This window comes from Silene latifolia, chromosome 11 (assembly GCF_048544455.1).
Source record: "Silene latifolia isolate original U9 population chromosome 11, ASM4854445v1, whole genome shotgun sequence".
Classification (NCBI taxonomy): domain Eukaryota; kingdom Viridiplantae; phylum Streptophyta; class Magnoliopsida; order Caryophyllales; family Caryophyllaceae; genus Silene; species Silene latifolia.
In genome coordinates, this window is record NC_133536.1 from 200,878,790 (window position 1) to 200,950,878 (window position 72,089).

The following is a 72,089-nucleotide window of genomic DNA, read 5'->3' on the forward strand; positions in this document are numbered from 1 at the left end:
CAAGGCTACTATTGGGGCTGATTTTTTTTTACCAAGGAAATGTAGTTTGCTGACCGACTCTATACTTTACAGTTGACAACTTGAATTTGTATTGTGATTCCTTGGTTCACATTTTGCATCGAATATTTACCTTTCTATTGTATCTAATAATAGCCACTGAGATTGTTTGTGAACTTCGTTATAACCTCACCGCTGCCTAGTGCTCTCATGGAGTAATTCTCTTAGTGCCTTAAAAATAGAGTACGTACTACGTATTTAGCTATTGTCAACCCATTTTAAAATTACCTTTATATGTTGAATTTCACTTTGCAACATGTATCAATTTTTTGATCGTGAAACTTCATTCTACATTAATTTAGTTTTTACTGGTCTTTTTCCCTACGTGCAGGAGTGAGCCCAGAAGAATTCGAGTTTGGGTACAGATTAGATGACTTCGGCGCCCTGATGAATTCGAGTTTGGGAATAAATTAGGTGACTTGGCTAGATTTACTGCTTTTATAATCCGGGATTAGTTTATATGAAATCCGAATATAACTTTAACATTGCTTGGTTTTTGGAGTTGATGGATGATGTAATTTGATAAATGTGATATTACAATAATTGTAATTTTTGATTAAAAAATTATGCAGGCTGTTCCTTTTTTCAATTGTAAGTTTTTTTTTTAAATAAAACATAAGAGACCGGTTTTTGTTCACAACTGGTTTCAAAGAAATGATCAAAGAAACCAGTTTTTACCAATAACTGGTCTCTATCAAAGAAACCGGTTTTTGGTAACATGCGGTTTCTTTGATATTACCAAAGAAACCGGTTTAAAAAACTGGTCTCTTAGGCTAAGACACCTATGAGCTAGAGACCGGTTATAAACCAGTTTCTTATGGCTTTTTTAACCGGTTTCCTAGGCCTTTTATGTAGTACTTCGTGTGTTTAATATATGTGAATAGTATTTTATTCAAATGGTATGAATTGAAAGAATGGGAGGGGGTATAAAATTGCAAACAAGTCTCCAAGTCAAATCGTTGGAGATGCTATAATCTTCCACTCTCAAAATCTAACCAAATTTCTTGAAACTTGAACGGTTATGGATCTTAATTCGTACATAATACAAGTAATTATTTTCGCCTTGTTAATTGTTTGAAGTAATATTTTTTTTAGCCCACTTGTTATCCATTTTTATTTGGGAATCTGGTCCATCTCTCACTATTGCATAATTTATTGTCAATCAGTTCTTTGTTTTGATGTTCATTTGTCTGGTGACCTATGTGTTATTCCCGATCGACCGTTACAGGCCTTGCATTCAGTTGAATAAGGTGTTCCCTCCTTCCCCTCACTTTCTCCGGTAAGTGTCATGATGAAAATTTGATTTTTCTTTAAAACAATAAAACTTTTATGAACGGTGGTTGAGGGTCTGACATGGTGTTCCCCCTACCTCTCGCCCCTTCCCCCACCTGTTGTGTCCTTGGCTGTCGTGCATAAATGGCTTTCAAAACCGTTTTCATTGTGTTCTTCCCTGCATGCATTTCCGAATTTCGATGATCGTGTATCAGTGTAGCTCAGTCGGTTTTCTCTAATCTTTTGCTTCTTCTGTTGTTGGTTTAATTCACTACAAAATAAACACGGAAAACTGACGGAAAAAATCGTCACGACAGCCCCTTTTCCGTCAGGAATAGCCATTCCTGACGGTTTTTCCGTCAGAAATCAAGCGTCACTACAAATGGTCACAGAAACAGGATCCTGACGGCATTTCCGTCACAAGCTGCACTCCTGACGGTTATTCCGTCAAAACAGAACATTTAGGGGTGACGTAGGAAGTCAACATTTTGTTGACCAAAGTGACGGAAAAACCGTCAGATATGGCCATTCCTGACGGAATTTCCGTCAGATAAGTCAACAATTTGTTTGACTTATCTGACGGAATTTCCGTCACAAGAGGCCCACGTCTGACAGAATTTCCGTCAGATAAGTCAACAAATTGTTGACTTCTGTGACGGTTTTTCCGTCAGATATGGCTCACAACTGACGGTTTTTCCGTCAGGACATATCTGGGCAGTAGCTGAAAACAGCAACTTGCTGCCCAGTCACAATGCGGATTTTGCATTGTTTTTACGCACCAAACCTGCAAAAACCAAATACAACCGTCGACCGCCAAGCGGGAATCCATTATCATGTTGACCGCATGAGCGGGAATCAATAGTAGACAACGAAAGCATCGAAAGAAAACCAAACACGATTGGAAGACCGAAGTTACGATACTGACCTAAGGTAGCCATAATCATAAGTGTCCTAAGGTAGCCTTAACTAAACTACCAACATAAGAACATAGATGACGGTACTAATAATTACCTAGAGGCTCAATAAAGTCACTACCAAAGCCATGCCCGCCATCCTCATTGTCTTCTCTACGGAAAGGGCGGGCGAAACCGGAGCACGAGGGAGGGGGTTGAGATGCGCGCATCTCAGCCATTGCTTGTTTCATTTCTACCATTTGCTGAGCTTGGAGACGGACTGTTTCTTGAGTGGCGCGCATTTCTTCCTCAAGACTTTGTTGTGCGGCTCGCTCATTGTTTATTTGGGTGGCAAATTGAGTATACTGGGTAGGAGTGTAAGAGAATGATCGACGAGTACCTTTGTTACACGGACGTTCATACCATTGTTCGGCCGCTACATCACCATGCCCGAAAAATCTTTCACGATTGTCAAAACCATCGACCGCTTTGTAGAACGAACGGTACTCGTCTGGAGCCTCTCCGGGGGGCGTTGGTTGACTCATCTCTTCTTGATAAATGGCCTAAAACAAAAACAAATAAGGAAAAAATGATGTTATATTTAAAAATGAGGAAAATATAATAAATATTAACATTATGAATTAGAGAAATATAATAAATATTAACTTACGTCGGTCTTAGTGGCTCGAGGATTAACCCACTCCCCCTTCTTGTTTTTCTTGGTCTTTGTAAACAACTTGTATGGTGTGGCCGACTCACCCTGAAAGTAGCATAAAAACGTAAATTGATTATATTCGGTAATCAATACTTGTAACCAATTTGTGAAAAATAATAAATTTGGAGGGAGTATAATACTTACCAATTCCTTGAAAGCATCGGAGCAACTCTTACGGCCTAGAGTATGAGTGCCTAGTGCTTTCCCGTCCTTAGCACCCGACATTCTATTTGCCTTATTTATCTTAGAATTTTTGGCAAATTCAGGGTCTTTTTCTTCTCTTTCCTTCAGATTCACCCACCAAGAGAGCGGTACCCAATCGGGTTTGTTCTTTAAATACTTGAGTCCATTAATAAGCTTGGTAATCCGCCTCGTGACCTCCTTTTGCCAATCGGGCTTAGGGTTATACTCTTTATCGACGGACTTCACATGTTTCTATTTCAAAAACAAGTATTTAATTAGTAATAGAAGATGACTTTAATTAATAAAAATAAAATAAAAATTATTAACGTAAAGTAAATAATAGGTAACTTTTAAATTACCCTAAACCAATTCCACATCTTCAAACGCTGCGCTTGGCTCGCCTCACTCCATTTGGTGAAGTACTCTTCATCTGAAATGTTATTTGTGAACGACCAACTGACATATTTTTTTATGCACTTGTCACTCCACCTGAAAATTAAAACAAACATATATTCAAAATTTAAATAAAATGATTTGAATGATATATATTTCATAAAGCTAAAAATAAATTTTAGAACACTTACCATTTACCATCTGGTTTATTTTGTGATAGAATTATCTGCATATTATCCGTTTCCGGATTAAATGTCTGAACACCCTCGTCATCATCATTATCAATCTCATCGTTCTCTTCGTTACGGCGACTTCCCCCACTACTGCTCCCTATAAACTTTCGAATGAAACCTGCCATATACTAATCATAAACAACAGAAATTGTCAGTTGAATAAAAATCGTTAGTATAAATTGGAGTGTCATGAACAATATAATAAATAAATAATTAACACCGCAAATTGGTAGTCCAACAAAAATGAAAACAAAAATGAAGTGTCATGATTAAAATGCTTCAATTTGATTCAATGATTAAAATTCATACATAAAAATGATTTCATTAAAATTCATACATTAATATAGTAGAATTACAACAACTCCCATCACTCATCACTATCACTATCACTATGAATCAAAAGAGGTTCATCATCATCTGAAAAAAGCATTCCAACTTCTTCATCTTCTTCCCCATTTTCCTCTATTCTATTTTCTTCAACTTCAACTTCATTATCCTCTTCTTCTCCGACATCCCCGTCATATTTCCTTTCACCCATTTCCACAACCACTTCATATTCATCTTCAATTTCTGACTCTTCCACCAAAATTGGTGAAGATGCGTGATCATTGACAACCACATCCTCTTGGAAGACAATTTCGTCAACAGGAGCATCAACATGTGATCTTGCCTTGATTTTAAAAACCGCGGACTATTGCTGATTACCTTTCTTAGTGGTTGGATAAGGAGCATAACAAACTTGATCGACTTGAAAAGCTGGCACGAATGGGTTATGTCCACGAAACTTCTTATTCTCATTTATATCTACAAATCCGTATGCCTTATGGATATTAAGTCCTAGTTGAGAATTATCAAACCAATCACATTTAAACAATATCACCCTATAAACCCTTTTCTCGGTATAATAACCAAGCTCAATTACTTCATTTAGGGTTCCATAGTAGTCCAAACCTTCTGTAGAATTCACACAAACCCCATTACTTGAGGTAGCTTTCGAAAGATCGACTCCCTCCTTATAAGCTCGAAATTTATAGCCATTGATAGAATATCGTCTCCACGTCTTCACCTTGCTACTAGGACCTAATGCTAGAGCTACAATTAAAGGGTCATTTAATCTATAAGACTATCAATAAAACAATATGTTAATTAATGTGTTATATATATATATATATATATATATATATATATATATATATATATATATATATATATATATATATATATATATATTAATAATCTCCATAACTAATGATATGGACAAACAAAATAAATGGATTGGTATATGATAGTATGAGTCAAACGTATTACTTACTTCATTTCGAAACCATTTCGGATAACTTTTGTCATGTTTGCTCCAAACATCATCAGAGGACATGACATCAGGAAATGTGAGTTTGATATGTGTCTCAAATTCCCTATATATAGCAAGAAAATGTTTTAATTATGTATTACCTATAATTTTGATCTTATTTGATAATTAAAAATGTATTGAGTAATAACGAAATAATAACTTACTTTTCATAAGGCTCTAACAATTTCCCACAATTCCTTAGCACATAAAATTGAGAATCTTCATACTTTTTCTAACTCAAGTGCCTCTGAATACATTTCCCAGTTGTAGTTCCCATGTCAGCATTGAATAACTCGGGTAATATCATTGAATCTATGTCGTCATCGGAATTCACACCAACATCTAAATCTTTCGCTTTTGTGTCAATATGACTTTCAAAATATAGGGAACAAAAATTTGCAATTTCCTCTAACAAAAAAGAATTGCATATGGAACCCTCCACCCGAGCTTTGTTGCCAATCTTTCTTTTTATATGATTAAGAAATCTCTCAAATGGATACATCCATCGATATTGAACAGGTCCTCCAACCTTCGCTTCATAAGGTAAGTGAATTGGCAAATGCTCCATGGAATTGAAGAAAGATGGGGGAAATATCTTCTCTAACTTGCATATTATCTCCGCAATGTTATTCTCTAGACGTTCCATAGAATCGACTCTAATCGTAGAAGTACACAGGTCTCTAAAAAATTGGCTGATCTCAGTTATTGCATTCCAAGAATTAGTTGGGTGCAACTTTCCCAAGGCAACAGGGAGTAGCCGTTCCATAAAGACATGACAGTCATGACTTTTCATGAAATGCAACACCTTATTTTTATGGTCAACACACCGACTCAAATCTGAAGCATAACCATCCGGGAATTTCAATTTAGCAACCCATTCACATAGAGCCTTTTTCTCCGCAGTTTCTAAAACAAACCTAGATGATATTTGCCGTTTATAACAAAGTTCATTAAAGTCTAGTTTTTCCTTAGGGCCAAATTTAGTTTTACCTGGTACATCCATCATCGTGTTGATAAGTTGTTCGAAAAAGTTTTTCTCAATGTGCATAACGTTTAGGTTGTGTCGAATTGACAACGTTTTCCAGTAAGGAAGTTCCCAAAGTATGCTTTGTTTCCACCAACCTTCATTCTTGTCTTTCAATCTTTTCAATTCTTGATCAGAAACATCAACTATTTTTGGCAAATCCTTAACGGAATCCCACACTTCATCACCTGTTAATTTCGACACGGCTATGCGATTCTCAGTTTTTCTGTTCTTTAGAAAATGCTTATAATTGTTGCGGAAAGGATGATCAGGTCTTAAGAACTCACGGTGACAATCGAACCAACAAACCAAGCCGAACATTACGAGGCTCACTTGCAAATTCTGGATGCTCTCTATCAAAATGTTTCCACGCTTCTCCATCACTTGAGTGTGCCATTGTCCCCCTTTCTCTTAATCGAGAGTTTCTATGATGCCAACTCATCTCACCTGCTATCTGCTTGGTTGCATATAATCGTTGTAACCTTGGCGCAATCGGGAAATAAGTTAACGGTGTACAAGGAATTCGTCTCCCACTTGAATTTTTTGTACTTTTATATCGAGATGCATGACACTTTGTACATTCCTCAAGATTAGCATTTTCCTCCCAGAAAAGCATGCATCCAGTAGGACATGCATCAATCTTCTGGTGGGGTAGTTGAAGTCCCTTAAGCACATTCTTAATTTCATTAAAATTGCGCGCCATGTCATTATTCTTTGGAATAATGTCACCTACGAACGACACAAACTCATTCGCGCATCTAAGAGATATGTTATTCTCACATTTGAGTGTTACCAACCTAGCTGCCGCTTGCAACAAACTCATATTACTTCCCTCATACACTGGTTGTTCGGCTTTTTCTAGCATTTTATAGAAGGAAGAAACTTGGGGGTTTGGGGTTTCATAACGCACTTCTTCATCGCTAAGGTCGTCAGGATTCAGTTGCTCCTCCAATATTTGTACAACATTATCACGTAATGCATTTTCCACGAGCTCACGGTAAATATTTTCACTAACTACGATACTACTTGAACTTCCTTCGGTAGACATTTCCTCACCGTGATACGTCCATACATAGTAATTATCGGCAAAACCATTCGACCAAAGATGATCTTCAACTACTTTTTTCCCTTTAAAAGCTCTGTTATTGCATTTATTACACGGACATCTGATTTCACCAAAATTCTTATACATACTACTTTGTTCCACGAAGTTAATTGACTCTTTCACCCCCTTTGCAAATTCACGCTTCGGTTTCTTTTTTTCGTCTAATCTTTCATACATCCATTGTCGTTCTAATCTTTTCATGTTTATATAAATCTACAATTCAATTTGTTTGTATATATGTCATAAAAACACATTAACAACCAAAAATAATACTCAATAAACATTATCACCAACAAATAACTATTGTCAACAAGTAGTCTTTTTGTTTTGAATTGGGTCCTTATCACTCCAACCTAAACCCATCAATGTACGTTTCAAATCACTAGCAAACACACACTTGTGATTTATTAATGAGGAAAAAATTCGGCAGCAATTCCCCTTAGTTCTCCAAATACACAATGTAGAATAAATAATTACTCCACATATGCATTCAGAGAACATTAAATGAATTGTCACCGAGCTCTTCCCTCGTTAACAAATCACAAATACATGTTTACTACCCAAGTGACTTGAAACGTACAAAGACAGTCCCAAAACGGGGACTATTAAAAAATTACTCCTAATGAGTAATTTTTGAACGGGTACTAAGTCAATGTGAACATTAGTTTCAATAATATTAAAAACAAAACATACAACAATGACTACTTTCTTAATAATGTCAATTAACAAAAACTAAGTAACATGACTAATTTTTCATTTTAAATATTTAATCTAATTAACATTAATTCAAATTATCATTTTAAAAACATTAACATTACACAAAATTTAACAATTCACAAAACTACTACTAACTATTACTAATTAAGCTAATTAAGCTACTACTAACTACTACACAAAATTTAACAATTCACAAAAAACTACAACAAAATGGCTTCTATCCTAATTCAACATGCATCAACACCAACTAATACTAATTTAGATAATTAAACTAATTAATCAAAAAAATTAATTAAAAAAGAGATTAAAAATACCTAATTAATTTTACTAATAAGTAAAAAGGAAGGATTCCGTCAGGACTTTCCAAAAAAGCGGATTCCTGACGGTATTTCCGTCAGGAGTATTTTAAATACCGCGACAGCCATTCTCATCGTCATTATTTTCCCCCAAATCGATTTTTAATTTCTTTCTCCCCAAATCCGCCGACCACCACCACCACACCACCACCACTCTCTCCTGCCGCCGTCCACCACCACCACCCCAGGTTTGTCATTTATCTCTTGTTTTTCCTTTTCCTTTTCCTTTTTCCTTTTCTTGTCTTTATTTATATTTTTTGTATAGGTTAACGCCACGCCGCCGCCACCGCCACCGCCGCCGTCCACCACTGCCGATCACCGCCGCCGCCGGTTCCATCCACCCCTCCACCTTCTTTCTCTTGTTTGACTTATCTGACGGAAATTCCGTCAGGACTCTCCAAAAAAGCGGATTCCTGACGGTATTTCCGTCAGGATTTTTCTCTCAATTATTGCTGGTTGGGCAATAATTGAGGGAAATTAATTGACGGAATTTCCGTCAGAGTTCCATCTTTTTGACGGATCATCCGTCAGAATAGGCATCACTTCTGACGGCTTTTCCGTCAAAATTAAATGACGCCTTTGGATTTTTAACGCGCTAGTATTATCTGACGTACTGTGACGGATATTCCGTCACTAGCATATAATTGACGGATTTTCCGTCACAATTCCGTCAGTATTTTTAAAAATCTGACGGACTTTAAATTCCGTCACATGTACCGTCAGTTTTCCGCGTTTTTTTTGTAGTGATTGGGTGTAATCAGTTTGGTGTGAATGATGGATAATCGGATCCTTTAGTGCTTGTTTTGTGGGTTTTAATGGTATTTGGTCTTTTTGGTGGTTGTGATTTGGACGAGATTGATTGCTTGGGAGTTGGTTGTGGCAATGGTTGGGTCGGCTGTGGTTGTAACACCCCCGATTTTCAACTAAAAAAAAAAATAACATTTACATTAAAAAGTAGCCAAAATACGGGGATATTAAAATCAATATACAAAGTCTCTTTACAAAATGATTAAAAAAAATTGCATAAAACATTTGCCAGGTCTTTAATCAAGAGCTCGACTTGAAAATCTTTTGAACCGTAGTGGAAGTCATCTGAAAATAAACCGTTTAACATGACGGGTAACACAAATGGGACCAACAAGTCAGCTCACAGCCTTTAACAATATAAATATTAAAACTAGAGGAAGAAAAACGATAATTCTTTAGTTAAGAATTTCCAATGATAAAACAAATGAACTGTTTCTACAATGGTTTGGTCAGAAGACAATTTAAGTGCTAACAAGTAAGAAACTTTACTTCCTCGAGACGAAAATATTAACAAGAAACAGCTGGCAACCGACTTTATGTGCACACCTCTATGACAGGTCAGCGCCTAACAAGAGTATCTAGAGTATCTAATGGCTGAGATAGGATTCACTCTACCTGACATGGCTACTAAAAGCATTTTTGTAAGCATGGCTCGCCACTTCGAGTTATGAGTCAAATTATAATTCTCTAAAAGCACGGCTCGCAACTGCGAGTTATGAGCCAAACTATAAACCTCTAAAAGCACGGCTCGCCAAACTATAAACTTCTAAAAGCACGGCTCGCCACTGCTGGTTATGAGCCAAACTATAATCTTCTAAAGGCATGGCTCGCCACTGCGGGTTATGAGCCAAACTATAAACTTCTAATCTTATGACTTTGAATTTTAGGAAATACGCTAAATCATTTGTAGAAATCCTGAGACAAAGCTAAGTTGTCATATTACAAAGAAAATAGTATAATTACTCCATGTCAAATAAGGTCTTAGCTAGCTATTAATCTCAGGATTGAAAAATAACAATTCCACCACTAACTATTATACTACTTCAATATACCATTAGTTGGTACAATCCAAGTCTCCTCTACCTTGCTTATAATACCCATGTTATGTACACTATACAATAAATGATAAGTATCATCTCATAAACTATCTTATTGCACCATTAGCCATATTATATGCCAAATATGCCAAATTCAATTCAACTACTATTAATCAAAACTCAACTACTATTAATCAAAACTCATATGGTTGCTCTCATCACTGTTAAAATCCCAACCTTTGTATTACAAGGCTAAACCCAATCTCACCCATTTGTGTAATAAGTGAAAGACATGGATAATATAAAATATATAACTCATTTCTCACCTCCCTAATTAACCAAGTCTCGGTTGTCTCGTAATATAATACTTGCACATAACCATGTCACTCTGAACCGTAAAAGATGACTCGACACAACAATAACCCAATACCAATATCCAATCTCATTTTCAATGTTCTATATTGTCAAAGGTTCAACTATGCTCAACACTAAGAGAATAAACTATAAACTACTCACACACAAATCAAGTCCAAAACCATGATAACGACACTAAGGCTATTAGCAGTTACTAAAGCACGTTTCAAGAATTCTACTCTCAATAATAAACATCACACTGATCAAGCTTAGTGTCCAAATCTTAGTGCCCTTAAACTCAGAAAGTATCATTAACATGAATATATATTTCTAAATGATAAAGCTACTTCTCTGTTTGTACTGATGTACCACTAGATAAGCTTGATACCAACTCCTTCAAGCATTCATCCGTATTAAGCTATTAGCAGCAATTTCTTATACACATCAAAACCTTACCTTTCATTAACAAAGGATCTATAACCCATTAGTTCTCACCCTACTCAAACGTGTCTCAACACTTGAGTTTCAATCACAGGAAATTCATAACCCACCTCACCAAATCAAAAATAATAATAATACAAAATATGAATCTAATAATATTAATAATTCCAAGAGTTTCAATATCTCAACTTAACAACGATTCAACCCGTAATTTATAACACATAGCCACCAATACACACATATTAATATAACCTCGAGCAATAGTAAAGATAATAGGGGCGGTAAAGTCTTATTACCTTAAAATGAATTAAGATTGATGGTAGGAAACCCTCAAAAGTTGATGTACTGATGTAAGGATAGATTTCGGGTCAAACGAACTGGTGAAAGAAACGAGGCCAAAATATAGAGCATAAGGGGGTGTTTGGTTCGCTCGTGGGTATGGGTTTGGAATCAGGAATCATACCCGGGTGGTATGGGTTTGGAATTTGATTCCTCATACCATGTGTTTGTTTCAATTTCGGGTGGAATGAGATCGAACTTCATCAAAGTTAAAAAAAATCTAAAATACAACATTGAAAATAATTATTTTTGATACTAAAAATCATGAAAATGAAGAGTTAATCAAATAAATGTAAAAAAAATTTCATTTAAAATGTTCCATTTAAGTTTTTTTCATATTTTTTAGTTTTATTACTTGATACCCATGGGTATCAATCTCATACCCACCTCCCCCTTGGGTATGAGAAACCCATACCTCATGGGTTTGAGGTATGGGTATGAAACCCCTATTTTTGCCAAACAAACACTTGGTATGAGTTTGGCTCATTCCAAACTCATACCTCATACCTTTGTGAGTTGAACCAAACACCCCCTAATACTTTTGGTGGTGGGAGTATTATGAAAAAGGAATTAATGGAGAAAAACGAGTAATTGAGAAGGCGGCTTACTAAGTTGAATTGGTGATGATTTTGGAGATTGAGTTCATAAAAATTAAGTTGATCTCATCCCTGTGAACAATCAGAAAATCTGATTGTAAGAGGCAGAATTAAGAAGTAGGTGAGAGACCAAAAGTATGGATAGATAAGACTAAACCTGCTTTGAAGATATATTATTATTATTATTATTATTATTATTATTATTATTATTATTATTATTGTTTTTTTTTTCTTCTTCTAAAAATGTAACATTGGAGTATAAAATAAATTAGTTAAATAAAAGATTAAAATAAATGGGGTATTACAGTGGTGGTGTTCACTTTTTAACTCAATGCCGTTTGTTTTCACTTTATTCTCATTGTTCTTGTTTTTAAACTTCTATAATAATGGGAGACTTTATTTTAGTTGTTTAGTCTGTTCTCTTTGTTTAAAATAAATTCCACTTGCGGTTTAAACCCATGTTGGTGGTTATGGGTGTCCTGTCCTTTAATCTTTTGTCTGTTGCTTCAATATAGGTACCGATTATGGTCTATGTGGATGGACTTTTGCGTAATGGTGAAGGTGATTTTAGTTTTGGGTTGTGTTGGGTTTTTCCTAGAACGGATCTCTAGGATGTTTTTGATTAAGGGATTGGTTGATGGGTGCTCCTCTTTCGTGTATATCAACTGGTTGGGCTTTTTGACCGGTCGGACCATTGACTACCTTGTTCCATTTCCAAGATGTAGGGGATCTTTCTCCATCGAAGGCGGTCGTTGTCGACTTGCATTCCACCAAAAATTTCTACGTTTTTTAAGCGTAAGTGCATCTTGTTCTCGTCGCGAGGGAGTTCAATTGTTTCAATGGTCTCTTGAAGTTACTATCCTTGTTGATGTTGCGGATGATGATTCTCGTGCCCAGTCTACTATTCTCCACCAGCACGTTGCTTTATACCCGAAGAAGTCATCTCTTTTATTGTAGTTTATTTTTATTTCTAAGAATTTGTATTTCGTTGTTTTATGTTGTAGCTTTTAGGTATAGTATTGTGAATCATACCACTAAAATGTAAAACTCAAAATCTTTCCATCTGTCAACCATACCACTAGAATGTATAAAACTCGAATCTTTCTATCTGTCAAAAAAAAATATATTCTTTTTTTTCTATTGGTTGAACGGATTTTTTTTTCTAATTAAACATTGGGCAACTTGTTTGATTCACAGATGAAAGGTAGGCAACTTGTATAAACTAAGGAGACCACATGCGTAAGTTCCTTATATTTGTATAACAGACACCCTCGGTGGCTGATTTTGAAATAAAAATTAAGTGGGTCAAGATGTAAACTATTAAACTAACATGTGAATACTAACTCAACCACAAGGGTTCAGGGCGCAAGCTCCTTCCCGACATAACTAAAGGTGATCCTCCACTGCTCACATCAATTGTACTTTATCAATTACTCCGTAGCTAATAACTTAGTTGTACGTGTATATAATCTCACGAAAGATAACATGCATAGTATCTTTTTTTTTTTTGAAGAAATGCAACATATGCATAGTTACATTATTACTTGCATATCATTCTTCTCTTTAGACTAACAAATGATAACCATTGTTTCTCCCTTGCTTCTCTCTCTATCTCTAACCCAATAATCTTACTACGTACCTAAATCATTAACACATTCCTATACCATTCACACATGCATTCTCTTTTCCTCTTGCTTAATTTATTCCTTCAATCTCTCAATAATCCCAGAAATTTAGAAAACCAAAACCAATAACAAAAAGAGGTAAGGAAAACACATCTCTCAAGAATCCCAGATATGTAGAAAAACCAAAATTATTAAAAAAGGTAAATAGAAAAATTATTTTTAATTTGAAAATGGGGATTCCAAGGATGAATAGTATAGGATTAAAGAATGAAACCGTGGTATGTCACAACCCAACGAAAATAACATCAGAAGGGATATGGAATGGAATGAATCCCTTGTCATCATCAGTTCCTCTTCTTCTGGCTCAACTTATCTTAATTACTCTTACTTCTAAAGCTGTCGAGTTTTTACTCAGACCTCTCGGTCAAGCAAGTATTGTTGCTCAAATTGTTGTAAGTACTCGTACCTGAAATTAATGTACACAGTTAAAGTTTTCTGAATATTAGCTTCAATAATAATAATAATAATAATAATAATAATAATAATAATAATAATAATAATAATAATAATAATAATAATAATAATAATAATAATAATAATAATACGCCATACGATATCTACAAGATATGTCAAAATTAAAAGAACGCGTAACATTTTGTTTATTTTCGTGTTTGGGCCCCTAGAAATGCGAGCAATGTTCGTTCACTCATGGGCATGTGAAAAATGCTCTCATTATGACATGATATTTGGTGAATTGCCATGTTTTTACCATACTAGGGATTCAACTATACCTGAAATTTATTTATTGTTATGCGTATGACCACAAGTTACTAACTTTTGCTACAATTTATTATTATTTTGTCACGAATATTGCTACGTTTGTGTTTCTGTTTTTGTTGGTGCGTAGTGAGGTCTGATGTTATTTTTTCTATATTTTACTTTGTTACTGTATTTTTTTTTTGGCACGTGATGTGTTTTTTCTTTAATTTTTTACATTTTGCATTGTTTTTCTATTTTTCTTTTTATGGGTCACATGATGTTTTTGATATTTTATTTTCTCTGCTTATTATTTTTTCTTCTTGCACTACAGTGCATTTTTTTTGTTTGATATTTTTTTTTCATTTATTTTTCTCTCTTCGCTTTTATTTGTCTTTATCTTATTCCAACAATAAACGTGGAACTATAAAATTTAGTATGTATTTTAATTTTTGATTATTGATTAATTTATTTTAAAGTTAAAGAGACTAAAGTTTAATGTTTATTATGTTATTTATTTGTATTTAATGTTTACAAATCATTTTTGTTTTCTTTTTTTCTTTTCAAAATAAGAAGTGATGATGTGGCTTGATAAATTGTTCTTAAATAGTTGAATGGTGAAATGTTATGCTTTTGATTGTCTTTTTATTATATTTATAAATTAGTTGAAACTTAGGATACGTTATGTTTCGATGCTATGCTGAATGATACTTTTTAGAGGTCGACTTGCGTGTAACACCAAGTTGATGATTGATTGTTTTAATACCTTTGTCATGCGATATCTTCACTGGTTGATAAATAATGGATGTACTGTTTTTGAAGTTGTGTATAACAAGAAGTTATCAAACTTTATATAGAAGATGATACAAAGGAAGTTGAACAAAGGCTTCAACAGTGGACTAATTACTCAAAGGCTTAGAGCTACGATTTATTAGCTAGAAAAATGCTGCTACCATTTTCACTTTACTCACTAGGAAATTTGTGTATAGCTCACAGCCTTACATGTGTTTTTTTTATACGAATATATGCTCTAAAATTTTGTGTACTAAACACTTTTTTTTATACAAAACCTTTGTTATAGTAGTTGTGCATTCGTCTTCCCTCCATCAGCTCGTATTTTTGATGCGGTTACTTGGTGTGGCCATTATACTTGCTAACCAAGCATTTCTTAGATTGATACAATGATTTATTTCTTAGGGTTTTTAAACGAGAATAATCTACACTATTGCGTGAAAATTTAAACACATACTAATAAAAGGAAGATAATGGTGTTTGATAAAACAAAGGGTAAAGGGGTTACCTATTTATTAGGTTGTCTTTCCAATAAGTGCAAAGACCAGACTAATATGGGTTAAAAGTAGAATTGTGATTAATTTCGTAATCTGATCATAGTTTGGATTATTCGATCGTTAAATAACCATAATTCATATTATCAAGGGTTATTTCATAACTATAATCCATTCTATTAGTGGTCTGCAATATTAACTCCATTTTATCAATAATCTCAATTAAATCCAACCTAAGCACCATACCTTCTAATAACGAACCAACTGATATTTTTTTTAGTTTATGTTGGAATATTTGATAGTTTTTGGACAACCTAGCTGGTATAGTGGTATATGTGAAGTTTATGTGTAATATTTTCAAGTGATGAATCAAGAACATGGTTTATTTGATACACATAAACATCACAAAATATCAGCAAGGTTCATTATTAGAAGGTATGGTGTTTAGGTTGGATTTAATTGGAATTATTGATAGGATGGATTGATTATTGCAGACCACCAATATGATAGATTATTGTTATAAAATAACCCTATTATCAAAGGGTTAGTTCTGATTTCTATCATGTTACTAAGAATTTGACTATCATTTTGTTATCTTGACGATTAGAAGGTGAACGATTTTAAGGAACAATAAACTAAAAAGATAAGTTATTTATATGCATGAGGTGATATAAAGTAAACTAAAACATTCTATAAACATAAATTTTCAATATGTTTTTATATATTCCCGTGCAACTTTGCACGGGTTTTAAACTAGTAATAATAATAATAATAATAATACGCCATACGATATCTACAAGATATGTCAAAATTAAAAGAACGCGTAACATTTTGTTTATTTTCGTGTTTGGGCCCCTAGAAATGCGAACAATATCCGTCCGCTCATGGGCCTGTGAAAAATGCTCTCATTATGACATGATATTTGGTGAATTGCCATGTTTTTACCATACTAGGGATTCAACTATACCTGAAATTCTTGGTTCAATGACTGTGCAGGGTGGACTGGTATTGGGGCCATCAGCACTAGGACATGTACCCAAAATAGCAAGGGAACTATTCCCTCAAAGAGGACAGATAACAATGGAAACCATAGCAACCTTTGGGCTAACCGTCTTCCTCTTTTCAATGGGGGTGAAGATGGATTCAAGCCTGATGTTCAGGCCAGAGAAAGCCGCCGTCACAATAGCTGTTTCCCTCCTGGTTTTTACTTTTATAATCCCTTTACTCATAGTCTTCCTCTTCTTTATGAACCTCAACCTCGAACCACAGCTCAAACAATCTTTGCCATTATTGGTCAGTTCCCAGACTTTGGTGGCCTTCCCGGCCATTGCTTGTATCCTGGCCGAACTCAAAATTTTCAACACGGAGGTGGGCCGTCTGGCTGTTGCCGTCTCCATGTTCTATGATGTTCTAGCCCTGGGCCTTTGTGCAATTGGGTTCTCGTTCGCTGAGACTATGCACCAAGGCGTCTCAAAATCAGTAGCAGCGGTACTGTCTGTCTTCGGTTTGATCTTCGGGATTGTGATCCTTGTTCGGTTCGTGTTACTGCGATTTTTGGCGTCGGAGAAAGAGACTAGTCCACTGGATAGTTCTTCACAATCGACCGGACCATGTCCTGCAAACGAGGTACATGTGACTGCTATCATTGTGATGTTGTTGTTATCAACCCTAGCTAGTGAGATGATAGGGCAACATTATTTTTTAGGGCCTATGATATTGGGGTTGGCCGTACCAAATGCATCGCCTCTTGGGGCGGCAGTTGTGTCAAAGTTCGACACATTTGTGTCGGGTTTGCTATACCCGACTTTTTTGGCTATAAGTGGACTCAAAACGGATATCTACCATGTTAGCATCAAGCAAACACAAACAGCAGCCATTGTTGTCCTTTCCGGAGTAGTAATTAAGATTGTGGCTGTAGTAATACCTGCCATTTATGAAGATGTACCTTTCCAAGAAGCCTTTGTTCTTAGCCTTGTCATGAATGCAAGGGGTCTGAATGAGCTCGTCATCTACAATTTGGTTTTAGAAGATCAGGTATGAAGTCAAAGATTTTGCTTGAGACAGAAAATTAATTTAAGTTTACATATGCACATTGAAAAGTTCACACAAATAAATAACATTACTGAATGCTTCAATTACACCCATCGTATGCGGCAGGATAGGGGGTCAGATGTATACAACACTACCTTTGCGTTAGGACACATCATTGAAAGAGGCGTGTTTGCCTCAAACAATGGTGAGATTCGATAATAAATATAAAAATTTAAGAAAACACACAATCGCGTGTATATTATAGCAGTCACGCCGTGACTGGCCATGGCATATCACCATTTGGAGATTTTGTTTACCTTCCACAACATCTTTTGTATCTATTATGTGTCTCAGGTTAAAGTTTTTCTTTTTTTATGAAATCACACGTTAAAGTTTTTCTAATCTTGTGCCAACCATCCAAATAAAGTGCTAACCTGACCCAAAATAATAATCTTATTTTTATTTTTTGCGCTTTATTTCAAAAATAAGATTCAAGAACACCTATGTTTCCAAATGACACATAATGAAAAACGCGGTAGCTCTTTTACCCTATTTGCTCCCCCTGGAGAAAGGCCATGGCAGGTGAGAACAATTAAAGCACAGTCGCCGTGAATATATATATACCTTCCTACAAAAGTTAATAAGTGCCAGTGTGTTACTCATGAAACTAAATAGAACGGAGCACGTGAGCAACTATATCACTTACCGAGTTACATGCTTGTGTATTTCCATTCTTATAGCTGCTTTTCATATGCGTAGCTAACTTGAATCTTGATCAACTACAGAAAATATCAGAAGAGCAGTTCACGCTAATGGTCATCTCTGTTGTATTAGTGACTGCAACAATAACTCCATTTATTAAATTCTTATATCATCCTTCAAGGAAGTTCAATCCAATGCGAAAGCTGACCATTCAACACCACAAGAAAGACACTGAGCTCCGAATTGTCGCCTGCATACACCAACAAGACGAGGTTCCTACGATCGTTAACCTCCTCGAGGCAACTAATGCTTCTGTAGAAACTCCGGTTTCAGTCATGGTAGTTGTTTTGGTGGAGGTTGTTGGAAGCTCGGCCGCGATGCTCTTATCTTACCGGCCCCACCGCACCCTTGAACCATGCATCTCAACAAACAATCACATTTCCAACGCTTTCATGCAATATGAGAGACAAAATCCAGGCTATGTCTCAGTCCAGGTGTTCACCAACATGTCTCATTTGGGTGCCATGCATGATGATATTTCCAGGCTGGCAGCTGACAAAAGAGCTAACTTCTTAATCCTGCCATTCCACAAGCAATGGGCCATAGATGGGTCCATTGCAAATATTAACCGGCCCATTAGGGCAATGAACCGGAAGCTAATGGAGTGGGCCCCATGCTCACTTGGGATTCTCATTGACCGAGGACCGGTCAGGGGATCACTCTCCATTCTCAATACCCGTTCCACGTACCGGGTTGCAGTGCTCTTTATAGGTGGAAGTGATGACATAGAATCCTTAGCCTATGGAGCTAGAATGGTAAGGCACGAGAGAGTTGAAGTCACGGTCATCCGGTTCCTTCTCTTGGGCCGGGATAACTCAAGAGACAGAAAACATGGGAGTGAAACCATTGCCGACTATAGGCGAGCAAGTGCCGGGAACGAGCGGTTCAAGTACCTTGAAGAACTAGTCAAGGATGGAGTAGGGTTAGCTGAAAGTATTAGAAATATGGATAATATCTATGATTTGATAATTGTGGGAAAAAATCATGAAAACTCACCGATTTTATTTGGGCTACACGAATGGAGTGAGTGTCCTGAGCTTGGGGTAATTGGTGACTTGCTAGCCTCCTCTGATGCTGAGACCACAGCATCTGTGCTGGTTATACAGCAGCAACATTTGGCAGGTAGCACAAGTGGGGCCGCTTATTTTCAGACTGATCGGGATATGTTCATACACGATGAACCGATCTACGATGAACCGAGAAGCGGTCGCTCTTCTAATGTGTCAATCTCAATATCCATAGATGGTAGCAACAGATGAGGGACAGAAACTGTATATAAATTAGTTAACCAAATAGAAGGTTAGTGTGTAAGTGTAACTAACCTAGAAAGTAGAGTAATAGAATTGAACTTGTATCTTGAAATCTTCAGCTGGATGTAGTAGCATCTCTTGAAACTTGTATCAAATGTCTGATTGAGAGCCTCTCCTCATCAACATGGGAGTCCTCAGGCGTAAATCTTCAAAGATGTCTGAATCTCCACGTCAACTTCAAAAGAAAATTCTCGAGTACACTAGATGTACCACGTCATTGTTCACTCTAATCATTGAGATTACTTTTTTCCCCCCACGATTCTGTTTCCCTATTTCTGAGAAATTCTACCCCACATCTACGATATTAATTTTCTCATTGGTAAGTTCAGAATTTAAGATAATGGGATATGCCAGATGTGCCAAAGAATTTTTCACTTACGAAACTCTGGTAACCGGAGACCTCTTACCACAGTTTACATTTCACAGTGAATGATTGGTTTCATTAATGGCAAGTTTTATAAGCATAGCATTAAAACAGTGAATGATTGGTTTCATGCAGGGTTGAGGGAAATAATTAAAGAGGAATAAAAGTGAATCAAAATTTTATTTAACAGCAATTTAAGTTGAAACTTAGTATGTAACAGAGTACCTGCATGGCTGCACTCATTTTTCTGTGGTCCATGGCACTTTCTTTGTGCCATGATATTACGTATGAATGTTACAATAAATATGACGACCTAAACTAGGTTGACAAAAACGTTGCTGGGCCAGAGATATCTTAAGCAATCATATGTTTAGCTCACGGATTTTGGATGTCATTGGTTTTGGTGTCTTCTGAGCTGCTGCAGTCAACAGCAGAACAGCTAGCGGATTCTGAGGCTTGGATGGATGCATCAATGGTCAAATCTGAAGCTTCAGGCAACGATTCAACCTTCCGTGTCTGCAGCCCCGTGTAGCGTGCCAAATCAATCCATTGCTGCAGCAAAAAATGAAACATTTTTAATGCCAGACAGTTGGCAGCCCTAGCAAGAGACTAATGAACTTAAGCAAGCAGAAACACAAAAAGTATTCAAAGCAAATGCTTAGTAGGCACATCTATAATCATGAACCATCAGCGTAGCTCAGAACATCTTCATAAGGACATACACAAAAATTAAAAGACTAAACTAGATCCACAAGTCTATAAGCACGGTATATACATAATATATAGGAAGTCCAAGTCATTCACTAGACTAGCAGATGGCAAAGAATACTGACCTGGGTTCCCCAGTAGGAATTGATAACCCTTGCAATAAATGAGATTGAGTTCACAAAAAGTGTTTGAGAAGGCAGAAGCTCAGATATACGATGCTCGATTACACCTGCAATGACCTGTAAGCAGGCCATAATCTCATTAACAAGTAAAATACAAAAGGACAGATGTTGAAGGAACAAACTTTGAAATGATGATAACTCGAAAGCAGCTAGATCAAAGTCACTATGAACATAATGAGGGAACTTTACCTGGTATCGCAGATTTGCTGACGTTCCAAGGAAGCAACTGTAGACCAATGCAGTTTTCAGGATGGGGGATCTTCTTAATTTCTGGTCGGTATCCAGAGCTGGATTCAGGTATTTACGTGCAGAAAAAAGGATATTTGAAGATGCCACGGCACCGATGCTAGAAACAAATCCAACACCGGCAAGTTTCAGACCACCAATAAGCACTGACGCCACTCGGTGACTTAAATCCCAGCTCTTGCCAGCAGGAGTCTTTTGAAAGGCATTATCGGGAATGGATCCCAATAGACCTTTTAAAGAATCTATACCGTCAGACATACCCATCTCATCACCAGAAGATAGAAAAGATATAGTTGGCGCAGGTAGCCACACAGTAAAAAAGTCCACTACAGCTCCCCTGAGTGTGTCAGTAATGACATAGTCAAGTTCGAGGAAAAAGTTTTCTTTGCGCTTCTCATACTGTGCCACCAGGGTTGTGGTTAAAGATATAGTTTCTTCGATTGCTAATCTGTGTAGAAAGTTTGGATCTGCTAATAACCTTTCTCTGAAACCCTGCATGGATGTCAAGTTACAGTGAGCCGGGATCAACTTTGAAGAACTACGAAGTCTTAATGCTTATATGATACTCCGTATATAGCATCATAACATAAGAAAGCTATATGCTTTTACATAGGGAATGGATTCAGTCTAATATGTTACCTGAAAGCGATGAGTAAGTTCTGATATCATGGGATATCGTTCCAGATTGAAGAAGTTTTCTAGCACCTCTGGTGACACAAGACCAAGATCAAGTCCTCTTTGGAGATCCTGGCAGGATATCAAGATAATTATATTATAGTTAAGGTAAAAGAATAATGCTTGGATAGCAAAAAACACATGATCCTGTTGATAACTTGCTTGTTATAAAAGGCCACAGATTTCACATTCTTGAACCAGTCGATCATGAGAAGTTGTCAGTTTGAACCAGTATTTTTAACGAATTGAAGTAGATGACCATGAAAATCTAAAAATTTCCAGGATAAATAAAATCAAAAGACACTCATTGAAAGATAACAGCATCTCAAGTCTCCTTGTTGATTCATGAAACAAAAGCTGACATTAGATCATAGGGTATACTGACTATACTCTACTACCCGTGTCTCATTGAAAACTACAACAAGATATGATCTCGCTGATCATAATAAGAGAATAAAGTAGTCAATAAACCAGTATCTAAGATTCCTTCAGAAAAATGACAGCATGCAGTAGATTGGTGCTCTCTATATAAAAAGGATTCAGCTTAAGCGTTCAAACAAGTAAAAAGCATCTGTTTTCATTTCCGAAATTTCTGGTTTTAAGTTCCATTTCATTCAAAATGATTGTCTTGTTTTTTACAGAAGCAGCAGTCATTGCATTATGTACGAGCCAACATAACATCACGATCTTGTAAATATCAGTAATTCAAATTCAGATGACCCCATACCAGACAAGCAAGTTTGCAAACTATTTCTGGCAGTACCATGATGGTTATCAAATTGCTAAAAAGGACGGAGTTCGAGGATAATAAAGGATCTCTATGAATTCTAAAAATTCCAGTGTATTTAGCAGCATCTAGAGCATCTTATCGAATCTGAGAAATATCCGCAGATAACTCATTCCATACACCTCAAGGACAATAGAGTGTCGCGCAAAGCTCCATAAACACCAGATAGCACGTTGTCGAAATTGGAAAGTTGATTAACATTTAAAACTAAAGAAAAACTTAATAAGCCAGAGTTTGCTACAGCACTGACTCGTCGCCACTCGCGACTAGGCATAATGGATTGACATCACTCAATTTTGAAGGTGACTTTTTAGTGGGAGCACCCCACACACACAAGAATTAAGAAAGGTATTTCTTGTCAGAGTAGATTTTAGGTGTTAAAACCCGAAAGCTAGTTCACGGAGCATGTCACGGTTATTTAAATTGTAGGTCTTCAAAGTTAAAACTTTATTAACAGGTCATTAAATATAAGGACTTGCCAAGGAGACATCTAATGCATCTCAACTAAGGCTTTGATGAATAAATTACCTGGGGAAGGGCATCTCTTCTCCTGCCAGCAGCATTCATTACACGTGCAATTTCAGCGCGATCAAAACAGTTTCTAGTGCAACCTCTAGCAGCAGAATACCACAAGAAATCGGCAATAGGAACCTCTCCTTCTCTTCTAATGAACTGCCTTTCGGGGTTGAGGAGTACAACAACTTGATTCTTCTTTTGCATCTTTTTGGAAATTCTTGCTGGAATCCCTGTGCCTCGTGCTCCATACATAACATGAGATGCACCTGTGATAACTACAAGCAAACCAGAAGGTCCTCCATCGGTCACGGCTTGTAAAATGAGTTGAGCCGTAGTATAATCCTCAACCACCCTAGCTTGTACTGAAAGATATGAGGTTGGACCAAATGTCAATGCCTGATTCAAAGAATTTGGGTCTTTTGATGTTCTGCGGGGGATGGCACTAAAACCAGATATAAACCCAGAGCCAGCAGGGGGAGTATACTTCTTACGATCAGCTTTTGAAAGTCCACGAATACCTTCAGCTTGAACAGTCCGCAGAACCTAGTAATATTCAACAATACTTGTAAAGTAAAACCCACAAAGAGAAAAGTGAAATAGTAAATACTCTGTCTTCTTAAAAATTCACACATGCAAATTTAATAACTTTATTCATATGACAATGCATCTAAAGTAAAACGCATGCTTCTGTTTGATATTTTCGTGCCATGTCTTTTGCTCAATTTGTATTCACAAATCTTCTCAAACTGCTAAATCTACTATGTACTCATTTCTGAACCAAAACTTCTCTCACAGATATTGAACTGTATCCTCTAATGTTCCTATTCCCTTCCTCTCACAATGTAATGACAAAATTGCAGTGCAATTCAAAGTCCCTTGCTATTTATCGTAAACAACTTTGAATTATATGAAATACTACTCCGTATTCAACAACACCAGAATTGTTTTTCTTTTACTTGACTATTAATCACGAGTTTCATTCAAATTTTCCATGATAAAAGTTTCTTGCCAGTCGAAGCTGACAAGTTCTAAGATGAATGATGAGAATAAAAGAAATCACCTCAAGTGGCGTGCCACAAGCTACCAGCCGTACTCCATTATCACGACACCAAGTTAAAAGAGGTTCATACTCCTGCCAGCGCTCAGGTGGCCAGTGTGATGTATATGATTTTAAGGTGACCCCATCTATCCTGTAACCAAGTATTTTACAATGATTCAGAACACAGAGAGATAAAAAAACACTTGCAAGTTGCAACACATCAACAAAAACGGTTGAACTATGTTACTCGGACTCTTCAATATACTTCGTGTACCCATGTCGGACACTCGACACTCGGACATGGGTAGGACACTCGGACATTTCATTTTGGACCAAAAACATGAATTTTTGTCATAAAATAGCCGTATTTGACACTTGGACACGTACCCGTGTGGGATACTTCTAACCGAGTCCAAGCAACATAACGGTTGAACCAGTGGATAAGAACGTCAACAGAACAACCTTAAAATTTAATGCCGGAGAGGACTTATCAGGCTATTATCCAAGCTTCTGGATTTTATACTCAAAAACAAACGCAAGCATCTCCTAGAACAACAAACACAGTCTTAAAGGAAGAGACAGGTATTGTCACATAAAATTTCATCATTTGCTAGTCAGTTCAACACTTTAAAGTCCACATCACTGGTGTACCATATCAGTTGCAATGGTTATCATACAAGTAGCTACCAGAAGAACCATACCGGTTTCTGGGAAAACTAAGCGAACAATAGACATTTCACATGACTTCAGAAGGCAGATGAAGACAAATTTAACCAGATGCTCAAATTTTGATGTTAGCTCGTCCACACTTGCATTCACAATAGATGTGTAAACACTAGAGAAATCAATGCAAATATCTCAACATCATTACATAACACGCATCATAGTCTAAAGCACTCCCTCGTATGTAAATGAAATCGAACATTGCTAGCTGTGTTAATGAATACAGGCATACAGTACAAAATCAATCATAAAAAACATCAGAATTGCGACAAAAACAGAATATTACTTGCGGAAGAACAATCATGATAGTATAATCTACACAATTTTTAAGAAAACAACGAAAAACAGAACTTAATTAAGCACTACCTTCCATCAATGAACTGATTGAGCTGTTCCTGCATATCACAAGGAAAAGCCTCAAGTGCCAAAGAAATAGACCTCTGATTATCCAAACACCTCCGTCTCAAATTCTTAACAATCTCAAACTCCAATTCCTTATCGTCTCGAGTCGGAACTTGCTCCGCCTCTCCTAAATACAAAACCCTAGCATTCATCACCTTCTCCCACACCTTACTCCTATCCTTCCCCATCGCCACTGGTTCTCCTATCGCCGCCGCATCGTATATCCTCGCCGACAACTCCTCTGCCTTCTCGACCGCCACCTTATCCGCCGTCGCCTTCTCCGTCACTTCCGCCGCCTTCTCCACCGTGAGAGCGTTATTCTCCGGCGTAGAGTTCGCCGGAGACTTCTCGTCTGCCTTAACTACCGCCGACCGAAGAAAACTAGCTCCGACGGCGAACAACGGCGTGATGATGAAGCTCCGTCGCGCATGTCGGCGTTGTTCGTCTGAATTCTCGTGATTTTCGACGGAATTGTTGCTCGAAACAGTGATATTGCGGAATTTACGTCGGAGATTAACTGTCGCCGGATTTTTTCGCCGACGAAGATTTTCCGGCGAGAAGTGACGGAGTAATTGCTGAGGTTTGTAGTCAACGCCTCGATTGACGTGAACCGCCATTGATGAGTTGAATAGTGAGAGGTGAAGAGGAGAAAGAAAATCCTCAGCGTGGTACTGCAGCCAAAACGACGTCGTCACACATGGCAGATTGGAGGGAAGCAAGTTGGTAGTGTAATGTGCGAACGGGTGGAGTTTGCGCCTTAGAAAATTTGTGATAGGAATACAATTTTCGTGGATTTTCTGACGTGTTATTTCTTTATCGATTATCGATTATTATGAAACCGTCTCATACCCTCATCGAAACATTTGACTAAAAAGTGATAGACTGATAGGTTCATCGGTTTACGTCGTCTGTTATTACGTCCACGAATTTGGTACCTCAGTTTTGGAGGGTTGATTGTTCGTTTTGCCTATCAACTTTTGTCATGATCTAGGTGTACAAATGTGGAGGCTAGAGAATTGAAATTTGGAGAAGACCAAAGGCCATTGTATTTAAAGAGTGAATAAACAATAAAACAACGAAGTAAGTTGTATAACATTCATTAGATCTTTATCCATTTGCCTAAAGATTTGTCTTGCTAATGAACAATTCAAGTTATTCGTATATTATGACGGTGTTTATCGATTCTTAATAATTATTCCCTCTGTCCCGCTCATTTGTTGTCCTTTTCTATATTGGGGTGTCTCAGTGAGTTGTTGTCCTTTCTATTTTAAGAATGAACTTGATGAACAATTTGATCATTCACCCTCAATTTCTTCCACTTGTCATTTGGTAATTGACCCCTCCCTCTTTTCTTGGTCTTTGTGTCAAATCCAAAGAACAACAATTGACCAGAACGGAGGGAGTATAATCTACATTGATCAGGGGTGAAAATAACTTGGAATTATGGCAGAAGGACAATGAATTTCAAGAAGAAGATTAAGTGTGAAATCCATATCTTATACTTAATTGTTACATCAAATGAGGAAATAAGCTTATATAGTGTTCTAAAGGGCAACAAGTTCATGTATCAAAACAAAAGAATTAATGAATAACGCAAATAAATTGTTATGTGCTAAATTTATGAATCATATGTTTGAATAAAATTCAGTCGCTAAATTTATCAATGGTAAAACAGTATAACCGATTGTTTCACTGAAGTATTGTAGGTCAGTACTTTAAACACTTGCATAAAGAACCACGATTTTAATAGACGTTACTCACATATGAAAAAAAACGTGTATTCTAAAAAAATAATGGAAAATTGATTTTAGAATTTAGCTCCAAATAAGGCCATTTGTAGTTAACTATAGTGTAAAAGCATGTTCAAATGTCACTCTAGTATAGAGCTAAACTAAAGTGAAATAAGAGTTAATTTGTGAAAATTAACTTAAACTAAAGTAAATGAAGTTGAACTGAACAGAACTGAATTAAACTAAAATAACTGAAATTAAGTTCAAAAAAAGAAGGCCTTACTTCTATTGGATTCGATCCTATATTACAAGACAGTATTATAGAGGAGTTTTTTTTTTTTTTGTTGAAATGTGAGTATGATATATATTAAGAGACAAAACGATGATTACAAACGTTTTAAGTTGCCCGCAGGCACACCTGCCTAAGCAGACTAAACTAAATACAAAAAAAAGGATAATCCTTGTCAATCAGCAACTATAATACCCCATCTATGGAGCCAACACTGTTCTGTCCTACTGATGATCACCTTCTCCCCATTGCCATTCCTTCCAAGCTTGTTTCTGACCCTTCTCTTCTCCTCTTCTTTAATGACTGCAGCTAATAGTCTAATACAGCCGGCCTGACCAGTACAGCATTAACCCGAGCATTATTTCTTTGAGACCAGATATGATAGTAGCAAGCTGTCCAGATGAGTAGATGACCCTGCTTCTTCGGAGTAGTGCGTGCATTATATGTTGCTCCCACTACAATACTGACCTTAATCTTAAAATCACACCATTCTTCAACAGTCAACAGAACCTGGATGCTATATGAACAATTAAAAAATAAATGGTCCTGTGTTTCAGGGTCAATGTCACATATACAACATCTATTATCAGGGTAGCATCCAAATTCAAACAACCTGGCTTTAACATTCCATCCCTGATTAAAATCCAAGTTATCATGGAATGTTTAGAGTAGTTCCATATGTTCCATACTATCTGAGTCCAATCTTTTGCAGGCTGAGAAGTATTATAGAGGAGTTGCTCTTTAGAAAGAATGGTATTTTAATGGGCCAAGCCCAATAATTTTTTACTTTGAAATTTGTGACGGTTATCCCTTCGGTCCAATATGAGGAATCCCATATTCTGCCTTTTGATCGGTTGGGTCATTGGGTACTTGCCTACTTGGGTTGCACCTTGCACGTCTTGCACTCCGTATTTCGTATTTTCGTAATTCCGTTTTTCGTATTTCGTATTTCGTATTTCGTATTAAGCTTATCAATCAAGCAATATCAATCAGTATTATATATTAATTCCAAAAATCAAAGGATTTCAATGTAAATATTATATAGTTTTGGTTAAAAGTATAATATAAACATACCTTGATGAAGAATATTTATGCAAACTATATTTTAAATTAAAGTAACTAAATTTAGAAAACATAATAATATAGTGATTTTCCTTAAAATTAACATGCCCCACTTATGGAATTAATTAGTATCATCATAGAATTATAAATTAAGTTAAATGTAGTAAAAGTAATAGTAGCAGCAACGAGATTAATAAAATTAACGGTATTAATGTGAGAGTAGTGACAATTATAATAATGACAGTGGGAGTAGTGAATGTAACAATGAATGTAGTGAAAGTAACCGTGGTAACAATGAGAAAGAGTATGAACAATTAAATAACCAATCGACTCAAGAAAATATTTTATTTATTTAAATATAGGCCGGATAAAATTAACGGGAATAATGAATTTAACGAAAAAAATAGAGGAATTAGTAAAAGAAACAATAGTAACCAAACCACGGAAGTAGTGAACGTAATGATATTAACAAAAAATGTCGTGAAAGTAATCAATATCAATACTATATATTAAATCCAGAAACCAAGGGACTTCAATGTAATTAAAGAAAGTTATACAAATTAATTATACTATATAGTTTTAAATCACTAGCACCGTGTGATGGACCCGATTAAGGGATCTCAATGCAAATATTATATAGTTTGGGTTAAAATTAAATTATATAAAAGCTTGGTAGTTTCCCTAAACATTTATAATAGACTAAAACATGGTCAATTTCCTTAAAATAAAATAATTAATTAAGATGGTCAATTTCCTTAAAATAAAATAATTAATTAAGATGGTCATTTTCAAGGAGATTAAAAGAAAGAAGATATTTGGTAATTTTCCTAAATATTTATAGAAGACTAGAAGATGGTCAATTTTCTTAAAATAAAATAATTAATTAGTATAAACATCCATCACTTATGGTATTAATTATTATCATCATAAAATTATATATTAAATTTAAAATATATGCAATTTTATTAAATTTTATAGTTTATTAGATGTATAGAGATGTTAATTATTTAACATACAAAAATATAATATAAGTATGAATAAATCATTCAAATTAGATTCCATAATATACAATATTGCATAATTCTTTTGATTTGATTTAATGCATATATGTAATATATTTCTATAAATATATAATCCTCTTAAAATTGCATGCCTAAGTATTAAAAGTAATTTCGTCAGTAAAGAAAACAATTGTGGTAACATTCGATATAGTTATGTGATAGTAATCACTCATTTGAATAGTAAAAGTAACAATATTATCAGTGAGATTAGTGAAAGTGGTAGAAACAACAACGAGAGTAGTGAAATAATCAATATTAATGCGCCAATAGTGAAAGTAACAATAATTACGGCGGGAGTAGCGAAATTATCAATATTAATGCGGTAGTAGTGACACTAACAATAATTACGGCGGGAGTAGTGAAAGTAACAATGATTACGGGCAAGTAATGAAATGTTATTACTATTGTTTCATTATTAAGAGTAGAATATTAATAGCGGGAGTAGTGAATTTGTCTCAAAATTTATTTCATCGTAATTTTAGGATATGTCATAGAAAAATATATTAATTATAAATTTATGAGTTATGCAACTTTAAGTAATTTTATTTAATGAAAAAAAAATTTAATGGTAAGTAGAGGTAGCCCGAGCGAAGCCGGGCACCAATACTAGTAATATTAATAGCGGGGTAGTGAACGTGTCTCATAATTTGAAAATAAATTTTACATTTCATTATAATTACAAGATATGTTATAGAAAAATATATTACTAATAGTAAACGTGTGAGTTAGACAACTCCAACATAGTTTATTTCATTGAAAATAAAATTTAACGGTAAATAGAGGTAGCCCGGGCGAAGCCGGGGATCAAACCTAGTTATATATATATTTCAGAAACCAAGGGACTTCAATGTAATTAAATAAATATATACAACTTAATTATACTATATGAAGTAGTTTTTAATCAATAGCACTGTGTGATGGACCCGACCAAGGGACTTCAATGTAAATATTATAGAATTTTGGTTGAAGTATAAATTTAGAAAATATCAAAATATGGTAATTTTCCTTAAAATAAACATGTCCCACTTATGTTATTAATTAGTATTATCATATAATTATACAATTATTTAACATACACAAATATAATATAAGTAGGTTATATTTTGGAAACTATTAAAAGCTAAATAAATCAAGTTAGATTTCCAAAAGATATAATATTCTATAATTATTTCTTTGATTTAATGCATATATGTAATATATTTATATAAAGGGTTTTTTTGTCAGAAACTACCTTTTATTTAAGGTCATTTGTGAACAACTACCTTTTATTTTATTTTTGGCTTTCAACTACCTTTCATTTCTTCATTTTGTGAAAGACTACCAAAAATCCACTTCCAGTGAAAAAAAAAAGTCAACTTTCCGGCGTTACTTATCATTTCATGTTGAATCTAACTCTTTAATTCATAACCCAAATAATCGATGATAAAGATTGATTAAACCCGACATTAATCGCCTCAATTTGTCTATCTCTTACCCGAATCAAAGTCCTAATCACCGAAACAAAATCATCATTGATATTAATCTTAACATTGTAAATAATTCTTCAACAACAATGATCTATTATGGCCTTGTTGGCAAAATTAACTCCTAGTGTTAACTATTTGAAAATAATCATGGATTTACTCTTAGGATCACTTATGTACTACTATCTCATTAGCTTTCGTATACCCATCATCTTACCATGAAGAGAGAAAGAAAGTACTTTAATATGACTTAGATGGACAGTGCGTAGGTTGATGAATCTTGAGTAGTCTATAAGGTTGTTGAAATGTAAGGGCGAAGGTATAAGTGGTAGTAAAGGTGACGACGGAGATGGAGATGGAGATTGAGATGGTCGATGTGTTGATATTGCTTTGAACAAACCTTTGATAAGGTGTTGGGCATCGAGAGGAGCTTTTTCGGATTTTGTTGGGTGAACAAAGGGAGAAATATGGGTTATGTGTGTGAAAAAAGAGAGAAAAGAGCAAGTCAACGCCGAAAAATTGACTTTTTTTTCGCCGGAAGTGGATTTTTGGTAGTCTTTCGCAAAATGAAGAAATGAAAGGTAGTTAAAAGCCAAAAATAAAATGAAAGGTAGTTGTTCACAAATGACTCTAAATAAAAGGTAGTTTCTGACAAAAAACCCTTATATAAATATATAACCTCTTAAAATTATATGACTAAGTAGTAAAAATAATTATGTTAGTAGTGAAAATAATTGTACTAACATTGGATATAAATAAATACTATATATTAAATCCAGAAACCAAGGGCCTTCAATGTAATTAAAAAAAGTTATACAAATTAATTATACTATATAGTTTTAAATCATTACCACCATCTGATGGACCCGATTAAGGGATCTCAATGCAAATATTATATAGTTTGGGTTAAAATTAAATTATATAGAAGCTTGGTAATTTTCCTAAACATTTGTAAGAGACTAAAACATGGTCAATTTCCTTAAAATAAAATAATTAATTAAGATGGTCAATTTCCTTAAAATAAAATAATTAATTAAGATGGCCAATTTCAAGGAGACTAAAAGAAAGAAGATGCTTGGTAATTTTTCTAAATATTTATAGAAGGCTAGAAGATGGTCAATTTCCTTAAAATAAAATAATTAATTAGTATAAACATGCACACTTATGGTATTAATTATTATCATCATAAAATTATATATTAAATTTAAAATCTATGTAATTTTATTAAACTTTAAAGTTTATTAGATGTATAGAGATATTAATTATTTAACATACAAAAATTTAATATAAGTAGGTTATAAATAATTCAAGTTAGATTTCATAATATATAATATTGCATAATTCTTTTGATTTGATTTAATGCATATATGTAATATATTTATATAAATATATAATCCTCTTAAAATTGTATGTCTAAGTAATAAAAGTAATTTCGTCAGTAAAGAAAAGAATTGAATTGTAGTAACATTGGATATAGTCATGGGTTATTTGATAGCAATAATCCATCATATGTCCACTCTTCTCATATTAATCCATTCTCGTGTTTAACTGAAAATAACCCCATCTTTGACGTCATTTAACTTATAATAGACCAATAGACCGAATACCTAGACAACCGGTTACCCTTCCTGTCAACTCCCTTCATTTTATTCATAAAAACAACACACTAATTTTATTTCCCCAAACTCACTCCAACTCCACCACTATACACTCCTACCACCGACTACAACACCCACCACCCAAAACAACCCCCATCACCGACAACACCAACCGTACACTTCCTCTACCCGACAACACTGATGCTTTACTCCCTCCTTTCTCTCCTTCCTCTCTCCTTTTTGTTTTTCTTCCAAAGTCTGCCCAGAAATCCCAAATCAATTGTAATTGACCCCAAATTAAAAATAAAGATAAAACTCAAAAATCCCAAATACTCCCTCTTATTCCGAATAAACGTCCCATTTGAACAATGGCACGAAAATTAAGGAATGAAGTTAAAATAATGAAAAGTATTGTATAGGGGTAAGAATATAGGAGTTAAATAATGAAAAGTATTGAATATGATGGTTTATGGGTGGTTGAAGTGGTAAATAAAGAAAAGAACCAAGGGTGGGAAAGTAAAAAAACATGTCCAAATATGACAAATGAGACAGTTATGTGAATAGACAGAAATGGCAAATAAGACAGTTATTCGGAATAAGAGGGAGTATGTAACTTGCCCTAAACTAATTTCAATATTAATCAAAACACAAAAATCAATCAAACATTATACTCCCAAATTGAACAAAAAAACCCAGAAAATCTACTATTTTCGAGATCATGTATTGGTGTTGATCATGTATTGGTTTGTGATCAATATTGAGTAGTAAATTAGGGTTTCTGTAAAGAGAATAATACTGAATTGGGGAACGCGGTACGGTGATTGAGAAGAAAGAGGATGGACCGGGACGATGGTTTGGTCGGAGGATTGTGATGGTTTGGTTTGGCGAGGGAAGACGATGAGGAAGGTAAGTGATGGGTGGTGATTATGGGTTGGTGATTTTGAGTTTGACAGAGAAAAGAGAGTAATAGGGTGGGGTTAATAATAATTGAGTAGAAATAGTTGATGAGATGATTTTTTTTTTTTGACAGTAGGTGATCAGATGATGATACAAGAAAAATGAAGAATTAGGAATAAAAGAGAAAGAAAATATAAAAACCAATAAAAAAAAAAGAAAAACAATAATGACCGGTTGAGAAACCTGTTATAAGAGGTAAATAATGGTCCGAGTCTACTATAAGTTAAATGACGTCAAAGATGAGATTATTCTCAGTTAAACACGAGGATAGATTAATATGAGAAGAGAGGGCATAGGATGGATTATTCTTATGAAATAACCCTATAGTTATATGATAGTAATCACTCATTTGAATAGTAAAAGTAACAATATTATCAGCGAGATTAGTGAAAGTGGTAGAAACAACAACGGGAGTAGTGAAATAATCAATATTAATGCGACAATCGTGAAAGTAACAATAATTACGACGGGAGTAGTGAAATTATCAATATTAATGCGGCAGTAGTGAAAGTAACAATAATTACTGCGGGAGTAGTGAAAGTAACAATGATTACGGGCAAGTAGTGAAATGTTATTACTATTGTTTCATTAATAAGAGTAAAATATTAATAAGGGGAGTAGTGAATTTTTCTCAAAATTTATTTCATCATAATTTTATGATATGTCATAGAAAAATATATTAATGATAAATTTATGGGTTATGCAACTTTAAGTAATTTTTTATGAAAAAAAAAATTAATGTTAAGTAGAGGTAGCCCGGGCGAAGCCGGGCACCAATACTAGTAATAATATGTTGTTTCAACCTGTAATTCACCATTTCAACTAATTCACCATTTCGAGCTAATTCATTCCGCTACGTGTTTTAGCAAATTGCATGCTCGAAAGGGCATACCTTCCTTTGCTTTTCTATGTTGTGCGGAGTTGAGCATCTTCTATTCGCTAGGATAAAGCTTTTCCTCTGCAAGAGCCTCACTCATTTGAATAGTCAAAGTAACTATATTAGCAAGAGGAGTAGTGAAAGTAATAGAAGTAACAACGGGAGTAGTGAAATTATCAATATTTATGCGGCAGTAGTGAAAGTAACAATAATTACGACCGAAGTAGTGAAAGTAACCGTAGTAATAACGAATGTAATAAAAGTAACAATACTAACAACAAAAGAAAGCATATATGAACAACCTAACTAATCGATTTAAGTAAAATATTAATAGCGGGATTATTTGTCTCATAATTTATTTCATCGTAATTTTAAGAATATGACAGAGAAAAATATACTCCCTCCAATCCTCTATTTTCATCTCTATTTCCTAAAACGAATTATTCAGGTTTTCTTTCCCTTTTTATTTTTGGTAACTTTTACTCCTATATTTTATTCATCACTCTCTTCTATCACCAAACCCCACCCAACTTTTTTACTCCTATTTTATTCCTTCCTTTAATGTTTGTGGCCCACAATTCAATATTTAACTCCTAATATTATTCATTCATCTCTTCTATAACCAAACTCCACCCAACTCTTTATCAATATAATACTCCCTCGCTTAATCCTTGTGCCCAAACCAAAAGGGAAGAAAATAAAGGATTAGAGGGAGTATTAAAGATAAATTTATGAGTTATGCAAGTTTAAAGTAGTTTTATTTAATTGAAAATAAATTTTAATGGTAAATAGAGCTACGAGTGTAGCTGGGCACCAATACTAATCCTAGCTTATTTCATGAAGCCAAGTGACTTTTTTTCTTCTTTAACTAAGTGAAACTTAAATCTAAATATCATCCGGAGTACTTGATAGTTAAAAAAGATATAGTTTTCAGCTAATCTCGGTCTAAGACTATTTAGATCGAATACTTCAGATTCGGTCAACTTTTAATTTTGAATTTTAATTCATCTAACTTTTATCTGTCTAGTCCGACATTGGACATGATCACCTCTAAATAAAGTATCAAACTATACCATTTCATTTTCTCGCTGTTTTTGTATTACATGATTTTATCCCTTTTAAACACAATAAACTTAAAACTAGCTTTACTTTTACAACAATAAACTTAACACTTCCGTACAACAATCTCGGACTCCCGTAAAAGTAAAAATAATACTCCGTATATAAAACCGTGTGAGATTTGACCCGCAATGAGGGTAGTTTTGCGACAAATTAAAACAATTGACTTATCCACTTTAATATGTTAATTGGTGTTGTCCATCAAATGATGATTCTTACTTAAAGTCAGTAACGAACTCACCAAACTGTAACTTATTAGTGTGTGTTAATTTTGTTGCTAAGTTTTTGGTCACCTATCTTAGTCTATATATGTCCTTGTTTGAGCCATCTCTTCAACGATTTGTTTGTTACTTCCACATGCATTGCAACATACATAGGTTTGTTGTCAACCATTTTATTAGCTAGCCATTCATCATTCTTGTTTAAACAATTTATCAAGCAACTAATTATTTTTCCCTTGTGCCTCACGATTTATCCTACTTGTATGTGTACTTGTGTTAAATTTCACATTTTTGTACCTATGCTAGCTATTGTTTCCTCGACGGTGATTGATTGTGATGCAAGTTTAAAAAAAAATACTAACTCAAAAGTTTATTTTACGGTAGAATTTAATTGGACACATTAATAGAGCCAGAGTTGTCACAATGTGGAGAAACTTTACAAACGTACTTCGTATAAAATTTACGAGATAAACGAAGTATATAACAAATGTAAAATAGCGATTGTGCAAAAAAAAAAAATTGTGGGATCTTAAAATTTCACGATCTACACTCTATATGTAGCTACGCCAACTGGTTGAACATGGGGGTTGAAGCAGCATATATTCAACTTGATTATTTTTTCTTAACTAAAACAGAATAGTGTTCCTTTTTGTGACTAAGTAAAATACTACTCCGTATCTAAACCAATATTTTATAGAATATACCCAAGAGACAATAATCAAACTGCCAATACTTGGATAAATTAGTAGAGCTAGGGTTTGATGTTTAGGGGATTAAAATTTGATTGACAACTTTTATGGAATATTTTTCCGGCAACGGATCTTAGCTTACTAATCATTTGATTATGTCATGACCCGACTCCAATCTCCAAATGATGCTCTGATAAATTTTAGTTTAAGACTGAAAAGGAACATGTTGAACTTTAGCTAAACATATATAGCGATTCACATGACCATAAGTTAAACAAGTGCAGAGTACTCCCTTTATTTTAATCGTTTGTTTGATTTTAATTAAAATATTCCTTAGAAAGAAAGAAAAATAAATAAATAAATAATTGAGACAAAAAATGTAATAACCTAAATCTCAACAAAAAATTAAACTAACATCTCAACCAGGCTAATATAGCTTATCTCCTAGAAAAGCATTCACGGATACTATACTTGTTAATAAGCAATTGTCAATGTTATTATTAGGGCTATAAATAATCTATTACGGACTATTAGGGTTATAATTAAATGATCTGAACTGACTCGTCGAGCTATTGGAATAGGCCCGGTCAAAGCTTTGATCATGCTCGATCGGTCAAACCAAGCTCAAGCCAATCCTGAACTCAAAATTCCAAGCCATGCCCAAGCTCATCCGAGCATGAGCTAATTAAGAACGATCTCGTAGAATAATAAAAGGTACGGTGGTCGAATTCATTTATTTCTTTATAAAATTAATATGTGTTCATTTCGTGTCGTTCTTATCTAAGAATAAATTAAAAATTAAAGTGCTCATTCATGAAAAATAAGATAGATTATTCAAATCTTTCAACCAATGTGACTATAGATTTAATTCATTATAATCCAACCAATGATGCAAGTTGTTTGAAAAAGGTTACAAAGATCGTCCACTATTATAAAATGAAGGACTGGCCACCTAATTACAAAGAAATATGCTATTTGTGACTATTAATTACAATGATGATTTGTTAACTGAATTCTTGTTAAGAAATTTGTTACTGTCTGCCAATCAAAGCTCTAATTAGTTGATTCTACAAATATTATGCTTCTTTAGGTACCTATATTATTAGGTATATCTTAATTAAATTATTGTATGATAAAATATGACTTGTTCTACGTATTTTCTTCCTAGGTAGATTTGGTCCACATCTAGTTCAACGTATTTTTCTAACATAAGATTTATCATAATCTTGTTTAAGATATACGTTGACCTATTTTTATTTCATTAAGACGCGATTAAGTAATTAACTACTTTCCTTGACTATTTGATTCATGAGATTGTATGTCAATATGTATTTCTACAAGCTATAGTCATACGAATCAATTTGATCATCTATATAATCTTTTCGGGGGTCACAATATTGGTCGTCCATAGGATGTAAGGGCAAAAGCTATCGAATACTTATAATTAAAGGCTAGCCCTAAAAAAGAGTCTTTATATAAGTCATTACTTTCTCCATTCCGTTTAAATGTATAAGATTTTCAAATAAACACTCGTTAATTGACAGCTCATTCTACACTCTATAATAGAAAACTATCAAATGTTCGAGTTGAAGTTAACACTCTTATATCCTATATAAACTTTGGTTCATACTCTATTAGTTAAGATTTTAATTACGTGTCCAAATGTTTTGTCACGAATACAAATCCGACTTCATTAAGTCACTAATAATTTTGTCAAAATTCAATACTATGTCATAATAAGTATGATTTGATGGGACCTTGTGCTGATGTTGGTCACCTGCTCTATAGCGATGGAGCAACATATATGACATGTTTAGAAGGCGTATAATCTTAAAACAGCATATCAAAAAGGCAGAATTTTGACAAATGCATATGGACTTGTATGATTCAAAGTTTAGATGCTCTAAAAATGTCAAATTAGGAAAAGGACGAGTAAAAGAACAAAGTTCTTGTTGCTTAACAAAATATACAAGTGCATTCGACCTCTCTTAAAATAGATATATTCCTTTTAAGCTTATAACGGGTTAAACAATAAACACTACCCTGTTTTGACAATAAAACAAGTTTTTCTTGCTAATTTTATCTTTTGTCTCATTTATCCTTTCCGCCATTTTAAATTTAAAACGGATACATCCATCTTAAATAATAGGAGTAATTTGTGCGCATACATGCATGCATGGATCAACGTAATTAATAGTATAACGTTGTTCAACTATCTAGAAACTTTGGTACAAAGCTACCTAATTACTCCCAATTCAAAAAAGCTATTCACAAAGTTTAACACGGCTTACACTTGTTTTACAAAGTTTTTTGGTTTCGGGGAACTTGACATAAAAGGTAGCAACATACACATTTATACCATATGATCCCGAATACAAATCACTGCATTAATCGGGATTCCCGATTAATGTAGTTAGGTGTTAGCGTAGGAGGTTACGAGTAGTGTATGCTAATTACTAGAATAGGCCTAGCTAGATAAAAAAAAAACATGTACAATAATCATACTTGACACATTTGAATTAATTCAGTAAGTGAATTATTCATCTGATGTACTACCTCCAATTCTATAGTTTCTGAGTATTATAATAAAGTTTTTGAGTTTTGTTTCAAAGTTTCTGAGTTTTACTATGAAGTTTTTGAGTTTATTCACTTAAACATTAAGTTCTAAGAAATTACAATAAAACTCAAAAACAATACATATAAGTTTGTTAAATTTGACTTTTGACGAAAAAAAAATTAAAATCTAACTTATAAACTTTAATATGCTCAAAAAAGTACACATATGCTCAAAAACAAATAAAGTTTGAGGCAATAAGCTCAAAAAAAATACATATATGCTCAAAAAACAAAAAAAGTTGAAGGTAGTACATCCGATGTATATTCCTTTTTCTCGAATTAAAACTCACTAAGTTGATTGCGTACTATTTTTATTTTTAATTCCTGGTTTCGTTGACTTGGTGTACGATGACCTAGTATATCGGGTATACTCATTAATTTCTCAACAAAATGGCTTTGTTTTTTCGATGCTCAATCTTGTCTCACAAAATAAAATAAAGGGAGTGCTTTTGAGTTACTTAAAATTAAAACTATTGCATTATTTTTTAAAAATAAATAGATTTGAACATATATATTCATATGAATGTATTTGTAAACAACCAAAAGTTGTATCACATATAAATCATATACGGAGTAATTCTCATGTCTTGCATATATTGCAAAAGCTAATTAAACTTCATATTTACAAAATATTATTAACTGTGAATTTGTTATACAACTGCCTTAGCTTGGGTCAATAAGTAATCAAATTCATGCGATATATATTAAGCCAAGACCCTCCAAAATCGCCATATATTTATTAGCTACTCCATTCATCTTGGTTATTTATTTACGTAGTATTTTTTGAAAAAAGGAGGACAATAAAAATGGAATGAACAGAGTATTTTAGTATTTGTAGAGTTGAAGTGATTATTACATTTGCCATGACAGCATCTTATAATGCCGGCTTAGTCCGTACATAGATAATTCAAGTCGCTTTATTTGCAAAGACATTGGTTAAGAAAAAAAGGAGTTAAGAAAACTTCACATAAATTGTCAAAGGAAGAAAGTTCCATCCAAACTCATAACTTACTTAAGCAGGCAAAACATGGATCATTTGACTAACTTAGCCCATCTATGTTAATGTTATGTTAATTTTACAGCTGGCAAAAAAAAAAATGTTAATGTTATGTTATGCATGAATAGACAAAATTCTAGTCCGTTCTTATTATGTTGCATGCACAATTATATTTAAAATGTGATGTAGTGATACCGAGTTGAGTACCACCAGTTAACAAATAACGAAAACTCATCTTAATAAAATTATTACGGTTAATATTTTGAATATATTCAAAATAAAAGGTCAAATTGTGATTATATAAATCTCTCTACCAGCTACCGTAAAATATGAAAAATTACCCTCATAATCGATTAGACCACACCCTACACAAGCTAATGTTTTTATTTACCCGTTGACGCTTTATAGGAATCAATTTGGATCCTCTCCCATTCCTAATCTCTTCATTTCATCTCCAACGGTTCAGATTTTATTCCAAGACGGTCTAACATCAACTCTTTGATGAGATGAAGATAAAATAACAAATTAGTATTATTGTATTAGAGAAAATGAACCGAAATGAAGAGAAAAAGTAATAAAGAGGATCCATGCCCGATAAGAATGCTATGCTACCACATGAGAAGGTAAAATAAAAGAGAAAATAATAAGAAAAAAAAAATTAAAAGAAAGAGTTAGGAGGAAACTTGTAAATCAAGAATTGCTAAAATTCAACTTTGTATTTCCATCCATGGTCATTTTCTCCTCTTGGAAGGCCAGTGGGTGCAACAACTTATATGATTACAAACTTCAAATAAACATAATAATATTAGCTAAGCATAAACCTCATCACAACAAGCTAAGCTCTCATCATGAGTAAAATTTTCCCTATAACCTAATTTACCAACCTCAAAACCACCCTCTTCTCTTTGTATATTCCTTTCCTATAAAAACTCTTCTTATTTCACCCATTCTCTCACGCTTCTTCATCTTCTCAGCCTACATTACCTCATTCCAAAAACATCGAAGCGAACACAATAACGAACCCTACCTTAGTAAAAGATATGAGTTCCTACTCGTTAGTAGCGCTTGTGCTATTGTTTTCTTCGGCGTTATTGTGCTTCGCTACTCCTAAGACTCATTACCATGATTTTGTTGTAAGTTGGTTACTAGCTAATATGTTACAGTACCAGTATATTGCAATATACCGTAATATCCTCTGACATGGTTTACGTAAATTGTGTAGGTTCAAGAAAGACCAGTGAAGAGGCTGTGCAATACAGTGAATGCTATAACAGTAAATGGTCAATTGCCTGGACCAACTTTGATAGTTAGAGAAGGAGATGGCCTTGTTGTCCATGTCGTTAATCGAGCTAAATACAACGTCACAATTCACTGGTAATTACGCTAAATATGCATGCATAATAAAATATCGCTTTTGAACAATGGATAACATCATGTGATACTGAATTTCAGTACAGTCATACTTACATATATATACGATACTTTTATTTATTTTGAGAACGCTACTTGTTTGTAGGCATGGGGTGCGACAAATGAGGACAGGGTGGGCCGATGGACCCGAGTTTGTGACCCAGTGCCCTATCCGACCTGGGGAGAGCTACACATACCGGTTTACAATCCAAGGACAAGAAGGAACTCTTTGGTGGCATGCACATAGCTCATGGCTGAGGGCCACCGTCTATGGTGCTCTCATTATCCGCCCTAGGAAAGGCACTCCGTTTCCCTTCCCTAGGCCTAACCGCGAAACACCCATTATTCTCGGTATCCCATCTTTCAAATTTTGTTATACAATGATTTAAATGTCAACCTCGTTACAAAACACAAATTGTTATGTAAAACAGTGCATGAGCTAATCCTTATTTTGTTCATGATGATAATATAGGAGAATGGTGGAACCGAGACCCAATACAGGTGGTAAGGCAAGCTACAAGGACGGGTGCAGCACCAAACGTCTCGGACGCCTACACTATCAACGGTCAACCCGGAGACCTCTACAAGTGCTCTAGCCAAGGTTCGTTTCACAATCGTATTTTATTTCCGACTTTAAACAAATAAACAATATGGATTACTAAATTAAAAAATTGACTATTGCTCTGTTTTAATCCCCTGTTTTTTTATTAAACTAATCACATATTTTATTTATTTTAAATATTTTGTAGATACAACAATAGTACCAATGGACGTTGGAGAAACACACCTACTAAGAGTAATTAACGCAGCATTAAACCAAGAACTCTTCTTCTCAGTAGCCCATCACATGTTCACCGTAGTCGGAGCCGACGCCTCGTACCTAAAACCCTTCCGTACAAACGTCATCATGTTAGGCCCCGGTCAAACAACTGACGTCATTATTTCTGGCAACCAAGCCCCAGGCCGATACTACATCGTCGCAAAACCGTACCAAAGCGCTCAAAACGCTGCGTTCGACAACACGACTGCAACCGCTATTTTGTCGTACACGTCAGCACCATGCCCCAGCAAAGGGGCCCCTCTCCCTACCCCGGCTTTCCCTCCAATGCCAGCATTCAACGACACGAATGCGGTTACTTCTTTCACAAGTAAACTCCGTTACCCTAGGCAGGCACCGGTCCCGGCTTACGTGGACGAGGATTTACATTTTACCGTCGGGTTAGGTCTTTTTAACTGCCCTCGCGGTTTTAGTAAATCACAATGTCAAGGTCCAAACGGAACCCGGTTCGCTGCGAGTATGAATAATGTCTCCTTCGTTTTACCATCAAATTGGTCATTATTACAAGCACACAAGTACGGGATTCCCGGGGTATTCACGACCGATTTTCCAGCTGGACCGCCTCTTAAATTCGATTACACCGGGAATGTGAGCCGGTCTTTATGGCAGCCTACCTCCGGGACCCGGTTGTACCGGCTCAAGTACGCGTCGAGGGTGCAGATTGTTATTCAAGGGACTAGTATTGTTACTGGAGAAAATCATCCTATGCATCTTCATGGTTATGATTTTTTTATTGTCGCTGAGGGATTTGGTAACTTTAATCCTAAACGTGATACTAAAAAGTTTAACCTTGTTGATCCTCCTATGAGAAATACTGTCCCAATTCCTGTTAATGGTTGGGCCGTCATCCGGTTCGTTGCTGATAATCCAGGTACGTAATTCTCTTATTAGATGATCTCACAATATACACTTTTAAAAATATTAGATGATCTCACAATATACACTTTTAAAAATATGGGATTCCTAAAACTGTATATACAATGCAGATGTCAGCTAATTTAGTTGATAAAGCCATGAGATATGATAATTATGATCTGAGTTCGAACCCGGCCAACATCAAAATCGCTAATTTTCCACCAAATATAATATTTTTTTTTTTCAATTGACTTGTTTTTACACATAAAAAACTATTCCTTACAATATACTTCGTATTTGCAACTTAAATAGTGGAGTACATAACTATATATAATATTATGTCATTATGATATGGTTTTAACAAAATTGCGGTATTCAGTACCACTCAGTGACGTCTTATCATTGTCCTCGTATTAATTTGTGTGATGTGTAAACAGGAGTATGGCTGATGCATTGTCACTTGGATGTGCACATAACATGGGGACTAGCAATGGCATTCCTAGTAGAAGATGGAGTTGGAGAATATGAGACATTACAAGCACCACCAGAGGATCTACCAATATGTTAATCAAAGACCATTTTTAATATATTTGATGAAAATAATTGCTGAAAAAGTACAAAGACGGGGGAATTTTTTATCAAGTGAATAGAAAAAGAAGTCAATTTCATTATTCAAGGGTTGTCTTATTTTTTTTTTTTGGGGTCATTTTGGGTTTTTTTGTTTTTTTGTTAAGTGTACAAGTCAGCTGGGAGGATTTAGATGGATGTTACATTGTGGTTTGCAAAAATCACAAAGGGATCATCCAAACTAGAACTTATTAGCCTGAATGTTATGATGATTTGTCACATTTTTTAGTTGTACTTTGTAATATTTTTGATTCAGTAATGGACAATATAGAAATTTTGGAAATATTTCTTTTTTTGTTAATGTAAGTGGTGCTTTTTTTTTTTTTGTGCTGACTAGGAGTATTCCCTACCGACAGTTGGGGCAATCTCTTTCGGGATACTGAAGGCAATTTAATGAATCAAATTCCTGACCACTTGTTTAAGAGATGAAAGCTCTTAACACTCACACTAACCAACTTTGATGGTAGGGGGTGCTTTTTATATAATAATATATTTAGAGTTAATTAGATTTTACTTTGAAATTCCCTTTCTTAAAATTACGCCTTTTTGAATTTTTTTCCTAAAACTATTCAAGCAAATTGCATTTCCATTAAAATTACTTCAAAATTTCAACTTAATTACTTCACATTTTTTTGTTTTGACAAAAGAATTGGAACTGAAAAATAATCAAGAGAATTGAGTAATGAGCCGAAATGTATTTTAATGAAAATATTTTTATACAACAAAGCTAATAATTTCAATTTATAAATTTTTTTCTCCTCTTTTTGTCATGAAACTAAGAACAACGATTTACAATTTTGTTTTTATACGGGATATGGGTTAAGTCATTACCTAATAATACCATCAACAAAAAATTTAGTAATTTATAGTTTTATATCAATTTTATTTTATTTTAATTAAAATATTATATTCTAGAATTTAGTGAAAATAATATAATTTGATGAAAAGATTAATTTTAATGAAATGATAATAATTAAATGAAATAAATTGTAATCATTAGTTTGCTTATTTTGTAAATGCACTTAATTAACATTAGTTTTTTATTTTGACAGGAAAACTTTTGAGATCGCCTATTCTTTTAATAGATAAGCGATTTAGAAGGGTATTATATAATCAATGTATATATATAAAAGAGGCTTTTTTCAGGCATCCCGAGAAAGTCCACGTTTTGTAAAACACTTTAAATAAAAATAAATTCTAAAGATAAATCAAGAAAAATAAAAGATAATATATATACTAACAATACATTAATAGAATAAACAAATAAATAAAAGATAATTTTTTTTAAAAAAAAATCTATCGTCTACATTAGGAATATGTGTTATTAGCAATCAATTTACACTTTTAACATTAGCTAGAATCCTAATTAGCTATAATGACTAATTAATTAGTTATACGGAGTAGTATATATAGTTGTACTCATTATGCTTTTCCAACAACTATTGTATTGTCTATTTTCTTTGTTCGTATTTTAATGGAGTTCTTTTGTTTTGTTCTTTGTTCATATATTGTCCTTGAGCTAATGCGTAGCTACTATCACTTTTGCTATATTACGCAGTTAATATGTAGCGGTATTTATATTTGTTTTAATTGATTGATTACGCAACATTTAATATAGTTTGTTTTTTTCGCAGATATAATTACAATATATTCTTAAATTCGCATTATGTGTAACTTTGTAAATGGTAAGTTTTTTTTAATGATTTGTTTGAATTACATATTCTTATCATTTATTTACTCCCTTTGTCCCGGTCATTTGTTTACATTTGATTAAAATACCCTCATAAAGAATAAAAAAAAGAGAAAACAAATGATCAACACAAAAGGGAGTATCTTTTATATTCTTTGTGAAAAGTCTTTAATCAAAGCTAAGCAAGTAATTGAGAACGATAGATAGATGTTATTTTTATATAACATTGTTATTGTTATTGTTATTATGCAGTTTATATAGAAACAAGAAGAGTTGTCAAGTGTCTTGGCTAAGGCGATCGCTCGATTACGCCTACATAGCACGAACGTAGTAGATGAATTCATCCAAACTACAATGTTTATTTTCGTTGCTTAGAACTCTTATTGTAAGAAATTGTTTTATTAGTTAAAGATAAGTATACAACTAACAGCAATTCTCCCTTGTGACGGTCCCAATTTGCGACGGGCAAATGTGACCACTCAAGTACTGTTCATAAAATGTCACTTATAAAAAAATGGTCACATTTTCTCAAAAACTGGTCACATTTAGCCCGTCGCAAATGTGAACAGTGTTTGTGACGGAATAGTACCCGTCACAAGGGAGAATTTGCGTACAACTAAAACTATAATATATGTGCATACTGAAACTTTTGCTTGAATTACAGTGTGATCAACTCCACTTGGTTTATCAATACAATTGGAATTTTACAAAAAGTGTCAAATATTTAGTTAGAATCGATATGGCATTTTTCTCACAAGATATCAATAACTACTCTCAATAGCATGATTGTGATTACTGTTTTTAATGATGATTAGCTTTTGTCTTGCCAGCCACTCATGGGTGCATGAAGAAGATCTCTCAGTATATATGAAACGAATACACACCGTAACCAACTACATGGGCAAAAATACCAGTACAAATAGAAAGGTCTTTAGTAATAATTAGGATTTTTACATTCGTAAGTTGCTACAATGCGGTTCTAATAGAAAAGAAGATTTGTTCAGTAAAATATACATAGATAAATAAATTAAAGGGTGTGATTGTTAGATAATTTTAGTAATTGTTGATAGACTAGAACTCCTTTATACAATTAACCGCTGAGAATTACTTATATAAGACAAAACTCCTTGAATTGAAACAATCAACGTACGTTCATTACTTAATTTTATGCTTATGGTCTTTAGGGTTGGTATAGATATAGGTAGATGTATTGTTTGACAATCAGAAGATACAGTAGAACATAGAGGGATTATACATTCCTAGACATAAGCATTTATAGAGTTCTAAACAAAATATATCTCTTTACCTATGAAATTAGTTTTTATTATCCCATTCACTTTAATTGTCGATACATTATTTACTAACATTTTTGAAAAAACTCACTTAAAACAAAACATTATTTACTTACCGTGCAACGCACGGGCATGAAATCTAGTTAAATATAATTCATTGGTTATATTTATCATTTTTCCTCTGCTTAATATAATAAGTAGTCCAGTAATTGGACCCAACTTTTGAATTAAAAATTTGTAAAAGTGTCCATTTAGTAACTTGTGAGGCCATATAGATACGGTGATATAAAGACGGCCCACCTCATGCTGCTTGCTGCTTCTTGCTTCCACTCCTACTTTTGACTGCCAACATCATGCCAGACGTAAGACGTTCTTCTTGTGCTTGCTTAGCCTTGTCCACTCTCCCCTCGTCACATACTTTATCAATACTTGGATTCTTCACTACAAAGGAAACGACGACTGAACCAAAAAATTGCAGTGGAATTGTGGAAACGACAACATTTATAATTACGTATAAGATCCGAATCTGGAACTTCGAATATTTCATTATATACTTTCTGTCTCTCCGGTTATTTATTTACCTTTAACTTTGATATATAAAAATTAAGAAAAGAAAAATGGACGGATTATTAGATAATAAGTAGGTCAAATTGAGAAGTGTGTCGATTATTAGATTACAAGTGGACCGTTTTAGCAATTTTCGTTAGAATACTGGATTTTTGTTAACACTTAATAAAAGCGTCTAAACTGATTCCTTACATTTGCAAGAGTCTAAAAATATATTTCAACTCATTACTCAATTCTCACAAATAGGATTATACATTCAGTTGTACCATAAGCATGGTACAACCAAGTATAAGAATTCGAGCTTTTGTGTATTTTGTCTGAGCTATTTTAAATTTCATGTTTTTTAATGTGTAAATGAATGAACTCAATATTTTTTAATAAAGCTCATATTCTTTAATATAAAGCTCGGATACTTTGACACAAAGCTCAGGTTCTACACCGTACAACATATACATCTGGTTGTATAGTCCATGAATTATTGCTCAATTCTCTTAGTTAACTTTCAGTTCCGGCTTTTATTTATCAAAGCAAAATATAATGATAAGAATGTAAACCAATTAAAAGGTATCAATACTACTATATAAGTAATTTTATAAAAATATTAAATTTTAAGTACTACGCTGCATGTATTGCACGACGTCTAAACTAGTTCTTTACTCAGAAGTTTGGTTTGAGAAAAAAATATTATTATTCTATATTATCTAAACTCATAACTAAAAGTCATATGACAATTTAAATCATTTTGCGAAAAATCAAAGCACATTTTGAAAAACAATAACTCTGATGTAGAACTAGGTCGATTGATCTTTAAGATCTAATTCAACGTGGGCAAATCGTGTTGCTAGTTCAGCTTTGGCGTGTTGCTAGTTCGGCCTAGGGAGCCGTGTCTGTCATTCAGCTCCCGCATCAAACTCAGGCTTTGGTCTTCTCGGCTGAAACGAGGTGAACTGAATTCAATGAAGTTGAGCTGAACTGAACTGAACCGAATGCAGTTAAAGTAAGAGTCAATTTTTTGACGAGATAAGCTAAACAATACTTACTAAAACTAAATTGAATTAAAATTAAATTAAATTAACCCAAAAAAAAATATGACCTTACACCTCAAAAGTCTTTGATATTAAGAAATCACAACGAAAAAATCTCATTATTCATAATTCGAGAGATATCTAGTACCCACATCGCAACAAAATGAGCTGTTAAAATCAGTGAACAGTCTGTCCCCACGTCATCTTAGCACAATAAAATATCAAAAAAGGCGCTGAAATTATCCAACATACAAACCCTATATATACCCTTCACACTTTGTTGCCACATTTTTTTTCTGATACTCTGCTCTTATTTTTACTACTCTGCTCTCTCTACACTTCCGCCAAAATTTCCTTGTTCCTCACGTTCTCTTCTCAAAACAAATTAACAAAATAAAAATAAAATAAAAATTCACAAATATATATATACATATTACACACTATACTACTCCATTAATTAATCACTAAGTTGAAAATATTGTTTCAATTGTTGGAAGTTTCGGAGTTTCGCGTATGTCGAATTTGATTTTCGAAAGGTTTGTTCACTTTCCCGTTATTTTTTCCAGTTAATTAGTTGATTATAGTGTTTTATTTTGTGGGTTTAGTTAATTTGTGATTTAGGGTTTTGAAATTTGGGGGTTTGTATAACTTGAATTAATTGTAGGGTTAGGGTTAGGGTTTGGGATATTAATTAGTTTTATATTGGGGTACTGTTTCTTGAACAATCAATATTAGGGTTTTGAGATTAGGGATTTCAATTAGTTGTAGATTGCGGTATTATTGCTTGATCCAATTAATATTAGGGTTTGAGATTTGGGGGTTTTGTATTAATTGATGAATTGGGTAACGTTGTTTGAATCTTGATTATATTTTAGTGTTTCTAATTTAGGGTTTCTTATATCTGATAGTAATTGGATGTTAATTGATTGAAAATCTGGAGGGAATGTCGATGAATATAAAATTAAAGTAATCTGGATACATGATGGTTATGGGAATTGTGATTTCTTAAAATTGGGGGAATTTGATTAACTGTACAATAGTTAATGCAGATTGTGACCTAATTTGGGAGGAGAATTAGGAGTTTTGCATCTGTTATTCACTCTCTTAATTTCTGTGTTATACAGGATGACGAGCAATCTCGATTTCGAGAACGGAATGAGTAACCCGGTTTCTACATCTTCTTCTCTACAATTCGATTGCACCAGGAAGACAAAAGCTCGAAAAAGGCGTGATGGATCCTACACTGCGGCTGCCACCATTGCTAAATGGAAAGAAAACAATGCTATACTCGGCGGTGTTAATGTGGATGACAAGCCTATTCGAAAGGCGCCAGCTAAGGGGTCGAAGAAAGGATGTATGAAGGGGAAAGGTGGGCCTGATAATTCTAGGTGTAACTACCGGGGTGTTAGGCAGAGGACTTGGGGTAAATGGGTGGCGGAGATTCGAGCGCCTAATCGAGGGAGTCGGTTGTGGCTGGGTACTTTCCCGACTGCTCTTGATGCTGCAATGGCTTATGATGAGGCTGCTCGAGCTATGTATGGTTCATCTGCACGTTTGAACTTGCCCAACTACGTACGCCACACTTCTCTTTTGAAAGAGGATTCTGGTGATGAGCGTTCCGAGGTTTGTGATGGAGAATCTATGGTGGTTACTGATTCTGAGAAGAAATCAAAGGTTGAGGTCCCTGAAATCGGAAGTGGTGAAATTGACATAAATGATTACTTGGAGAATTATACCGAGTCTGAGAAAAAGTCACAGGCTGAGGCCTGTCAGATTGAAAGTGGTGATATTGACATTAATGACTACTTGCAGAATTATACTCCTGATGAAATGTTTGATGTGAACGAGTTACTTGGCGCAATTGATGCTGGACCTGTGATTGATACTGATTATAGAGGCCAATTCAGTTGTGGTGTTTCCGGGTCACAAGACGCAGGAAACCTGGATTATGCTGGATTCATATCCAAAGTTGAAAACGACCACATACAGCTAGAAACTCCCGAGAACTTAAACCCAATTCCTGAGCTACAATTGTCGAGCTCAAACAAGTTACCATATCAAGAGAATAACCAGGATGTGAAGATGTTCAATTGTTTGGATTTGTTAGCTGATTTTCAGTATGGGACTGATTATGATCTGGACTCCTTCAATCCTGGTAGACCAGAAGATTGGAATGCTCTCGCTGTTGATGAGCACGCTTTTCTGGATTTAGCAGATTTAGGATTGTAGGAAGTCGAACTGTTTCTGGGTGTCTTCTGATTCAAAAATGTCTGGTTTCTACGGATGTTAACTGATGACGGTGTCTTCTGGCTATTTTTTTTTTGTTCTTGGAAGACATGCTAATAGTGCAAAAACTTGAAGATAGATTGTAGTTAGAACTATAGTAGAGTTCTGTATTCTTTCATCAGTGAAAATTATTATTTTCTGTGTATATTTATATATGGTGTTCTGAAGAAATGGAAAAAGTAAACATTTTGCATACTTCAAAAGGATTCTTCTGCTTCCGCTCTTTAATGGGACTATTGTTTATGTTATAAGGAATATAATATTACTATTATAATATAATTCACAATATGGTAATATTGTGATTGTCTAATATTATAGTAGTCCTAATTTTCTATATTGTGTCAAATATATCTTTATGATATATTCTAGTAAGATTGAGTTTTCAATTATTATTGTCTTGTAATTGCTATATAAGCACTCCTTTGTAATCAATAATATTCAAGTCAATCAATTCATTCAATTATTATTCTCTACATGGTATCAGAACGGTAAAATCCTAGGGACCTCTGCTTACACAAACCCTACTACAAAAACAACCACCACTACCGTCTTTCCGCTGCCGGCCGGAGATGGTTGTCATCTCTTCCATCTCCGGCAGGCTTAATAATTAGCTGATCTAATTTTCATGTTTTTTTTTTTCCCCAAACTTCTATTGCACCATAATTTCTTCTGATCTTCAAACACCAAATTACTCCTCACAAGCTGCATCTACTTTTTCCAACTTCTCGTCTCTTTCTTACAATCTTCTCACAAACGTGCATCTTCAAACCAATGTACTCGTCCCGTACATCCTTCATCTCAAGCCATAAATATTCTCTACTATAAATTCGCTTCTTTTTTTTTTTTCCTAAGACCTTTTACAAATTAACCAGCCTAACAAAGTTGTGTCACCGGACCATAAAATCTCGAGCGCCACCTCTGCTCCTCTACTTCAAGGTTCTCAATCTGCCATTGCTCATCAATTCATTCCGGTCGAATATTTCGAGACCAAATTTTTCGGACAATATTGTTCAACCAATTTTCCTATCTTCTCATCTTTTAACTAAATCTCACAATTAAAATTCTTTACATTACTCTTCACGCTCTTGTTGACAATACTCTCCCCCTCCTAAACTTTTGGATACAAAGCTACCTAAGTCTCTATTTCTGCACACCTGCACGTCGATCTCTCATTGCCTTCTTTGTTCCCTTCACAAACCTCTTTTCCTAGCCATTATCTCACTCATATTTTCTCTAAAATCTTTACATACATCGACCATCAAGCTAAGTCATTATTTACAATCTCACTTTGCTCTTCCTTACGTTGGAGGTACAAATTTAAAAGTCGTCCTAATTCTCTTCTTACTTCTTTGTCATACTTGTCTCCGAACACATACTGCTATTTGCTAGCTAGCTACTTGGTTTTTTTTTTAAACCCAAAGTCATACGTACGTGTACGTACCTGATTCTCTTCTTACCCTTGATCCCTGTTTGGGTTTTCTTATTTCTCCTTCTTGCCTCTTGGTTTTCTATCGTCACCTGTCGATATCGATTAAAGTTGCTCGCAAATTACTCTCATCTTCATCTCTCACATTAATTCTTTACAGAAATTTCCTCCCGTCTTCTTTAAAGTTAGACCACCGTTTTCTCTTAGCTACCGTATCTCTGTCAAATTATACATCTCTCTTGACCCTTACAAATTCTCTCACAAAAATACAATAAGTCATCTTACTTTCTTAGCCTTTCCCAAATTAATTTCGTCTCTAAACAACGTCATCTCACAAATATTTCTCTTCTCTTCTTTTGAAAGCCATGATTTAGCGATCAAAACTGATCCCGTACAATACCGTACAAATTTTACGGTGCAAATTCCGTTCCCAATGTCATCAAGTCTTACCCTATGCTCACTTATCGCACATCCTTGGCAATCTCAGGCTCCTCCAGTTACTCTCTTTTCCTCTCTTATTCACGCACTACGGCAGATCGAATTCAGCCTCTTATCAATCGTCTATGTCTTGCGACTTCTCATGGATTAACATTGTTCTCACGTCTTCTCCTTCTCAAGATTCTCATGGGTCACATTGCAGTCCCGTCTCTTCTTCCAAGATTGTCCTTCCCCTCCGGTCGTCCATCTTGCGGGGGCGTATAAGGAATATAATATTACTATTATAATATAATTCACAATATGGTAATATTGTGATTGTCTAATATTATAGTAGTCCTAATTTTCTATATTGTGTCAAATATATCTTTATGATATATTCTAGTAAGATTGAGTTTCCAATTATTATTGTCTTGTAATTGCTATATAAGCACTCCTTTGTAATCAATAATATTCAAGTCAATCAATTCATTCAATTATTATTCTCTACATATGTACGTTGCATTTCACCCCTGTGCATTGAACATATTACACTGCATGAGCGGGTAACTATTCCGCGTCTTTCATCTGTAATTTCTCAGGAGGATAGTATTGATAGAATGATAGGTCCTATTTTCGTGTGAATCTTTCCATATTATGTTATTGATGTGTGCCTTAAGGTACTGTTGGAAAACCATTAAACATACATTTATTGTTAGAAAAACCATTAAACATACATTTATATAATGCACGGAGTATATGTAGGTGGTGTGCGGAGCGATACGGAGTAGATGCAAAAATAAAAGACACACAAGATTTAACGTGGTTCACTATCAATGTGATGGCTACATCCACCAGGGCGAGGGAGAATAATTCATGTCGGGAGAATTACAAATTACAAAAGATGAGCACAGAGTTAGTGTTTGCCTCACAAATCTCTCCTTAAAAAATAACTAATCTTTGTTAACACTTAATAAAAACCTCTAAAGTGATTCTTTACATTTGCAAGAGTCTAAGAATCAAATTCACAACTATTTATCTAAGATACTCCGTATAAGTGTTCTTACATCCATTATCAAGTTATCAACCAACAAATTTTTATGTCAAATTTTTTGTTTAAAGTTCGAATAAAATAACTCTAACATTAAAATAAGTGGTGGTGTGGGAATGTGTTAGTCCAGTGGTAGCTGAGTTAAACCTTGAAGCTTGCAGAAGTGCAGGAGTTGAGAGGTCCCGGGTTCGACTACCAGCTGGGGCGATGATCACTTGGCCACTGCAGCCCCCGAAGGGGGTGGCTTACATGGTCCATGTGGTGGTGCGGGAATGCATGGACCGGGGGATTCAACCCCTCGTCATCAAAAAAAATAAAAATAAAATAAAATAAAATAAGTAATCAAATAATTGAAAACGCTAAAATATTATTTGCAATTTCCTCAATTGTACACTTGAATTATGATTTCCTAAGTGGTACCTTATTTTGTGTGAAAATTTGATCTTTAACTATTCATAATTTTTTGCCTACAAGCTCATAAAGCGTAAACTTTTTTTTGTTTTCCAAATTAGATATCTTTTGCAAGAATGTTTGGGTTAGAGACATCAGTGCTGAGCTTGTAACCAATTTATCATAACTCCTAAATTTACGATTTTTAAAACGATAAATTCGGTGATATTTGTAGAAACTATGATCAGAGTATGAGATGATGTTGATGATGAAGACGACGAGGAAGATGAAGACTAGTATGAATATGATAAGAACATAGATGAATGTAGTAACTTGAATTTAGAATAATTGTAATGATATATTGAATTGTATATTTCAGAAATATAATTTGTTAACCTTACAATGATCAGGGTTGTTGGTATTTATAACAACCTCAAGTCAATCCTAACTAATTTTATACTATAGTTAGGTGATGGAACCATAATTAGTTAGTTTATAACTAACTTCCTATTTATCCAATATACCCCTTAAGCTGGACTACATGGAAATAACAGACCAAGCTAAGAGGAGAGAAAAGTATGTTGAGCTGTTCCTAATGCCTTCGTCATAATGTCAGCTAACTTTTGATATGCTTGGTAGTCAGAAAGCCCTGCTGCTGTTTGTCCCTGACAAAATGACAATCAATACTCAAGTGCTTGGTCCTTTTATGGAACACCGGTTTTCAGAAATATGCAAAGCAGCTCTATTATCATAATATAAACTCACATTCTTTACTTAGAAAGTTAGAAGTTTGGTTTTAGAAAAAAATATTATTATTCTATATTATCTAAACTCATTACTAAAAGTCACATAACAATCCAAGTCTTTTACAAAAATAAAGTACATTTTGAAAAAGAATAACTCTAATGTAGAATTAGGTCGATTTTTAAGATCTAATTCGTGGAAAAAACATGTTGCTAGCTCGGCCTAGGGAGTCGTGTCTGTCATTCAGTTCCCGCATCAAACTCAGGCTCTAGTCTTTTCGGCTGAAACGAGGTGAACTGAATTGAATAAAGTTGAGCTTATGTAACACCCCCGATTTTCGGCTAAATTAAAAATTACATTTACATTAAAAATTCACCAAAATACGGGGATATTATAGTCAATATACAATCTCCTTACAAAATGCTTTTATACAAAATGAAATAAAATTTTAACAGTCTTTAATCAAAAGCTCGACTTGAAAATCTTTCCACTTATTACAAATCCTTTTTAAAACAAAATGATACAAATAAAATTAAACTTCTACGAAGTGTTCAAATAAAATCTTGACTTGAAACCTTTTGAATCGCAGCGGAAGTCACCTGAAAATAAACCGTCACCATGAGAGGTAGCCCAAATTGGACAAACACGAGCTGAATAACAAACACTACAAAACGGACAATACCTTATGGCAATTTAAATATTAGAACTAAAGGAAACGAAAATGAGAATTCTATAGTTTAGTATTTCCAATGATAAAACAAATAAGCTGTAATACTACGGTTTTATGAGTCTCTGGGTACTCTATCGAGTGGGGCTTACTCTGTCGAGTAAGTATGTTTTGGTATACGAAACAGTGTTCTGTCTGTAGGGTACTCGATCGAGTAGCCTTGGCACTCGATCGAGTAAGCGACACTCGATCGAGTATGTTACTTACTCGATCGAGTAAGTTGGTTATCGGGTAATATTTTGACGGGTTTTGTTAATAATGCGAATTTGTATATATAATACGCCGTTATCTTTCATAAACATTTTTATAAACCTTATACACTCAAAAAGAGATTGCAAACTACGTTGTTCTCCCCATTCGCATTATTGGCAAATCCCGGAGCTAGAGAGGTCGGATTTCGTTGTTCTTTGCATCATAGTGATCCTTGCGTCAAGGGTAAGATCCACGTACCATTTTTATAGCATTTGGTTGACTTTGTTTAAACCCTAATTTTGGGAATTGGGGGTTTTTATGATTTATTGTGTTGTTAGTAATTGTATGATTATGTGTTAGGAGGAGAATTCGTAGAGGAGAGATTTTGAGACAGATGCTAAGATCGTCTGCTGTGTGTTTGCATTCCAGGTAGGGTTTACCCTACTCAGTATCAGTTACATGATATGTGTGGTGATTGTGTTGTAGTTAGTGATTGTTGATTGATTCAGACGGTTGTGATTGTATATTGTTGATTGATTCAGACGGCTGTTGATTTTGGTGTTATGGTTATTGTTTATCTGTCTGTATTCTTCGGGGTGCGTCCCTGGCTGAGTGGAGTCACTTGCGGGAGTGGTTTCACGCCCATGATTCGCCTTCTGTGGAACCCGCCACAGAAGGGATGTGCACATTAATGGACTTGGGTTTATCGCTCGATGGAGATGAGCGGGGCTTAGGTGGGAACGGCTGCGGTCCCCCACTGGCGGCGAGGAGTAACCTATTGCGATGGGTACTCTGGCAGGGCTACACACTTTAGTGTGTAGTCAGTTGTGTGGAGATTGGAGATGGAGACTGGGGTTGTGTTGAGCTGTTTGAACTGTTTGTGAACTTGTTTCATCGTGGCTTTGTTTTTGTGTAATTAGTACTGACCCCGTTTAAATATTTTAAAAACTGTGGTGATCCATTCGGGAGTGGTGAGCAGTTATTGAGCAGATATGAGCTGATGCGTATGGGATAACTGGGAGGAGTCACCACGATGCAGTTTAGAAGTCTTCCGCTGTGTTTGATAGTTTTATAGTCTTTTGATAGTAGACAGTTTTGGAGAACTTGTATCTCTTTATCAGTTTTGGTTTTTGGCATGTAATCACATTAAACGTTATTTACTATTTAAATATTTTTCTTTATTGTCTTATGATTATCATTGCTTCGGGTAACCGAGATGGTGACGTTCCTATACCTGAGTGGTCCTGGTAAGGCACTTGGAGTATGGGGGTGTTACAAAATGGTATCAGAGCGACGATCCTGAAACTTGTAACTAATGAATCTAATGAACATAGGGAGTCAATTAAAATGAACCCGGGGTAAAAGTTGTAGGAGTTAATGCAAAGGTTTGGGAGACGTCCTAAAGTCGCGAACTCGTCCTACATTTTTGAACCGGCCACGTGGGGTATGTGTCAGGATCGTTATGTGTTTATTGTGTGCTTTGTGTATCTATATAGTAGTATGTTGTGTGAATTGATGGATGCATGCATGTGGAGGATGGGAGATCTGAGTTGAAAGATGATGATGACGTGAATTGTATGTTGGTTGATTATAAAGCATGAAAGTATAATGATTGATATATATATATATATATATATATATATATATATATATATATATATATATATATATATATATATATATATATATAATGTGACATGATAGAATTATGAAAGGAAAATTGTTTTGTTTTTATATATAAAGCAATGCGTAAGTATATATGTTATTGTTGTCGTTTTGTGTAAGAGTATATAAAGTTGGGAGTGTGAATTGAACATGTGTTGGGTGAATATGTTGAACGAATATGGTGAATAAATATGAGGTATGATGGATGAATTGGTGGAAAAAGATGAATAATCGTTGTATGATAATATGATTTCTGATAAAGCATGTTGTATGATGGAAGAGATTTTATAATGTTGATTATGCTAGTAACATGTGAATAGGAGACTTGATGTTATATATTTGTGATTTTGTTTACGTAAAGTTATAGAATAAAAACATGTAGGCAATACATGCTTGATAAGTTGAATGATATATGTGCATAATGAATGTTGTTGCTTGGCTTTTGAAGATAGTAACATGTGGTTAGGGATACTAAATTTATTAGTATTGAATTGTTTTTGTCTACCTTGTTGTTGTTCAAGTTGTTTGGAAGTAATAAAATCGAATAGTTATGTCGTCTGATTACAACAAAGTTGTCTTTAAACTGTTATAACTTGAGATGCATAAATGATTTTGTTTTGATTCCAATTGGAGGTGATATTTTGTTCTTTTACGATTCTAACAATAGGTCACACGCCCAGAACGACCAAGAAATGAGTGAGTTATGACCGTTTTACGAAAACTGGACAGTGCTGAGATATGCGTAGGGTACTCGATCGAGCGGCCCTTACTCGATCGAGTGCACCTTGGTACTCGATCGAGTACCCCTTACTCGATCGAGTAGCCCTAGTAATTTTTATATACGTGTCTCTGACTTTCACCTACTCGATCGAGTAAGTTATTTAATCGATCGAGTGGCCTGTACTCGATCTAGTGACCCCTATTTTGGGTCATATGACTATCTTTTGATTTCATTGCATATTATGTTTAATTCAAAGGTATTATTTTGCTTATTTATGCATTGTTTTATATGTATGTTGAGTCTGATGCGTAAGTTACCCAATCCTATGGTGTAGTGAGTGGCACCTATGGTGAGTATGAGTTCGGTGGAGAGGACATGAGTTATATGTGGTTGTGATAGATAGAGGAAAAAGAAAAGGAAGATTGGCAAGGCTTAATTGAGGCATAGAGCATGTTTTGTGAGACGGGATGAGTGATATGATTGTGTGTTGAGTAATGTAAAAGTGAGTGAATGTGGGCAAAGGGTGATGTAAGTTTATGGAACGTGAGAATGAAAGATTGAAATGAGAGACGCATATGGTGGTAACTTTGGATGTTTAAGGATTATGAAGGGAGATAGTTATCACTCAGTTGGTTAAGAATATATGTAATGGAAAGGTCGTTATAGGTAAATGGAAAGAAATGGGGTATAAAAAGCTTAGATTGAGTTATGCAGCGATGTGGGTTTGCAAATAACGAGTGAGTTTGGGAATTTGGTTTATCGAGAGGTGGAACTAATGTGTGATTTTCTTGGGCAGTTAATAGTATGAAATGAGTTTGGGATTAAAAAAAAAAAACGAGATGGAGTGGACTGACCGTGTAGATTGATTGGTGATAAGTGAGAGTGATAGCATGATAAGAGAAGATTCATGGTAAGGAAGAGTGGGATAATATCGATGAGAAATAATGGGATTTGAGTTTTGGAGCATTGAGAAGGTAATCGAAGCACTAAAGAGTTAGGAAGAAGTAATAAGGAGTTTTATGGGTAATTGATTTTGTCGAGTGAAAAAAGAAAAGAATGAGGGGAGTAAAACTAGGAAAATGTTGACCGGATTTATGTGATATAGAGGTAAGGAGTCGTCGAGATGTGTGATACCAATCATGAGGATGTTAGTTAATGGTTATATAGGAGTTTCGGGACAACATGATTAGTCTTGAGTTTTGAGGAATTAAGGAAAGTAAGAAGTTGGTAGAATATCTGCATGATATGAGATTTTGGTGGAGAGTTAGATGATGATACAATTAAGGATAGTATTGGGAAGAATGTTGAGGTAATTTTGTTGATGGATTTGATGTTCGTTATTTGGGATATTAACCGAAGATAGGAAAGAAACCGTGATGTTTAGAGATGAGTGTAAGAGGTTTGATGTCCGAACGACGGTAGTGTTGAGGTGTTGTCACTATTGGTTAAGGGTGATGGTAGATAAGAAAGATAGCATTTCTAATGAGGTTGATTTTGTAGAAGCCGGATTGAAATGTATGGTTGTAAGGAAGTATAAGATGTGGTTAGATGAGGCGGGTGCTAATAGTTGAATAGTAATGGTATGGTTATACTTGGCAAGAGGTGATGGTTATGCGAATGGGGGAATATGTTATGAGGGGCATATGAGTTAAGCTCGGGCGACAGGTAACCTTTACTGAGTGGTAACTTACGTGATCAGGACTGACTAGTTGGATGTGATTACGGGTCTATGATGTGTATAAATGTTTGTGTGAGGTTCTGACCTCACGGGAAGTGGTATGACGTGATAGTTATAGAGCTGTTATCTGAATGTTCTGTAATATATGTTGGATACGATAATCTAATTGAATGATATTCAAAAAGGTAATAATTTGATTGATCTGGCATGGCTAGTTATAATTTTATGTGTATTGATAACACATGTGTATTCTGTGAAATGGTAGGGATGATGTTCATGAGGTGCTTATCTGTTTATTCCATATAATATGTTGCGTTGTGATCTAGTAAAGCGGTTTTGAGTAAGTTTTATTGTCCGAAAAGTTGTACTGAGTCAGTGCTTATGGGAATTGTATGTGGTTGTGATGTTTCTCGATGTGGTTGTTGTGCCTTGGGTGGTGATCCGGGTACGGTACTTCGTGTTGTGATGCGGGTATTTTCGAACTGCGGTGTGGCTATTGGTGGCGGTGTTGCGATGCCGTCACCGGCTGTGGTGGAGTAGGCGAGATGATTATGATATGAGTTTTCGAAAGTACATACCAGTTAAACATAGATTGTTGTTTTGTTTGCTGCAGTTCCTTGTGAGTTTTGGTTGAACCTGTAGACTGTTGTTTTGTTTGTTGATGTTTCTTACCAGTTTCAGTTTGGGAATGAGGGTAGAGTATGATATGAAAGAGAGTTGTATATGTTTTCGTTGTTGACATGGTATAGTGGTATTCTGTTGATAGGACACAGTTGTGAGAAGTTGTTACAGTAATTTTGATCTTGTTTTAAGATGAGGCATCGGTAGTCATAGTCATGACAAGTGATTCGTCGAACATGTGTTGTAATGATCTGAAAGCGGCAGGTGGTTCATAATCTTTTGTTGAGATAGTGAGTGCAGGGTATTGGGAATTTGTGTCATGTTAAGTTATGTATGAGTTTTGCGGTAATGAAAGAAAAGAACTTGAGGATCTAGTGTGAGTGTAAGTAACAAGTGTGGATCGTGAGTTATGCTTTTGGCGATAGAAGTTTTATATAGTTTATATAGAGAGGTATGTCATGTTGCGGTAATGTGGAAGAGTTGAAGTGTTGGGTTAAGCTAAAGATTTTGAGTTATAGGTTAGGTGGTGTGACGAGTGAATTGAAGTATGGGAATTGTTTAAGTAAGAGAGCCTTAGATATATTCATGACGAGTGTTTAGATTATAGGTGGTTATCTTTGACATGCGATGGTGATGAGGATAATGAGAAGATATAGCTAGGATTTAGTATTAGTGAGTTACGAGGACGTAACATTTATCTTAAGAGCAGAAGGATGCGGTAAAGAGAGTTTGATGGTTGTAGATGTTGTAGTATATTTGGAAGTTTGAGTCTTAATGGAGAATAAAGATGGTTTTCTGTTGTGGTTGATTTTGTTAAAGTTCATGACCGTGCTTGTAGTAGTGTGATGTCTAGGAGTGCGAGAATATTTCAATAGTGTTGACAGTTGAATGATGATGATTATGAGTTCGATAGTTTTGACAGTTGGAAGATGATGTTTTGAGTGTGAGTAAACTTCGAGGACGAAGTTTCTTTTAAGGGTGGTAGAATGTAACATTCCGTTTGATGTTTATGAGTGTCTTGAGATTGGATTTTCTAGTGGATGATATGTTACGGAGCTAGCAGCGTTTGTGGACGGTAGTTGGTTATGTGTGGAGTTGGTGCCGTGAGAGATTGGTAGATACGATATTGTGAGTCATGTTGTGGAAGTAAACATAGTTGGTGGAGTGAGTGTTACGAGTTCATGTTTTATAGGTTGAGTTTTCGTCTGAGTTCGTAGCTATGTTGTTGTATCTTGGTCGAGTTAGTATGTTTGTTTTTATGTATGGGTTGAACTTCGGGGACGAAGTTCTTTTTAAGGAGGGAAGACTGTAATACTACGGTTTTATGAGTCTCTGGGTACTCTATCGAGTGGAGCTTACTCTGTCGAGTAAGTATGTTTTGGTATACGAAACAAGTGTTACATCGTAGGGTACTCGATCGAGTAGCCTTGGCACTCGATCGAGTAAGCGGAACTCGATCGAGTATGTTACTTACTCGATCGAGTAAGTTGGTTATCGGGTAATATTTTGACGGATTTTGTTAATAATGCGAATTAGTATATATAATACGCCGTTATCTTTCATAAACACTTTTATAAACCTTATACACTCAAAAAGAGATTGCAAACTACGTTGTTCTCCCCATTCGCATTATTGACAAATCCCGGAGCTAGAGAGGTCGGATTTCTTTTTTTTTTTGCATCATAGTAATCCTTGCGTCAAGGGTAAGATCCACGTACAATTTTTATAGGATTTGGTTGACTTTGTTTAAATCCTAATTTTGGGAATTGGGGGTTTTTATGATTTATTGTGTTGTTAGTAATTGTATGATTATGTGTTAGGAGGAGGATTCGTAGAGGAGAGATTTTGAGACAGTTGCTAAGATCGTCCGCTGTGTGTTTGCATTCCAGGTAGGGTTTTCCCTACTCAGTATTAGTTACATGATATGTGTGGTGATTGTGTTGTAGTTAGTGATTGTTGATTGATTCAGACGGTTGTGATTGTATATTGTTGATTGATTCAGACGGCTGTTGATTTTGGTGTTATGGTTATTGTTTATCTGTCTGTATTCTTCGGGGTGCGTCCTTGGCTGAGTGGAGTCACTTGCGGGAGTGGCTTCACGCCCATGATTCGCCTTCTGTGGAACCCGCCACAGAAGGGATGTGCACATTAATGGACTTGGGTTTATCGCTCGATGGAGATGAGCGGGGCTTAGGTGGGAACGGCTGCGGTCCCCCACTGGCGGCGAGGAGTAACCTGTTGCGATGGGTACTCTGGCAGGGCTACACTTTAGTGTGTAGTCAGTTGTGTGGAGATTGGAGATGGAGACTGGGGTTGTGTTGAGCTGTTTGAACTGTTTGTGAACTTGTTTCATCGTGGCTTTGTTTTTGTGTAATTAGTACTGACCCCGTTTAAATGTTTTAAAAACTATGGTGATCCATTTGAGAGTGGTAAGCAGTTATTGAGCAGGTATGAGCTGATGCGTATGGGATAACTGGGAGGAGTCACCACGATGCAGTTTAGAAGTCTTCCGATGTGTTTGATAGTTTTAAAGTTTTTTGATAGTAGACAGTTTTGGAGAACTTGTATCTCTTTATCAGTTTTGGTTTTTGGCATGTAATCACATTAAACGTTATTTACTATTTAAATATGTTTCTTTATTGTCTTATGATTATCATTGCCTCGGGTAACCGAGATGGTGACGTTCCTATACCTGAGTGGTCCTGGTAAGGCCTTGAAGCATGGGGGTGTTACATAAGCTAACTTTGTTTCTACAAAATGATTGGTCAGAACAAATACCTTATGTGTTTTTATTCACTTAATTATTTACCGCAGTTTGCGAATGGCTGGTTATTACTTTGTCATGTACTGATTGTATATTTAAAAGTGCAATAGTTTTTACGGTAGCTTTTCAAAGGTGTTTTTTTTTGGAAAATTTCCATTTTGGTCCCTGAGATTTGGGTTAATTCCACTTTAGTGCCAAGGAGTTTGCATAATTCCACTTTAGCTTTAGTGTGCTAAGGTTTCGACTACTTCCACTTTGTTAACCTGAGTTTTGAATAAAATTTCATTTTGGTGGCCTAAAACATTTAATAGTCAACTTTTATCTTAAGTAATTATATTTTCAGTAAAATGAAGTGCAAAATTGGATATTAAACTGCATACAACATAGTAATATTGCAAAAAATGTTTGATTTGTTATGTTCAAAATATTTTTTTAGTACTCCCTCCATTATCTTTTATCTTCTCATTTCAATAAAATTCTCTCACATATATTAGAGAAGTGGCCAAGGAGATAAAAGATGATGGAGGGAGTATAAAATATTAAGAATGTTATATATAGGCCACTTAAGTGGGAAGTAGACCTCAAGGCATCAAAGTGTAATTATGCAAATCTCAAGGCACTAAAGTGAAATTAGGCTAAACCTTAGGGCACCAAAGTGAAAATAATCATTTTTTTTTTGTTAATGGTTAACTATTAGGTCAAACTTAAGAGTTTGATCTTAAGATAAAAAAAAACCTAATTGCATATATATATTCGTTAAGAAGTAAAACGATTGTACGAATATATTTTAGTTATTTGAAACAATTTTCTTAAAATTGAAACTCTTTCTGAAAATTTGTTCATTTTGTTATTATAAATAAAGAGTAGAATAACAATGTAAGATAATGAGACTTGATTTTGTGAATAGATAACATTTCAAATAAACAAAAATGAGTTATATTATAACTTTAATAGAATTAATCTAAAACTAATCGACTTTAAGAGTAGTATCACATCATCCTACTCCCTCGAAATCACATAAAACCCGTGATTTATTTTTTGGAGTTCAAACTTTGCAAAATTTGACCGTTACTTCACTTAAAAATATATCTCACATCTAAAAAATTAAATTTCATATTATATATTTTACATGAAGTTCACAGGGAACAACCAGTCTTAATGGTTAATAGTAAAAAAACAAATTTTTATTCTTTAGAGATCTAACAAAAATCCTCCAAACATGCTACATATATAATTGAGATACTTGTTGTTTTGCGTACCACCATTCAACATTTACACGGCTGTATGCTTATAAAATGGAATATTCGTAAATATTGTAAGTTAATCTAATTTGTGAATCTTATAAAATCGACCTCAGTTGTCACATGTTCATTTTATGGAATTAAACCACATTTTTGGGAATGACGTTTTAAATTAACTAAAATCGGTGACGCGTACAACAATAAAAATAGGTAATTACATAACACAACTGTGTCTTCGGATGCTATACAATTGATATAATTAATACCAAAAGGAGTAGCTTTTAAGTTAAAGAGACTGATGATCCATCAATAATCAACCCAAAAGTTTTCTGTGTTCCGATTTTCAATATAGTTGGACTTTTTCTTTTATCAACTTAATTGACGTCTACTATCAGACCATGACAATGTAAACCAACGCTTGCGATCTGTTGTTCAACAAATTCTTAGAACATTCAACATGCATATTGTTAAAGATGATCCTAATGGGAGCCTCATGCATTCTATGTAACAGAATCACATATATTTTTGTACTGTTGTTTAGAGACTACTAATTTTATTGGAATTTAGTATGAATTTGATTTTACGAGAAGGTATATAAAGAGCAAAATACTCTCTTAATTGTAGATAGTCAAGGTAAACTTTTGTTGTAGGAGATCTAACATTTCTCTAAACACACTAAATATAGTTATTTATGATACTTGTTGCTTTACGTAACACCATTTAGTTTTACGTAGTTGTTATAGGTTAAAATAATTTGCAAAACTCACAAAGGCCTGTCTCAGTTATTAAGGGCAGTTCATTTGGTGAGCTGCACTATATTTATGGAGATAATGTTTTGTATTTAATTAAAACCTGTGATTTCTATACCAATAATGGAAAAACTAATTACATACTCTTACTATATTACTTGATGTTTTATAACTGAAATGATAACTAATAAATGACAAAACTCCTATGCTAAAAGCACTAATAGTTCATTGATCAACTATACCAACCACAAACTTTTGTTTATAAATAATTTAAACATAATTGAACTTCTTTTATCAACTATAAAATATATTTATAAAGATGACCCTAATGGGAGCCCCGTGCATTGCACGGACTTTTCAACTAGTAGCCAATGAAATCGCTTTAAAAGTTTCTCTTTTAAGTATATACTAGATTTAATGCCCGTGCAGTGCGATGCACATGCCTATTTTTAATGCTCTATTGTGTATAATGGAGTAACATAAAAATATTAAGGTGACTGAGTATTGTTCTAAATATGTGACCTCAATATATATGTTAATGTAACTTAAAAATGAATGTTTGATATCAAGTATCTAATTTAAAATTGAATACACGTGTTTCCTTTGAAGATACTTTAACATGAACCCGTTGTATGTATCTTTGCACTTTGGTCAAATTTATACTCGTGTAAGGAAATAGCAACAACTTCTTTTGTATATGGAGTACTTGGCCATATGGTCTTGTTTTTTTCTAGCGGAATTGAACTAAACTGAACTTATAGAAAAATGAGTATGAATTCAAGTAAAATTATCTGAACTGAATCTATAAAAGCTGAACTGAATTTACACAAGCTGAACACAACCTGACTTAAAGGGAGTGACTTTAAGTCGAAAAGGACGGGCCTTAGTTTTTCCGAACAATTACATAAAATCCAACTTTTCCGACATACTATGTAGTGATATAATCATATCTTGTATAAACTACTTAATTTTAATTGTTAAAAAAAAAACTTAATTTTAATTACTGTAAATGATAATGAGTAATGTATACAATTGCTCTTGCAAAAGAAAATAGTAAATTGAGGATCATAAGATCATCAAGTTCAAGCTAAAATAAATATTTTACGTAAACATTAAGAAAGACCAAAATGGTAGATGTACGTAATTTTATAGTCCATCCAATTGTCGTGATATGTGTTGCTTTAATGTTTGATTTGATAAATATGAAAAAATATCTTTTTTGAGTTTATTGATTCTAAGGACAGTAATTGTTATTTTTGTGATTTGTGTTTAACTCGCATCAGTCGTATGAGTTGATAAGGTTTGATGAATTTCATAAGTTATACGTTATTCATTCTAATCTGTGCTCCAACAAATTAAAGGACTTTGTTTTAACACAAAAACACTCAACTTAGTGTTCATTATTTTGGATCAACTCTATTATTATTATTATTATTATTATTATTATTATTATTATTATTATTATTATTATTATTATTATTATTATTATTATTATTATTATTATTATTTTTTTTTTTTTTTTTTTTTTTTTTTTTTTTTTAGGGATGCGCGCAGCTTTCATTAAAATAAAAATAAAAGTTTACATGAAATTGGTGGGGAGCCGAGAAACAATCTGGGCTCCCACACCCTTAGCAATAGTAAAGCTAATACGAGTAAAAATGTAAGCGGCTACCCGAGCCCCCGCATCCTGAGATACCGAGAATTTCTGGATCCGCTTGAGCAAGGCAACAGCATCCGAACTCAACTCCCCAAGTGAAGAGAAAGAGAAAGGTAGGAAACCATAACCCGCTACCGCGCACAAATCCCCATACTTAGCACACTTTCGCTGAGCAAAGATCGGCGACAACCCGCCCGCACAAAACCCCCAACCCGGTCCGAGTCAAAGGTGAAGAACCCGTCGTCGTCGACGCACACATCACGCCCCCTGTCCCAAGAATAAAGCAATAAATCCGCAGGACGAAGAGAGCCACCATGTCCATCAACCAAACCGATATCCACCTCCTTCCCCGCAGTAATACCAGATCTATAGCAGATGTCAAAAAGAGTGTCCCGGACAAGGTTATGCCGATGTTTAACGCCCACGATACCAGACAAGAAACCGCGTGGTCCCCAAAAACATCCCCAAAAAAAAACCCGAGAGCAAGCGGACGGGGCCTAGATACCGTGAATAACGGAACACCCAGACGATACCCCAAAGACACACTACGGTAAGTCCTCCCGTTCATAGTCCCGCCCCAACCCCGAGATGGGAACCGCACGTAACCAATCGGAGGAGTGAGAACCTGTTTGAGACTCGCCATAAAGCAAGGCGACGTGGTGTCAAAGAGAAAAAACAGACTACGAGGTAGCGGAAACCGTCGCGAAATAAATATCCGCCAATTTCTTCATAAGTTTGGGGCGACAATTTCACTAGGGTGACCTAATATATCGAAACTCGTAGTCACGATAAACACCATGCGGCATCATCAAAAGCAGGGCCAGCAGCTACAACACCAGAAGGGCCGAGGAGCTTAGCCTGCAAACCAGCAGACTGCAAGCGGGACGCAATAAAAGCATAAAATAAAACATCTCCCGCCGCATAGACACCAAGACCACCAAGGTGAAAAGGGAACGTAGCAAGGCGCCACTGCCAATCCCCAAAACCCGGCCCTGACGCGGTGACAATACGTTCCAAACTAGAACGAAGAGCGGCATCAAAAGGAAGATGGACAGACCCAAACACACTAGGGGAACAAGTACGAAGGGAGAAGTAGAGCTTAGAAATACCAGTACAAGCTCGAAGAAGAAGCAACTCACACTGCGGGTCCTCAATCCTCGCAACCAAGTCCATTAGCTCAATGGTCTTAGTCACTCTCGTCGCCACAATCTCACTGCTAAAACCAGGACAAGTACTGACAGGTCCTCCCAAAACTGTAACACCGCGTAAAGGCCGAGAAATAGAAGTGGGGAAAACCCCAGGAAGCCGACTCCGTGGATCCTCAACAGGCCAAAAGACCTCCGTCTTGGAGACATTAAGATGTAGTCCCAAACGAGGGCCATCCACGCTAATCAAGTCCAAAACCTTCCCCACCTCCAAAGTATCACCCACGATGGTGCCATCATCTAAGTACCAAGCCTGCAAAGTGAGGTCAAAAGTGTCCCGGATCTTGCAAACCAAGGGATGCAAAACCAACGCGAAAAGCAAAGGCCCTAACGGATCACCCTGCTGAACACCCTGACAAGACCATAAACAGTGCTCCCCATAAAAAAGGCGGGCTGGGCTGGAATAACAAAACTCCACCCAACGGGAGAGAGCCGGGCAACGACGGCGGACCTCTTGTAGCATGGTCGAACGGTCAACAAGATTGAACGCATTCTGGAAATCTACCAGCAACATAGAAAGCCCCACCCGGTCACCCCGAGCCTCAATGAGCCGGTTCAAGGCATGCAAGATAGCCTCTCCTCCACCGGACACACCCACCCCGAACTGAAGCCCATAAAAATAAGAAGATAAGGACGGACCAACCATAGAAGCACCAACCTTAGAGACAAGCCGTCTCCAAACCGTACCAACAGCAATAGGACGAACTCCCCCACCCGGCTTAACGAGCGGTGTGAGAGGCGCGCTGGCAATGTACTCACCCAGAGGAAGAGGACACCGGCCCTCAAGAAAAAGATTAACCACCCTAGTAATAGAAGTGATCAAATCGTCGGAGATAGCCACAGCAGCGCCACTCAAACAGTCCATAAGGTGCTGGGCACGAAAACCATCCCTCCCACAGGAAGTACCACGAGGGAAGCTCCGAATCATATCCAAGACCACCACCGAAGAAGCAACCAAAGGATGATGATCCCCAGACATAGGAGGCAATGAAGGAGGCGGGGCAACAGGATGCTTCTCACGCAGGGCCACAAGAGTGGCATCGGAGTAGGGGGCGACCCCAGAGGAAGAAAGCACCCGTCGACGGCGATATAGTGGCCATCAGTAATCTTCCGCCGACATTGGCGGAGGTTAAGCTCACTCAAATCCAGAGCCTCATCCACAGAAAATGAAGAAGGACCCTCATCCAAACACTCCTGTAACAACTGCAAACCCCCCCCCGGGTGCCCCCCAGGCAAGGATAGCCCTAGCAATACTCTCCTCCTGACGCTGTCGCCGGATAGCAGTCCGACACTCATGATTACTCCGAGGAGCGAAAGTTCTGAGCAAACAGAGTGGTAGAACAAGCAAACGAACCCAGCGGGAGAGATCACTAGGGGCATCAAACACCGCATCCAAGGCCCCTTTCAAAGCCCGAGCAAACCCAAGACGGCACTTAGGAGGAATAGATTTCACGGTGCGAAGGCCTAAAGACAATAAACGATCCAACGAAGATATAGACCACTGAACGAGCTCCACACTAGCATCAGAAGAAACCGAAGAAGAAGGAGCCATAGGTCTCGGAATACCATGTATATGGAAGGTGTAAAGGCCATCAACACACTCCGGATGCATCACAGAATCACCCCGACTATGCCGACAGTTTGCTCTAATAGTACGGGTCATAAAACACACCCCACACAACCAGAGCCCCATCCGACTCAAAACACTCTCGGCATTGGTATAAACAGTCAAACTATCAGAAAGAGTCTGACGCGTAAGGGCCAACGCACCGGCATGACAATGTCGGACCTGTAAATGTTTCTGCCAAGCTGCCTTTACAAGGCCATTACCAGAACCATCCCGACATCCATGAAGACCCGAAAAAGGACAATGGTACCGCACAAGCTCGGGCATGAATGAAACACACCACCTGCACAAACACCAATGTAGCCACCAAAAGAAACACCCGCACGAAAAACCACCACACCGGTCACCGCACGAGCAAAAAGAGGCTAGACCTACTCCCGGTGAAGCTGACCACCAACACACCACCTACTCCCGCGATGGTTAACAACCAACCAAAAGAACCCTATCACTCGGCACTAAAAACCGCAACCCCACCACAAACCACAACCACAACAATGTAGCAAAGACTTACGGTGGCCGCTAACATACCAAAGAACACCGGGGTCACCACCAAGAAAAAAGACGCAGCGAGAAACAAAAAAACAAATAGGCAAAAAACGAGAAGAAGAACAAAACGAAAACAACCAGGAAACTCACCGGAGAGGAACCAAAGGAACGGCCGACAGGCACCACACCCTTGGCCGGCGACTTGAGGTCTAAAGGCCAATGAGTGGTAGCGCAGGCAAACACTAAACACGATGAATGCTAGTGCCCCTCGAAAACAGCCGCACGATCCCACAAACAGTAGCAGCAACCAACGGCAACCGCCCAAAAACAACCAACGACAACCACCTAGGACTGGCGACGTGAGGTCTAAAAGTCAATGTAGGTGGAGGTTGGCCGTCGACGGTGGCCAGAAAAGAGGAAAAACGAAGCCCTAGCCGCAAAACACCAGCCGCGTTTTTGCCCTAAACCGAATAAAAGTCGCCCTAATCACACAACCTCTGACCCCCAAGAACCCTAATAGACGCCGACGATGAGATGGCCGGAGAAGGACTAGGGTGGTGACTGGTGGTGACGGAACAGGACTAGGGTAGAATCGGCTGGTGATCGTCGCTTGATCGCACGTTTTCCCCTCTCCCTCTCCTCTCTATTATTATGATTATTATTATTATTATTATTATTATTATTATTATTATTATTATTATTATTATTATTATTATTATTATTATTATTATTATTATTATTATTATTATTATTATCAGTAGGAGCTGTTTTAAGAATAAAAACATCAAAGAAATTAAATAAAAATAATAGCTTTAGATAATTCTCACAACATGAATTTTCAAATACCATAATTAGACTTTCTATGACTAATGACCTAAGCAAAATTTGAAGAATATACAATAAGTATGATTTATACTCCATCCATCATGAAGTATAATAATGTATAAACAACATGAAACATAAAGATGCGTAGAAAGTAGAGATTTATGCATAATACTTCCTAATTGTTATCATATTTCGGATTAGCATTGAAGCTCTTGTTAGTGCACCGTATCATTACAATATTACCTCTCTGCTACTTCAAAAATAACCAAAATACAAATTTTTTTTGAAATAGACGAACAATTCATTAATAGAACACCAAACGATATTTACAAAAGATATTTATTATCAAAACTATTGCTAAACATTAGATAAATTAATATATTGTTATGCATTAAAAAAATTATTCATACAAAGATATTCCCCCTCCCGATCAATTATTTACCTTTTTTTCTTTATAATACTTATTTTAATTAGGTAAATAAATGATGAGAATGAAGGGAGTACAGGGAATGACAACTTTCTTCAGCGTATCACAACATTTTGATCTAGTAGCATTGGTGGCTGGTAGTACTTACCATTTACTCCGTATTTGTGTATGGTAAAGACCATGAAAACATCCAATTATTCCATAATTAACATAATTGTGCTGCAAAGAAAAACAAAGAGATCAAGATCAGTTCTATGATTAGATAAAAGAAATAAGTAGATTAATACCAATACTATTAAGTTTTACAATTAAAACGACAAGCAATAACAAATAACAAAATCGTATAAAAGTATTTGTAATACTACGGTTTTATGAGTCTTCGGGTACTCTATCGAGTGGCGCTTACTCTGTCGAGTAAGTATGTTTGGTATACGAATCATTAGTCTGCCTGTAGGGTACTCGATCAAGTAGCCTTGGCACTCGATCGAGTAAGTGGCACTCGATCGAGTACGTGACTTACTCGATCGAGTAAGTCGGGTTACGGGTGTTATTTGACGAGTTTTGTTAATAACGCGGATTAATATATAACAAGTTTCGTCATCTTCTTTAAACACTTTTACAAAACCTAATTCACTGTTAAGAGAGATTTCAAGTTATGTTGCATTGTTCTTCCGCATTATTAGCAAATCCCAGAGTTAGAGGTGTCGCTTTCCTTTGTTCTTTATACCATTGTGATCTTTGCGTCAAGGGTAAGTTCTACGTATCATTTTTATAGCGTTTGGTTAATGTTGGTTAAACCCTAATTTGGGGATTTGGGGGGTTTTTATGATTGTATGGTTAAGGTGGTAATTGTATGAATGTATGTATAGGAGGAGGGTTTATAGAAGAGAGGTTTTGAGACAACTGCTAGATCGTCTGATTCTGT

General features: G+C 35.4%; 5 protein-coding genes across 5 annotated transcripts; 3 read left to right on the plus strand and 2 right to left on the minus strand.

Annotated features, from left to right (window-relative positions):
• Positions 1–2,284: 2,284 nt before the first annotated feature.
• On the minus strand, positions 2,285–12,044 carry LOC141612317 (uncharacterized). The gene is made up of 7 exons (XM_074431058.1): positions 11,886–12,044; positions 11,235–11,283; positions 3,705–3,874; positions 3,480–3,609; positions 3,082–3,372; positions 2,893–2,982; positions 2,285–2,785 (listed from the first exon to the last, which is right to left on the minus strand). The coding sequence occupies exons 1-7, from the start codon at positions 11,921–11,923 to the stop codon at positions 2,330–2,332; spliced, it is 1,224 nt and encodes a 407-aa protein (XP_074287159.1). The 5' UTR covers positions 11,924–12,044; the 3' UTR covers positions 2,285–2,329.
• A 1,684-nt stretch (positions 12,045–13,728) lies between these two features.
• Positions 13,729–19,856, plus strand: LOC141612319 (cation/H(+) antiporter 15-like). Its single transcript, XM_074431060.1, has 3 exons — positions 13,729–13,950; positions 16,537–17,574; positions 18,357–19,856. The coding sequence occupies exons 1-3, from the start codon at positions 13,729–13,731 to the stop codon at positions 19,590–19,592; spliced, it is 2,496 nt and encodes an 831-aa protein (XP_074287161.1). The 3' UTR covers positions 19,593–19,856.
• Positions 19,857–20,168: 312 nt separating this feature from the next.
• Positions 20,169–26,343, minus strand: LOC141612318 (protein RETICULATA-RELATED 5, chloroplastic-like). The gene is made up of 7 exons (XM_074431059.1): positions 25,250–26,343; positions 24,182–24,311; positions 23,134–23,664; positions 21,783–21,890; positions 21,087–21,635; positions 20,841–20,954; positions 20,169–20,559 (listed from the first exon to the last, which is right to left on the minus strand). Exons 1-7 carry the CDS (start codon positions 25,900–25,902, stop codon positions 20,383–20,385), a joined length of 2,262 nt encoding a protein of 753 aa, XP_074287160.1. The 5' UTR covers positions 25,903–26,343; the 3' UTR covers positions 20,169–20,382.
• Positions 26,344–40,899: 14,556 nt separating this feature from the next.
• On the plus strand, positions 40,900–43,951 carry LOC141615313 (laccase-12-like). The gene is made up of 6 exons (XM_074433719.1): positions 40,900–41,097; positions 41,187–41,338; positions 41,481–41,725; positions 41,847–41,975; positions 42,124–43,083; positions 43,505–43,951. The coding sequence occupies exons 1-6, from the start codon at positions 41,005–41,007 to the stop codon at positions 43,633–43,635; spliced, it is 1,710 nt and encodes a 569-aa protein (XP_074289820.1). The 5' UTR covers positions 40,900–41,004; the 3' UTR covers positions 43,636–43,951.
• Positions 43,952–48,549: 4,598 nt separating this feature from the next.
• Positions 48,550–50,746, plus strand: LOC141612320 (uncharacterized). The gene is made up of 2 exons (XM_074431061.1): positions 48,550–48,804; positions 49,393–50,746. Exons 1-2 carry the CDS (start codon positions 48,782–48,784, stop codon positions 50,495–50,497), a joined length of 1,128 nt encoding a protein of 375 aa, XP_074287162.1. The 5' UTR covers positions 48,550–48,781; the 3' UTR covers positions 50,498–50,746.
• The last annotated feature ends 21,343 nt before the right edge of the window (positions 50,747–72,089 follow it).

Bases quoted from the DNA above. Each gene is read 5' to 3' on its own strand.
- LOC141612319 (XM_074431060.1), top strand. From the start codon at position 13,729: ATGGGGATTCCAAGGATGAATAGTATAGGATTAAAGAATGAAACCGTG. The intron at 13,951-16,536 runs GTAAGTACTCGT...ATGACTGTGCAG, and splicing joins GTATTGTTGCTCAAATTGTT to GGTGGACTGGTATTGGGGCC. The intron at 17,575-18,356 runs GTATGAAGTCAA...GATCAACTACAG, and splicing joins ATTTGGTTTTAGAAGATCAG to AAAATATCAGAAGAGCAGTT.
- LOC141612320 (XM_074431061.1), top strand. From the start codon at position 48,782: ATGTCGAATTTGATTTTCGAAAG. The intron at 48,805-49,392 runs GTTTGTTCACTT...TGTGTTATACAG, and splicing joins TCGAATTTGATTTTCGAAAG to GATGACGAGCAATCTCGATT.
- LOC141612317 (XM_074431058.1), bottom strand. From the start codon at position 11,923: ATGAACTCAATCTCCAAAATCATCACCAATTCAACTTA. The intron at 11,284-11,885 runs GTAAGCCGCCTT...TCCTTACATCAG, and splicing joins ATCATCACCAATTCAACTTA to TACATCAACTTTTGAGGGTT. The intron at 2,786-2,892 runs GTAAGTTAATAT...TTTTTGTTTTAG, and splicing joins CTCGAGCCACTAAGACCGAC to GCCATTTATCAAGAAGAGAT.
- LOC141612318 (XM_074431059.1), bottom strand. From the start codon at position 25,902: ATGGCGGTTCACGTCAATCGAGGCGTTGACTACAAACCTCAGCAATTA. The intron at 21,891-23,133 runs GTAATTTATTCA...ATATCCTGCCAG, and splicing joins GAAGAGATGCCCTTCCCCAG to GATCTCCAAAGAGGACTTGA. The intron at 21,636-21,782 runs GTAACATATTAG...ACATCCATGCAG, and splicing joins AACTTACTCATCGCTTTCAG to GGTTTCAGAGAAAGGTTATT.
- LOC141615313 (XM_074433719.1), top strand. From the start codon at position 41,005: ATGAGTTCCTACTCGTTAGTAGCGCTTGTGCTATTGTTTTCTTCGGCG. The intron at 41,339-41,480 runs GTAATTACGCTA...ACTTGTTTGTAG, and splicing joins TACAACGTCACAATTCACTG to GCATGGGGTGCGACAAATGA. The intron at 41,726-41,846 runs GTATCCCATCTT...ATGATAATATAG, and splicing joins CGAAACACCCATTATTCTCG to GAGAATGGTGGAACCGAGAC.